The sequence below is a fragment of the Triticum urartu genome, chromosome 7A, assembly GCF_056163025.1.
Source record: "Triticum urartu cultivar PI428250 chromosome 7A, HENAU_Tu73, whole genome shotgun sequence".
In the NCBI taxonomy this organism is placed as follows: domain Eukaryota; kingdom Viridiplantae; phylum Streptophyta; class Magnoliopsida; order Poales; family Poaceae; genus Triticum; species Triticum urartu.
In genome coordinates this window covers 736,547,279-736,613,811 of record NC_141879.1, presented here as the reverse complement: position 1 = coordinate 736,613,811, position 66,533 = coordinate 736,547,279, and the positions used below count along the sequence as shown (strand labels likewise).

Genomic DNA, 66,533 nt, shown 5'->3' with positions numbered 1-66,533 from the left:
GGACTATGCCTTGAACTACAAGTTTTCTGTGAAACTAGTTTCACACAAATTCTTGACCGATACTGTGCTGCCGCAAGGCTTCCCCGTGGGTGGAGCGTATACGTCATACTCCAGGGCCTTTCATGAATTTATTAGAGAACACCCAATTCTCACAGACTGCGACGTTAACACTTAAATTCATATAGGTGTGTTCCTCAGACGATGTTCTGCAGGACAACATCTCTGCTTACCCGAATAAGCCACTTGGAACACATTAAGATAAGTATCAACCTGCCATGCAGATCAGGAGAGTATTGCATCTTCACGGAGTGGGATAATTAATATAGGGATACTCTCCTCCCAGCTGACCAACAGCTTGTCTCCCACTTCTACTTCACGGGATCTCCGATCACATAGAGTGGGTTACCACTATGGACAACTCGTGCGGTGGGTCTCAAGCCCATCTCCATCGATGCATTATCTATCACATTACGTGATAGACCCTTTGTGAAGGGATCTGCCAAGTTTTTCGACGTTTGGATATAATCCAACGTAATAACTGCGGAGTTCCTCAATTTTCTGACAGATTTTAGTCTCCTCTTCACATGCCTTGAGGACTTCATATTGTCCTTAGAACTGTTTATCTTTACGATCACAATTTGATTATCACAGTTCATCAGGATAGGGGGTATTGGTTTTTCAACCATAGGTAAGTCCATCAAGAGTTCACGAAGCCACTCTGCTTCAACAGTGGCAGTGTCTAATGCTGTGAGTTCTGCTTCCATAGTTGACCTCGTTAAGATGGTCTGCTTGCAAGACTTCTAGGAAACAGCACCACCACCATGTGTAAAAACATAACCACTTGTGGCCTTAATCTCATCAGCATCAGATATCCAGTTTGAGTCGCTATAACCTTCCAGTACCCTTGGATACCCGGTGTACTGAATCCCATAGCTCGCGGTGCCTTTCAAATACCGCATAACTCTCTCAAGCGCATGCCAATGATCATCTCCCGGTTTTGACACAAACCGACTCAGCTTGCTCACAGCAAAAGAGATGTCAGGCCTCTTGGCACTCGCCAAATACATAAGCGAGCCAATAATCTGAGAATACCTCAGTTGATCTCTAGCAATCCGTCGATTCTTTCGAAGCAACACAGTAGCATCATATGGAGTTGGAGAAGGCGTGCAGTCGCTATACCCAAAACGACTCAAGACCTTTTCCACATAATGAGACTGAAGCAGTGTGATCCCACCATTCTCATCTCTCAACAGCTTGATGTTTAAGATAACATCAGCTACTCCTAGATCCATCTCAAAACATCGAGATAAGAAATCCTTAACCTCCTTGATTAAATCAAGTTTGGTTCCAAAGATCAATATGTCGTCGACATACAGACAAAGAATAACTCCTTCGCCCCCACCATAGCGATAGTACACGCATTTGTCACCATCGTTTACTACAAAGCCGGCAGCAGTTAATGTTCTTTCGAACTTCTCATGCCACTTCTTAGGAGCTTGTTTAAGGCCATATAAAGACTTTAATAACTTGCACACCTTTCCTTCTTGACCAGGTACTACAAAACCATCTGGCTGATCCATGTAAATTTCCTCCTTCAACTCTGCATTGAGGAAAGCCGTCTTAACGTCCATTTGATGAACGAGAAGACCATGTGAGGCAGCCAGTGATAGTAGCACCCGAATTGTGGTCGTTCTAGCCACGGGTGAGTAAGTATCAAAGAAGTCTTCACCTTCTTTCTGGGTATAACCCTTCGCCACAAGCCGTGCCTTGTACTTTTCAATCGTACCATCAGGTCTAAGCTTCTTCTTGAACACCCACTTACATCCTACAGGTTTGCACCCGTAAGGACGGTCAGTGATCTCCCACGTACCGTTAGCTAAGATGGAATCCATCTCGCTACGTACAGCTTCCTTCCAGTAGTCAGCATCAGGAGATGCATAGGCTTCTGAAATAGTCCTGGGTGTGTCATCCACGAGGTACAAATGAAATCATCACCAAAAGACTTTGCAGTCCTCTGTCTCTTACTCCTCACAGGAGTTCCATTGTTACCCTCAACAGGATTCTCAACGTGTTCCATCGCAATGGTGGGTTCAGAAATTACAGTGAATTCCTCACTAGATGGAGTAGTTATCTCCTGATTTGATGAACTCGACATATCCTTCATAGGAAATATGTCCTCAAAGAAAGTTGCATCATTTGATTCCATAATCGTACCAACATGCATGTCGGATACCTCAGATTTTAGTATCAAAAATCTATAGCCGATGCTATGAAAAGCATAGCCTAGAAGAACACAATCCACGGTTTTTGGTCCAAGCTTGCGCTTCTTGGGAATTGGTATATTGACTTTCGTCAAACAACCCCAAGTACGTAGGTAAGAGAGTTTCAACCTTTTCCTTTCCCATTCCTCAAATGGAGTCATGGTCTTATGCTTTGTGGGAACTCGGTTTAGGACATGACACGCAGTCATTAGCGCCTCCCCCCACCATTCCTTGGATAGACCCGAAGTGTCTAACATGGTGTTAACCATATCAGTTAGAGTTCGGTTCTTTCTTTCGGCTACCCCATTTGACTGGGGTGAGTAGGGAGGCGTCCTCTCATGGATTATACCATGTTCCGCACAAAACAGATCAAATTCATTGGAAAAATACTCTCCACCATGATCGGACCTAAGCCGTTTAATTTTTCGATCAAGTTGGTTCTCTGCCTCAGCTTTATAGTTTTTAAAGAAAGTCAAAGCCTCATCTTTTGATTTCAGAAGATACACATAACAATATCTAGTGGAGTCATCAATCAACGTCATGAAGTATCTCTTTCCACCTTTTGTCAACACGCCATTCATCTCACAAAGATCAGAATGTATAAGCTCTAGTGGCGCCAAGTCTCTTGCCTCTGCAGTCTTATGGGACTTGCGAGGTTGCTTAGCTTGCACACATACTTGTCACTTGGAGCCTTTGACAGTAGAGATTTTCGGAATTAAATTCATATTGGCTAACCACGTCATGCAACCAAAGTTAATATGACAGAGTCGTGAATGCCAAATATCAGACTCATTATTGTGGCAAACATTATTAATAACTTTAGTGCAAATATCTCAAAAGATAGGCGGAACAAGCCTCCGCACTCATAGCCTTTTCCAACAAATTGTCCACACTTAGAAATTACAACTTTATTGGATTCGAAAACCAACTTAAAACCATCTCGACATAAACGGGAACCGCTAACGAGATTTTTATTGATGGACGGCACATGATGAACGTTCTTCAGACGCACAGTCTTCCCCGAAGTAAACTTCAGATCGACCGTACCAACACCTCGAACGATGGCATGTGACCCGTTTCCCATCAGCACGGGTGAAGTCCCTGTTGCCTGGTAAGAAGAAAACATGGAGGCATCAGCACAAACATGTACATTGGCACCGGTGTCAATTAACCAATCAGGGGATTGAAATACTGAAAGGATGGTAGGAAAAATACCGTACCCTGATTCCTTCATATCAGTATCACCGATGACAACATTAGTGGACTTGCCGCTCTTCTCATGTTCGCGCTCCTCAAAGCGGTTAGGACACTTCGGAGCCCAGTGATTAGGATCACCGCAGACATGGCAAAGTCCCTTCCCCTTCTTATGAGAATTCTTCTTGAAGTTGGTAGAATGTGATGGCTTGTTCTTTGTATCAAACTTGCCTTTGCCCTGAGTTTGGTTCTTGTTGTTTTTGAACTTGTTGGGCTGGGAGTTCTTCTTCTGTACCATGTGGGCACTAGAACCTCCCTCAGCAACTCGAGCATGTGTGTCCTTTGCTCTCGCCTTCTCTTCAACATCAAGAGTACCAATGAGATCCGCAACGGAAAACTCCTGTCTCTTGTGTTTCAGGGAAGTAGCAAAATTGTTCCACAAAGGTGGAAGCTTGGCAATGATGCCTCCGGCAACAAATTTGTCCGGCAACACACACTTGAAGTACTCAAGTTTTTTTGCGAGCGACTGCATGAGCCTGCTGTACAACAGGGCGCTCATCAGTCATCTTGTAGTCATAGAATTGCTCCATGACGTACAACTCGCTGCCGGCATCCGAGGCACCAAATTGGCCTCGAGGGCAGCCCACATGTCCTTGTCGTTGTCAAACGACATATACGAATCCACAATGGAGTCATCAAGAACACTCAGAAGAGCGCCTTTAAAGAGGGTATCGATCTTCTCAAAAGCTTCCAGCTGTGCTGGATTAAGATCGCCCTCAGGCTTGCCCTTGGTGGCATCATAGCAGCCCATGGTCTGAAACTAGTAGACTGCTCTCGTGCGCCACCTCTTATATTGCGCCCCCTTAAAGGCAGGCCGCTTCAGATGCACAGAAAAACCACTCGGAGTAAATTGCCTATAATCAGGTTTTTGGATTGTTGGAAATATGAGCAAATTACTACGAGATTTAATCCGAATAAACAGAAGATAAATCATGACCACAGCAGCAGAGATTAAACTAATCATGCGAACTAGCATAGCAGATGAACATATCACATCTAGGGCACATACTAGAAGCATGAATTCTACCACGATCTCGAACAGGAAGGATAGAATCACATACGGTACAGCGGGTGCAGCACCGCCGGCGTTGATGTTGTCGCCTATGTCGTCGAGGACGAGGTTGCCGAGGTCGGGGAAGAAGTCGTCGTTCGCAAAGTCCTCGCTGCCAGCAGTCGCGCGAGTGCGCTCCCCAAAAACTTGATCGCCCCTCTCCCGTACAGGATCACGAGAGGCGGGGTTCCGGAGGCCTGCTGTCCCTTCTCGCGGTGCACGCCGGAAGGAGGGATGGAGAAGACATGCTTGCGGCGCAATGATCTGGAACGGTGGTGAGAAACCATACGAAGCGGCGGCGGTTAGGGTAGATATCTGCCTGACTATATAGTGCGGGCCGGGTAGGTCGTGGGAGTAAACCCCACGTCTGAGTCGTCACTATCCAAAAGAATCGGAAACGGTTCAGTAATTAACGCGTACGTTAATTATTAATTAATGAATCATTAATTTTCCCATGCAGCAAAAATATAGACAACGTGCATAGCTCTGTCCTCGGCTCGGCTCAATCCCGCAACCCGCGGCGCGTCGTGACGTGGCGAGGCGAGCGAGGAGGAGGAGCACGCGTGTAGGTCTCCTCTTCTCATGCTCATACAAGTGGTAGAAGAGCTCACCTTATAAAGAGGTGCAACTCTCTCTCAACTTCCAGGGTGGGACTAAACTTTAGCCTCACTCACTCCACTCACATGTGTGCATGAATGGGCCAAGAGAATTTCAAAATTTTAGTTGGGCTTTGGGCCAAAGGCCTACTAGCAAAATTCCAACAATCCCCCACAAAGTCTCATTGGCACATCTCATCATTTAGTTCCAAAACATTGTTTTATATATCGGTGCTTAGTGGAGACTGTGAAGTTGAACTTCCACTTAGAAATTTATGCTACACTAGATCACAACTTGAATAGTGGACTATGCCTTGAACTACAAGTTTTCTGTGAAACTAGTTTCACACAAATTCTTGACCGATACTGGGCTGCTGCAAGGCTTCCCCGCGGGTGGAGCGTATACGTCATACTCCAGGGCCTTTCATGAATTTATTAGAGAACACCCAATTCTCACAGACTGCGACGTTAACAGTCAAATTCATATAGGTGTGTTCCTTAGAAGATGTTCTGCAGGACAACATCTCTGCTTACCCGAATAAGCCACTTGGAACACATTAAGATAAGTATCAACCTGCCATGCAGATCAGGAGAGTATTGCATCTTCACGGAGTGGGATAATTAATATAGGGATACTCTCCTCCCAGCTGACCAACAGCTTGTCTCCCACTTCTACTTCACGGGATCTCCGATCACATAGAGTGGGTTACCACTATGGACAACTCGTGCGGTGGGTCTCAAACCCATCTCCATCGATGCATTATCTATCACATTACGTGATAGACCCTTTGTGAAGGGATCTGCCAAGTTTTTCGACGTTTGGATATAATCCAACGTAATAACTGCGGAGTTCCTCAATTTTCTGACAGATTTTAGTCTCCTCTTCACATGCCTTGAGAACTTCATATTGTCCTTAGAACTGTTTATCTTGACGATCACAGTTTGATTATCACAGTTCATCAGGATAGGGGGTATTGGTTTTTCAACCATAGGTAAGTCCATCAAGAGTTCACGAAGCCACTCTGCTTCAACAGTGGCAATGTCTAATGCTGTGAGTTCTGCTTCCATATTTGACCTCGTTAAGATGGTCTGCTTGCAAGACTTCCAGGAAACAACGCCACCACCAAGTGTAAAAACATAACCACTTGTGGCCTTAATCTCATCAGCATCAGATATCCAGTTTGAGTCACTATAACCCTCCAGTACCCTTGGATACCCGGTGTAGTGAATCCCATAGCTCGCGGTGCCTTTCAAATAGCGCATAACTCTCTCAAGCGCATGCCAATGATCATCTCCCGGTTTTGACACAAACCGACTCAGCTTGCTCACAGCAAAAGAGATGTCAGGCCTCGTGGCACTCGCCAAATACATAAGCGAGCCAATAATCTGAGAATACCTCAGTTGATCTCTAGCAATCCGTCGATTCTTTCGAAGCAACACACTAGCATCATATGGAGTTGGAGAAGGCGTGCAGTCTCTATACCCAAAACGACTCAAGACCTTTTCCACATAATGAGACTGAAGCAGTGTGATCCCACCATTCGCATCTCTCAACAGCTTGATGTTTAAGATAACATCAGCTACTCCTAGATCCTTCATCTCAAAACAGCGAGATAAGAAATCCTTAACCTCCTTGATTAAATCAAGTTTGGTTCCAAAGATCAATATGTCGTCGACATACAGACAAAGAATAACTCCTTCGCCCCCACCATAGCGATAGTACACGCACTTGTCACCATCGTTTACTACAAAGCTGGCAGCAGTTAATGTTCTTTCGAACTTCTCATGCCACTCCTTAGGAGCTTGTTTAAGGCCATATAAAGACTTTAATAACTTGCACACCTTTCCTTCCTGACCAGGTACTACAAAACCACCTGGCTGATCCATGTAAATTTCCTCCTTCAACTCTCCATTGAGGAAAGCCGTCTTAACGTCCATTTGATGAACGAGAAGACCATGTGAGGCAGCCAGTGATAGTAGCACCCGAATTATGGTTAGTCTAGCCACGGGTGAGTAAGTATCAAAAAAGTCTTCACCTTATTTCTGGGTATAACCCTTCGCCACAAGCCGTGCCTTGTACTTTTCAATCGTACCATCAGGTCTAAGCTTCGTCTTGAACACCCACTTACATCCTACAGGTTTGCACCCGTAAGTACGGTCAGTGATCTCCCAGGTACCGTTAGCTAAGATGGAATCCATCTCGCTACGTACAGCTTCCTTCCAGTAGTCAGCATCAGGAGATGCATATGCTTCTGAAATAGTCCTGGGTGTGTCATCCACGAGGTACACAATGAAATCATCACCAAAAGACTTTGCAGTCCTCTGTCTCTTACTCCTCACCCACTTTTTAGGTTTTGGGTTTTTGTTGTTCTGAGTACTCAGCACACACACGTGTCTTCATGGGACCGGTAGAAAAAACGGCCCAAACAAAACAAAAAATCAGAAGGCTGTTAGTTAGACACTCCCTTCTTCTTGTTGGAAATATGAGCAAATTACTATGAGATTTAATCCAAATAAACAGAAGATAAATCATGACCACAGCAGCAGAGAATAAACTAATCATGCGAATTAGCATAGCAGATGAACATATCACATCTAGGGCACATACTAGAAGCATGAATTCTACCACGATCTCGAACAGGAAGGATAGAATCACATACGGTGCAGCGGGTGCAGCACCGCCGGCGTTGACGTTGTCGCCCATGTCGTCGAGGACGAGGTTGCCGAGGTCGGGGAAGAAGTCGTCGTTGCCAGCAGTCGCGCGAGTGCGCTCCCCAAAAACTTGATCGCCCCTCTCCCGTACAGGATCACGAGAGGCGGGTTCCGGAGGCCTGTTGTCCCTTCTCGCGATGCAGGCCGGAAGGAGGGATGGAGAAGACTTGCTTGGCGGCGGGGTAGATGTCTGCCTGACTATATAGTGCGGGCCGGGTAGATCGTGGGAGTAAACCCCACGTCCGAGTCGTCACGATCCAAAAGAATCGGAAACGGTTCAGTAATTAACGCGTCTGTTAATTATTAATTAATGACTCATTAATTTTCCCATGCAGCAAAAATATAGACAACGTGCATAGCTCTGTCCTCGGCTCGGCTCAATCCCGCAACCCGCGGCACGGCGCGTCGGGACATGGCGAGGCGAGCGAGGAGGTGGAGCGCGCGTGTAGGTCTCCTCTTCTCATGCTCATACAAGTGGTAGGAGAGCTCACCTTATAAAGAGGTGCAACTCTCTCTCAACTTCCAGGGTGGGACTAAACTTTAGCCTCACTCACTCCACTCACACATGTACATGAATGGGCCAAGAGAATTTCAAAATTTTAGTTGGGCTTTGGGCCAAAGGCCTACTAGCAAAATTCCAACACTTCTATCCAAAGTTGACGAATCCATTTGCAAGCAAAAGCTCAACCAAAGTTTTGGCAACCAATTTTTTTGATAGGGTAATCCTAGGCACAAACCAAATGGACCCTGCCTCTATATCTCGATTCTCAAGTGGTGGGCTCCAATAGTAGCTAAAAAGGAGAAGAAACTGATCAAGTGATCCCAACCTAAAAACAAGTGATCGACTTCCATGAACAGATGTCTCGCTCTTCCAAAACGAAAAAAAAATGAAGCACCGCCGGCAGTAGCAGTAGCAGCTCAATCGTTGTGCTCGATGATCTTGCATTGTTTAGGAGGGAAGTTGTCCTTCGACAGGAGCGACTCGACGAGCCGCTGCAGCCGCGCAGCTCCTGGGCCAGAATGCAGGAGTGTCGTGTCCCCGATGGCCGAGCAATGATCATCGCTGCCGCCTCCACCAACATTTCTTGTGCACCAGCCGCCTGGGATGACCATGCCGGGCTGCCGTGACAGGAGTTCCACGTCAATCTTAGCGAGCACAGGGTCGTTAGGGTCTCGGTTGAACTTGCGCGCGAAGGGGGCGTCACTGCGGAGCATCCTACCCCAGTGAGTGGCGTTGATGAGCTCCGGATGCTGCCCCAGGGGCTCGCCCCAGGAGATGTAGTGCATGTCGTGGTTCACGGTGGTGTTCCGGAACTCGTCGGCGTTGCAGGCCACAGTCTGGAAGTAACCCTCCGGGGAGGAGACAAAGTTGCCGTAGTAGAGGAGGAGGGTGCGCGGGAGGTTGTCCCACCCCCCGATCAGGTACTCCACGAAGGGCCGCGACAACACCGTCCAAGCAGAACCTGGTTATTATCAAACAAAACTATCAACAACTACAATAATACTACATAGATATATAATATAAAAATATATTTTATAGACTTCGTTATATTTCAGTCGATGCTAATATTCCTTTGATCTTGGAGGGAGATTCGCATAATTTTTTCTTTTTTTCTTCTCATATACTATATCACTTGACTGAGACTTGACTAAGTCTCAGTCTATAAAGACCTAACCACACTCTTTATTTAATAATACTAATTTGATATTTGTGGTTGTTGATAAATTTTTCCAAACTTTGTATGGTTTGATTTGGGACAAAATTTATATGCATTCAATTCAAATAGAAAGGGAGTAGTATACTAGCTCGAGTCTTGGCTCCGCCAGGGCACCATGCTAGTTGGTCTATACCTACTATTAAAAGAAATTGGTATTCTTGGTTTGGTTTAGTCCTATTTTTGTTTGAGTGCACGCTAATGTTTCGTAATGTTGGCTCGTACACAGACTAAGCGATCTGGGCCAGGTACTTGTACATTGATGGGCCTTTTATGGGCTTTCATAGAGACCGCGAAAAATAATTGGGTCAAAAAAAATGAACATTGTGGGAATTGATCACATGACCTCCTGTCTGGATCTTCGACGTAACAACCAACGACCAATGTGCCATTCACATTTACTAATCCCAATTCGCTCTGGCCAGGTACTTGTACGTTGATGGGCCTTCTATGGGCTTTCATAAAGACTGCGAAAAATAATTGGGTCAAAATAAATGAACATTGTGGTAATTGATCACATGACCTCCTATGTGGATCTTCGTTGAAACAACCAACGACCTATGCGCCATTCACATTTACTAATCCCAACTCGCTGGCCAGGTATTTGTACGTTGATGGGCCTTTTATGGGCTTCCATAGAGACCGTGAAAAATAATGGGGTCGAAATAAATGAACATTGTGGGAGTTGATCACATGACCTCCTGTCTGGATCTTCAATTTAACAACAAACAACCTATGCGCCATTCACATTTACTAATCCCAACTCGCTCTAAATATACGAGTGGCAGTCCTCGTGTTTAGGTCGAGCTAATTAAGTGAATGAGCTAATTAAAGGATGGACGGTGGGCTTAAATATAATATTTAAACGGATGTGGCTAATTAAGAAAAGTATTATGCGTGAACCGGTGGAATAATTAAAAGAAAGATTGTGGTCTTAAAAATAGAATATTCAAATAGATGAGCCTAATTAAAGGAAGGACTTGAGGTAAAAATGTAGAATAATTAAAAAGAAAGATCTGTAGACTTCAATGTGTTGGGGCTACTAAATTAGAAAAGGAAGGATTTGATTCCTGACTAAAACGGGTGAGGATGGCATGGTAATTAAAGAAAAAGATTATATTTAAATGGAATTAGTGAGAGATTATACCCGGTAAAGAAAATATAACACGGCCAAATTGCATGTATTGTTTTATGTTCATTTTATAGAAAAATGCTGCGTTGCAACGCATGGGCATATGTGCTAGTAGTACACTAATTAATTTTGGATTCGCAGAGGGAGAAGTGCCGTCCATCTTCCCACTACGAGGCACGAGCAGATTAGTTGGAGGCCGGCTCCTGAAAAATGATACTAACAGCCGGCTACTCTAACGACCTTTGTCCGTAGGTACTCGATCGTGCATATAATAATGAGATGGTGCTTTGCTTAGGCGTCGCACAGACGACGTGGCCTGCGACGCATCTGCACGTATGCGAACGTGTGTGCTTTCAATTGAGATCTTTATTGCATTGACCTAATGAGATGGTGCTGGCTGACCACGAACTTTTATTCCCTTTTTTAAAAAGAAGAAGGACATGCCGTCCTCTTGGATAGATTAATTGATCATGCATGAGCAAGCATTGAAGTTCATGAGCAATTAGGAGCTTGGATCAGCCAAGGACATGAAGGATGGATGATCATGCAACCGCAGCAGCGTACATGAATGATACTCTACATACCGGTGAAGAGCGTGAAGGCGGTGGGCAGCTCCCGCTTCTCGGTCTCGGTGTTCATCCACATGAGATCGCGCTTCGTCTTCAGGTACAGCCCCGGGTCGACCACCAACGGCTTCGCCCTCGCATGCCTGCCATGGCAACAACGTCCGTCAATGCTACAGCACTCAGCCGTTCACGTCAATGCTACCTTAACGATCGAGAACACGTACGCTTTCCAGCCCATGTCGCTCGTGTGCTCGATGAAGTTCAGGTCGCGCGGCAGCCGCGAGAACACGTCCATCAGATCTGAAGCGGTTGACAATGCCATGGTGAACGAGATCATCAGCAGTAGAATTCAGCAGGAATGGAAACAGTCGTGTATTGCGCCATGGGCCCATTGCCATGCAATGTAAGGCAGGCCAATGGAGATGGATATGTATGCACTGACCGTCCTGCGTAACGAGCGGGTAGTCGGAGGCGGAGAGGTTGATGAACCAGTCCCAGTCGGCGGGGCCGGGGCCATGCAGGAAGGCGGCGGCGGCGTGCAGCGTGGTGGTGACCATGGTGATGCCTCGGTAGGTAACCAGGTTGGCCTTCTCGACCACGCGCACGTTGCCGGCCGCGGCGAGGACCGGGTGCGCGGCCACGAAGGCCGCCAGCTCCGCGCGGTCCGAGTCGGGCGCCTCCGCGTCCAGGTGGAGGATGTAGCGGTTCCGCGGGTGGTAGAGCGCGAGCAGGCAGCGGCGCAGCCTTGCCGCGTCGCCCTTCGAGCCGGAGACGAGGTAGGCGAAGCGCGGTGGCGACGGCCGCTGGGTGGCCGCGGAGTACCGCTGGAGGAAGAGTGAGGCGGAGGGGAGCGCGGCCTGGGACGCCGCGAGGAGGAACACCGTGAAGATGCCCCCGAAGACGACGGAGAGCAGGACCCGCAGGTCGATGCCGGCCCAGGAGGAGGAGCGGCCGCGCGGCGAGGAGGTTGGGGTGCCGATGTCGATGTCCATGGTGGCAAAGCATGGCTGCGACTCGGCAGGCTGGTGTTTGATGGGCGACAGACCGGCGGCAACCATGGCGGCAAAGCACGCAGGATACGTTGTGACCGGTGAGCTGCCAGAAATTTAGTTTTGTAGCTGCTGGATGTGCAACGAACAAAGCAAACCACCGGCGGACTTGTGCCTCGCTCGGTCGTCGGATAAAATATCATATCCAGCTGAGGACTTGACCCCACGGAATGAATGAGAGCTTAATTAGAAATCTGAGATGAGCGTTGATCGGACATGCAATCATGGGCAGTGGCACGTCGAGATAGACACGTCGGTGTCGGTGGCTCGGTCGTTGTACGTGGTCAGGAAGATCCGGATCACTACGGAACAATGTACCTTAGCAACAATTTACCCAGGTTCAGGTCCTCACCCCCTTGCGGCGGGTGATAGGCATGCTTCTTCTTTTCTTGGATTATATTTTGTGTTATAGAGTATAATTGCAAAAATATGGAAGATAAGATTGATAAAACTCGTAGTAGTTGGCAGGGGAGAGGCTCCTGATCATTAGTGGAAGACTTATACTTATTAATCTTGTTTATCTCATATCCCAAAATTTACGATGTACTTTTATGGCCTCTGCGTTGGAGTGAAACAAAATGGATTTCTTTACAGCTGAAGATGTTATGGCAAAAAGATGTAGACGAACGAAAGATATCACGTAGTTAAGTGGCCAGTTCTATGTGTGTGTTGCGGCTTCTCTTCATTCCAACCCTCTCTCTCTCTCTCTCTCTCTCTCTCTCTCTCTCTCTGTGTGTGTGTGTGTGTGTGGTTGCAACGAAGAACCAAACTGATAATTAAAAAACTATTATCCCCAGTATTCCCATGCTATGCAGAAGTTGAAAAGCTTGTGAAAACAAATGAATTATGAGGCAAATTTGACCTACACTACCAGAATTTCAACATGAGTCATATGAACCACATTGTAAAAAAAACTAAATAACTAGTATTGAATTAGGCCAGGGCTAGCTATGCAGCTACACTGGAGAAAAAACCATCCTAAAAAAGAGTTTCGCCCATGAAGCATGATGAATGTGCTCTCTGTTTGCAGAAGTTGGACTAAACATATAGATATAGGTAGGTGATAGGACAAAAAAAAGGTGAGGCAATTGGCTCTTTTAAGATGAAGACTGGCTCTATTCCTGCGTAACAATTTTGGTGATTTTTGCTTACTGTTCCTTTCCATGATAGCCATCCATCATTATAATGGATAGTTCCCCTGTCCTTAATGCAAAGACAGTAAAAAGGATTATTTCCACATGCACACCAAGGTGCATATTTTATACCTTTTTTCCTTTGCGATCAATCTTATATGTTTGCATCATTCATATCAAAATTATATCTTCCTTGCACCACGAAGTCATTATTAGTTTAAATTGCAAAAGTGATGGATAGAACTGGACGATAGAGGGCCTTGGATGGAGCACGTACGTACCATGTTTCGGAAACTCCGCGGAACAGCGAGATTGGAAGGTTTGGGCACAGATGCAACCGATGCCTCACTGGAGGAGTTTGTCAGAGTTGATTGTGGTCATCCATTGTCCCATGCCTCGATCTTGTTGAGTCACCACAGCTACCTATTCTCCTATTCGTATCTATTCCATCCTGTAGCCATGCAAATCACAGCAGAACAATGTAACGTCAATGATTTAATTATCATGGCACGGAGAGAGTCAGATCGACCCAATCTATCGACGCATGCATGTGTCACGAAGATGAATCCAGCAAGGGTACTTACCTCTAACTCCGCCGCAGCGGAATCTATCTGCCCAAGCACAGTAGTTGTCGCTGCTGGTCGCTCCATGCTCATCCTGTCCACTCCGCCGGTCGCCCCTCCTAGCCTCCAGGATCACAACTCTCTAGAAGTAATCTGCCAAGATCAAATTTCAACGCGTGCATGAAGCCGCACGTCGGCCCTGGCGCTGCCATGGATGGGGTGGTCTGGCTCCTTGTTGATCCCGCCCAGCATGTACAGCGCGTCATGACCTAGAGCTCGCAGCGACCAGTGTGTCAATTCCAACACACGCGAAGCCAGCGAGAGCGCCCCACACTACCAGCGAGAGCAAACGCGGTCCTAGTTAGGAACGTTGGATGAGGCTTGCAAAGAAACAGAGAGGAGAAACATTTTCCGTGGCTGAGCTGATGTGATTGTCTCCATGAGAATCTCAGCTTGTCCAGCGCTCTTGTATAAGCAGCCGGTAGATAGCAGCGTAGACCCACGACATGCTCCAGGAGAGAACATGGAAGATCACAAAGCCATGGATGTCAACGGGAGGCAGCAAATCGGATGCACAACTCGAACGATGATCTGCAGAAGCGCAGCACCCTAGCCTACGCCATCAAACCCGACAGGTGATAGCGCATCGAATGCAGCATGTCCTGTGAGGAGGACTATAGACCGGCAATCTATCGTAGCAGTGCCGCAATCTGATCTTATTTGGGGTTTCCATGGGGGACCTTGAGTCCTTTCTATAGGCGCCTTTGGCTTGTGGAACCAGTAAAGAGTCCATGTTGGGAACCACAGTCGCTTGCTTGACCAGAGTCATGTCAAAGTAAGAGTTCCTTGCGATCTTAGTGAGGAAGGACAGGATCAAAGGCTGCATGGGCATTTCTTTTCCGGTGATCCGGGCTGATTATTTTCGTTTTTCCAAAAACCTACCGTGCAGAAAAACACTATCGTGCAAGCCTACGAACGGCGGCTAGACACAGACAAAAGGCCCAAGTAGAGGAACACACGCCCAACTGAGGTAGGAACACAATGGACGACCAGGCATATAGAGAAACCTTCCTCCTTTAAAATCTCAACTGTGAATCTTTCTGGCTAACATAAAATTAACAGATATAAACAGGTAATGGGTGGAGAACTAAGAATTCTTCCTTCCTTTAATATTAGGTATAGATATAGAATAAATATATATATAGATATAGATGTGATGGGTACATCCTTGGAGTAGCATGAGACATTGGATATCGGTAGTTGGATGGCTCAGGTCAGTTGGATTCGTGAAATTCGTGTTTTTTATAAATTAGTAATAATAGACTAATTAACAGAAGATTACTTTAACACGGAGCTCTCTTTTTCGGGGGGGGGGGGGGGGGGGGGGGGGATGCAAGAAAGTGTGGTGAAGCCCATGCACCTACAACGTAGGGTAGCCGCACGTTTGATCAATCAATGATGTCCTCCTCCAGCTAGCTTTTGCATCTGCTAGCTTCCATTAATAATGCACCCAAACTGAAGTGTATTAGACTATCCATAATGGGGAGTAACATATATGTGATGTCATGCAATACTTCATTTATTAGCTTGTAGACTCATCTTGTCTTGATTGTTTGGTGTTACTCATAGTGTGAGTAACTAGCTGTGTTAGGCTGGCCATTGTGGGGGTAACATAACTGGTATAATGCACTTGGGACTAGAAACCATACTTATGTGGCAGACAATCAAAGAAAAGAGAAAGGGTTAGAGTAACATAGGTAGATATTGTATCATAATAAGGAGGAGACTTGTGTGAGATCGTACATTAGGTGAGATCGATGAGATCGATTTTTTTTAAATACATGTCCAAACATTCTCAAATTTTTTGTAGACACACATGAATGTTTGATGTATAACCTTCAAAAGTTTCAGCTTCTAATTCAACTTACATTAATAGAAACAAAAAAGACAAAATCAGATGTGAATAGTGTCAAAGTACTATTCACCCAAAGCTGCTACTATTCACATTCGAATTTGTCTTTTTTGTATCTCTAAATATACATTGAGTTTTGAGCTGAATTGTTTTGGAGCTATAAACATACCCCACAAGAATGTTCTCAAATAATTTCAGATTTTTTTGAAATGTCTAAATATGAATTTTGAGGGTTGATCTCACGATCTCACCTATATGTGCGATCTCATACAAGTCTCCCCCATCATAATAAATGTTATGCTACTAGTATGTGTCATGCATGACAATAAATAAGATGATTTATGATACTAATCTATGATAATATGCACTATGAAAGTAGTATCATAGACTAGTATCACATGCATGATACTAGGTATGATACTCTCCACTATGAGTAGCCTTACTCAATTTGTCTCTTTCCTCATTAATTAGCTGCCACATCATATTTTTTGCTTAGGTGTTATCTATGTTACTCCCTATGTTACTCTCACTATGGGTAGTCTTATAATGGAGGAGTCAACTCTCTCAATGCGTACCACGCACGCGTGTATACGGGTGTGCATGTTGGAGAAGCAAGCTCTTCCTCTATTATCAATAAACAAGCAACAAATATGAATACAAGAGATATCAAATAAGAGGCAATACATAGATGCAAAGAAATAAGTACATAATTAATAAACGCAAATATTCTCTAGATATAGAGAAAGATGGCTGATGTGTACCAAAAATATAGTACATTTCCTTTTTTACTAGCAAATGTGCCCATGCGTTGCAACAGGAAACAAGATTCGGGTTCTGTTAGGGATCAGTTCAGCCTGACGGTGTCGAATAAGATGCATGGTGGTCTAGGGATGAAAACGGAGCGAAACGGACGGAACTGAGTGCTATCATATTATTTTTTTCATATTTTTCTGCAGAAGCGGAAACGAATACAGAAACCCCGGAAATGAATACGAAAACAGATACTACCGGAAATGGACACGGAGCAAATACACAGCAGATACGGAAACAGAAATAGGCATTGATGGGAACTTAAAACACCTTGAATCATAGAGAAATACACACTAAAACAAAAAAAAATTAATGAGTTGTTAACATGGGTACAAAATAATATCATTATGTTAGCAACTTAGCGTAGTATTGTAGTAGTACCGGGCAATTGCTTATAGGATCAAGCTGAATACATGTGTGATAGTAGAAGTTAGGCCTTAGATCCATTGTACTAATTGTGTCATTGTGTTCTCTTTGGTAGTTGGGCTACAAAGCAGCTATAGGTCTATAGTAAAAAACAGAAATTCCATATTCACGGAAACGGAAAGTTCCATTTCCATGCATGTTCCACCTGAAAAACACCCGTGTTTGTTTCCGCATAAAAGAATTCCATTTCTACTTTCGTTTTGCAAATTTCCATTTCCGTTTTCATATTTCCTCTCCATTTCCATTTTTCCTCCGGAAAAACGCAAAGTTTCCACTCCATTTTCATCCCTATGGTGGTCAACTTTGCCGCGGCCCACCAAACGAATTGTTTGACGTTGTCCACTCCTTCTCCCCTTTTACTTTCTAATCGCCATGATATCTTGAGCCTTAAACTCTAAAGAATAGAATATCCAGCACAACCCTTTAGTAGGACCATGTCGCCATGGAAGAGTTGCAACATGTCCATGGTGTTTGGGTGCAGAGTGATGATGGTGCTGTCGTCATTGGTAGTCTAGTCGATCACTGGCCAGTTTGGCGCCAGCTGCAACATGTCCACTGTGTCCACGTGTAGAGTGATGATGGACTTGTCATCATTCTCGTCGATCACCAGTCGGTTCGGCGATTTATTCCTCTTGAGAATCATCATTTAGCTTGTCTCTGATGCCCTGCGTCATTCGGAATAAACGCATGGCAGGTTTTTTTTCATGTGGTACATCCCATAGGTGCTCCTTGTTATTTACCATCATCAATTCTTACGAGCATAATAGTAGAATGATCATGCACATAACTGATAGAAGAGGAAGAGAGGAGAAAACTTAATTTTTCTTATTTGCCAACTCACCTCACAGATAGGTAAAACAAACCTTTAAGGTCCTAATTAATTCTTGATTCAGATACAAAGCGCACTTGACTTGAAGCGAGGTCTTTATAAACAAATGACAAATAAGTAGGATATACTACTTTGATATGAATACAGACAACCAGTAACACGTGTGTACATTACAGAAGTTAGGCGTGGCAACCGGATCCCAAGATAGCATCAATTCGTTCACTCCAACAAGACTCCAAGCGGCATGTTTATGTTAAAGTAAGAATATATTTAAGTTCAGAAATCCATTTTATTTTCATAAGAAAATGGAAATTGACTCAAAACTAGAAAGACCATGCTCAGGGTTTTCAAAATTATTTAGTGTAGGGGGGAAGCGTGTAGAGGAGGTTGTACAAGGCGACATGTTGAGTAAGTTGTAGGAGGCGACGTGTTGAGGCAGTGGCGCACATCAAGTAGGTTATAGGCACATGACTCATGTTCTTCAACAGACTCCTCGCATTTTCTGAGCCATATGGGTTATGGAGAAATGAAGGGGGTCAAGGGAGTTGAACCGGCGTAACCTCATGTATCAAACAGCCGTTCATGGATTTGGCCGGATTATAAGCGATGCGGGGATAAACCACTCCAAAATCTTTAATCCTCTTACGCCAAACGAGGCCCATAGAGGAGTAAGCAAATTTATTTTATATTGAACTTTTTTATTTCAGCACAACTCATGTTGACACGAATTGTGAATAATTAATTATTGATATACTATCTTCAATTTTTTTGTCAAAACAGTTAGCAAAATTGACAATTAGATGAATATTATATCCTTAATATACATATTCGTTACATAGTTTTAAAGATGTTTCAATACATTTTTTGTGCTAAACTAAAATTGTACTATGTTGTGGAAGTTCTTTTTACGAACTCAGTTTTAGTTGTACAAGAAAAATATTCACCAACGAATTTTATATTAAATGTAATCCACCAAAGTATCACATGGTTCCGGAAACCAATATATGACTCTTGGTGCATTATACCTTGTAGTATGATTTCCTATGCGTACTATTGTTAAATATCGACAAAACTTGGTGGGGTTTTCTAGAGTTTATAGCCACTAGCAGATGTGTTCTATGTTCTTCATGCAAAAATCACACTGTTCATAGTTTGCATGAACTTATGTTCACACTGTTCTTGTGTTTAATATTAGGTATAGATGTGACGGACACATCCTTGGAGCAGCATGAGATGTTGGATATATGTAGTTGGATAGCTCAGGTCATTTGGATTCATCAAACTCGTGTTTTTATAAAGTAGTAATAGACTAATTAAACTCAAGATTACTCTAACATGGAGCTATCTTTTTCGAGGAAAAAAAAGCATGAAAGTGGTGAGGCCCATGCATACGAGGTAGGGGGAGCGCACGTCGATCGATCAATGATGTCCTCCTCCAGCTAGCTTTTGAATCTGCTAGCTTCAATTAATAATGCACCCAAACAGAAGTGCGTTTTAGTGGAGGAGTCAACTCTCTCTATGCATGCCTCGTGGCGTGTACAGGCGAGCACGTTGGAGAAGTCAAGCTCTTCCTCTAGCAATAATCTCTACGCGTGCTACGTGGAGTTGCATGGTTGGATGGATGCAAAAGGTCTAAAATTCCCGATCGAGCCACAACTCAGGTCTTCGTCTCCATACTCCCAATCTACCGGAGATATATTTGCTCTGGGAGCCAAGGAAACGAGTCCTCTTCTCCATACGGCCGGCATCGCACACATACAGTGACGATGAGAAGGAAAGGAGGCAAGGTCCTGACGGCGCTGGCCGCGGCGGCGTTCGGGTTCGTCGTCGGCATTTCTTTTCCGGTGGTGATCACACCCAAGGTAGAGATCTAGAGAAGGAGAGAGAGAGAGAGAGAGAGAGAGAATACCATACATTGCTTATATCATCATGATATCTGACTGATCAGGCAAATGTATGCATATATATGCAGCTTCAGTGGCAGAGGCCGGGGAAGTGAAATTCTCCCCCATTTTTAAAGAAAGCTAAAGCTTGCCACCCGGGATCGATGACCGGTTCGGGCGAGGCGACTGGGGGGCGACTCCCCGGGCGATTCCCAGGGTGCTTCCCCGGGGGACCGCGGAGGCCGCCGCCGCGCCATGCCTCCCCGCGGCGGCTCGGGCGGGCATTGGCAGCCGGTTTTGGGCCCTAATGGAGTCAGACAACGAGGAGGACGCCGGAGAAGGAGACAAGGCGATGCGTTCGCCGCAGTCACCTACGCCTTCGGATCTGATAGGCGATCTATTTCATGCAGGTTATGATGAAGATGAGGTCGCCAATAACGTAGACACGGTGGTGCCGGTGGAAGATCCGGCGCGGGTGGGGCTTCATCCGGACGAGAGAAAGGAATTGGTACGACGTGTCGTTCATCGGAGAAATGCGGCATCGGCGGTCAGGCCATGGAAGGGCCCTATTCCCAAGGTACGCCTTCCGAATCCTACTATTTTCGACATGATTAGGCCGGAGTCATGGATTACGGTTAAGAAACGAAAGAACGGGAAGCGGAGGGGCGTGCATCCGGCGCCGGCGCCGGCCATGGCGTCCGCAGAGCCTTCCCAGCTCGCTGAGATGCGATCGGCTCGTTTGAATTTTTTGGTGGGCTGCGATGGGCTGACTTTGTGTCGGTCGGGGAGGCGAGGAGATGGGCCTGGGATGGCTGGGTATGTGGCCCAGGCTAGACCGGACCTGAATCTCCTACGTAGCGACCCCCCATGCACGATCGCAGCGACATCTCTCTCTTCTGCTATCGCGCCGTCGACTGCTAGCGCTAGGGTTCTTAGGCGAGGGACTCCGGGGTTCCCGCTGTGTGGTTCGGGTCGGGCGAAGAGGATCACGCCGCTCCGGCCTATGGTTGGCCGCGGAGCGGCAGCGCCGCCGGCCAAGAAAACCGTCGCGGGGGTTCCCTCGGGTCGGGGCGGGGCTGCGCCGCCGACAGCTGCGTCTACCGGACGTGGGGCACCGGCGAGTGATGGCGCGGTGCCCGGCTTCCCTGGTCGTGGAGCAGGCAATCTGGGAGCCCACCGGCCAGGGCAAGTGCTGCCGCTGCCTTTGCTCGGTCGGGGCGGGCCGCGACCTCCGGCACCCGGAGTGGTTGCCGCGCCGACGGTTGTGGGCCAGGGCGGGACTCGGCCCCCGGCACCGGGCGTGACGACCGGTGTGCAACCGGCCGCGGGTCGGGGCGGGACACGGCCCTCGGCGCCGGGCGCGGCGGCACCGAGTCGGGGTGGTGCGGTCTCAGGAGCTGCGCCATCTGTCGGCAACCAGCCTCGTGCCAAGCCTCCACCGCACTACGTCGCGCGGCCTGCTCAGGATCGTTCGGGATCTTTGCAAACGAGACAGAACTCCAACACGACAGAGTCCTTTGACCCGCCCCGAGGTCAGTGGGGGGACGACGGTTCGGACGCGTATGGAGAGGGACAGCATCGTGGGTCTTCATCCACGGGGGGCGGCCGGGGCTATGCCTGGCAGAGTGACGGGTCTGCTGAGAGACCGTTTCTCGGCCCGGCAGGTGGTTTCGTTGAGGGGGCCTCCGGCCCGGATCACCGCCAGAGAGGAGGATTTCGTGGCCATCGTGGTGGTCGGGGTGGGGGTCGTGGGAGGTTTCGCCGACCGCCCCCGCCCAGGGCAGTTGATCCCGCGGCGTCTACAGCGGAGGATGAACATACACCCACCGAGCCCCAGCCAATGGAGGTAAACGCCGGGGCCAGTGTCGAGGTTCCTGAGGCTGGGACGGTGGAGGAGGCTACTGAAAGGGCGTCCAAATATGCTCGAAAGAAGGAAAGGATGCTTTGTTACCGCTGCGGTGAGAAGGGTCACTTCATTGCTGAATGTGTGGCCCAACTGTGCGAGACGTGTGGCAAGCCGGTACACGATTCCGGGGAGTGCCCGTTGTTGCGGGACCTGCCTCCGACGCTGAACATTTATGGAGTCTATTGTGCTGAGCTCATGTTTTTCAAGTCCCCGGCGGCGAGAGAGGTCCCGGAGGATACCCTGAGCTTGACTACCGGGATTGTGAAAGCAACCCAGGGCGAGGTGACTGAGGCACAGATTGTGAGGAGGCTTCAGGAGTTGGCTCCCGGGGATTTTCGATGGGAACTGGTGCTTATCGAGGACAGGTCTTTTAAGGTTGAGTTCCCAACTGTGGATGATTTGCAGAGATTGTTGAGCTTTGGCCTGTGTCGAGTTCCCGGTACTATGTGTATCTTGGAGTTCCATGAGTGGAAGCAGGTTGAGCCTAAGGGGAAGCCGCTTACGCAGGTCTGGTTGCGGTTTACAGGAGCTCCTTCTAAGCCTCTGCAGGACGCTCGAGTGGTGGCTAGCATGGGCATTATGGTGGGGAAGACAGAAAAAGCGGATATGGCTTTCACACGTGCCCATGGGGTGGCCCGGATATTAGTGAGTGTTCTGGATATTGAGTTCGTGCCTGATAAGGTCAACTGGACTTACAGGGGAGTGGTGTTCCCGCTAGACATCGAGTTTGAGGACACGGATTTATTTGATGACGCGGTTAATGGTAATGATGTTGACATGCAAGACAGTGATGGCAATGCCAGGGCCAAGGGGGCACCGTCAGATGAGCCCACGTGCGAGGGGTCTAATGGTTCTTCTCAGTTACACGGGGATGGGACCGGGGTTGAGCCTGAGGTTTCCCCAGCGGTGCCCATGACTACTCTGCGTTTTGGGTCCTTTGAGCCAGCCTCGGCACCTCCCAAATTATGGAGTGACCGGGTAGATTCTGATGATTGTCTTGAGCACACGCTCCCCCCGTTGGAGTTCGAGGGGGAGGCTGGTTTGTCTGCGGGTCACCAGGCCAGGACTATGGTCGGAGCTACGGAGAGGAGCCTGGAGGGAGCTTCTCTTGCACTGGTGCCCCAGGCGGACGTGACTCCGGTGTCGACGTCTATGGGCAAGGTGGGTTGTGGGGGAGGGGCTTCGGGGCAGGTGGCCTCGCCTTCTCCTCACCCCACCACGCCCTCGGCGGCGTCGGTCACGCCGGCCCAGTGTGGGTCGGCCGGTACGAGGAGCGGGATCCCGAGGCAGGCGGCCTCGGCTCCTGCTTCCCCGACGGTGGCGGTAACCACCGCGGCAGTAGCGGAGCTGGGGGGGCGCTGGGGCAGGAGGCCTTGGCTCCCCCTTCACCCTCGACGATCAGGAGGATCATCTCCCCCTCGCCGATGGCTCATGCGTCTGAGCCTGCGGCTGAGATCAGAGGAGGGCGCGGGCAGGCGGCCCCCGTCATCACCTCCTCTCTGCCCCTACCCATGACCAGGGTCCCTAGTGTGGGACTCCCGTCTAAGGGGATCGGGAGCCCGCAGACGCCTTCTCTGGTAACCCCGGTAGAGCCTTCGAGGGGCTCTATGCCAGGTGTTACTAGGGAGGAGGTGGTCGCATTTGGCGGGATCCCGGACCCGATCACCGAGGGGAGACGAATGAGTGCTCGCATCCTGGACGTCCCCGAGATAGATGATATGCAGCAGCGGTGCGCTATGAGGGCGGCCAAGCTTCAGGAGGCTGCTTTGTCTTCCGGTATGTCCGTCAACATATCTAATTCCTTATTGCATTTTTCTAATGAGGACATTATAAATAATGCAAACCAATTAGGAGTTTCACTAGGGGCTACGGATAGTGAGATTTCCAATTCGGTGAATGACTTATTAGATTTGGAGGCGGAACATGCCCTAGAGACTATTCGTAACCTTGCAGCCGTTAAACCAATGAAGGATGATGAGATTGATGCGTTAGGGGTCAGAGTGCTAGATAAGCTATGTGCGGATTTAGCACCACACAATCATGACTCTGACGAAGATGATGTTCCCTTACAGACTGGGGATAGTAATATTTGTGAACCCGGTTATGAGGACCGGGCGACAGAACCTAGTAAACCTAAGCGTAAGTGGAATCGGAAGATCTATCTAGATTCCGCCGTTCGTAGGAGTGCTAGGATTCGAACCACTAAAAAATTCCATGATGAATTATGAGAGGAATATTTTGGAATAGCAGAGGTCTGAAGGACTTGGCTAAAAGAAGATTCCTTGCTGAGGCAGCTTTAGAGCAGAGGTTAGATTTTGTTGCTCTATCGGAGACGGGTAGAGATAACTTTGCACCCCAGTTCCTCTCTTCGTTGGTGGGTGGTATTGACTTTGATTGGCATTGCCTCCCTCCGCGGGGAAGGTCGGGTGGTATCTTACTGGGTGTGAGATGCGATTCGCTTGAAGTCCGAAGTGTAGTGATGGGCGACTTCGCGGTGAAGTTTCGAGTCAGGTCTAGGATAGATGGTTTTAACTGGGCTTTGGTGGCGGTATATGGTGCCGCACAGCCCGAGCTTAAAGCGGAGTTTCTGGCGGACCTGGTTCGTATCTGTGGGGCAGAACAGCTTCCAATTTTAGTTGGAGGTGATTTCAATATCATCAGGAGGAGAGACGAGAAGAACAATGACAATTTTGACGGCAGATGGTCGTTCATGTTCAATACTATTATTGAAAGCTTGGATCTGAAAGAGATAGAGCTTTCCGGTAGAAAGTTCACCTGGGCTAATGCTTTGCCACACCCAACCTATGAAAAGCTTGATCGAGTGCTTGCGAGCGTGGAGTGGGAACAAAAGTTTCCTCTGGTTACGGTGCAAGCTCTTTCAAGAGGCATATCTGATCATACCCCATTGTTCGTCGACTCAGGGGAGCCGAACCATGTGGGTAACAAGAACACCTTATCCTTCGAGATGTCATGGTTTGAACGTGAGGGGTTTTTGGATTTGATCACCCGAGAGTGGGCTAGAGGTCTTGGAGGCAAGACTGCGTTAGAGCGTTGGCAGAATAAAATTAGGCATTTAAGGAGTTTCTTACGGGGCTGGGCTATGAACCTCAGTGGTGTGTATAAGATGGAAAAGGATAGACTCCTTGCTCTTATACAGGCCGAATCCAATATCCTAGCGCCAACTGAGCTTCAGGCTAAAAATGAGGCGGAGAAGAGGCTGAAAGAACTGCTCCGCGAAGAAGAATTGAAGTGGGCTTTGCGTGCTAAAGTATGCAAAGTAGTCCACGGGGACGCGAATACTCAGTTCTTCCATTTGATAGCCAATGGCAAGCACAGAAAGAAGCGTATCTTTCAGCTTGAGCAAGACGAGGGTACCATTTTAGGTCAGGACAACCTAAAAGCATATATTACCGACTATTATAAGCAGTTGTTTGGACCTCCGAAGGATAATTGTGTGTCCCTCGATGAGTCCAGGACTGAGGATGTGCCTCAGCTTTCGGCTGCCGATAATAATATTCTGCTTGCCCCGTTCTCGGAGAAGGAGGTGTTTGATGCCATTGCGCAGATGAAAAACAATAAGGCTCCCGGTCCGGATGGATTCCCGGCAGAGTTTTATAAAAAGTGCTGGCACATTATTAAGGGGGATTTACTACCTATGTTCAATGATCTGTTTTGTGGCCAGCTTCAATTATTCCACTTCAATTTTGGGACTATCACACTGCTTCCCAAGAAGACGGACGCGGTGAGGATTGAGCAATTCCGGCCGATTTGTCTCCTTAATGTTAGTTTCAAAATTTTCACCAAGGTCGGGACAAACAGACTCACACAGATTGCGCATTCTGTGGTGCAGCAGTCTCAAACTGCTTTCATGCCGGACAGAAACATCCTTGAAGGGGTGGTCGTCCTGCATGAAACACTCCATAAAATCCATTCCAAAAAATTAGATGGAGTAATTTTTAAGGTGGATTTTGAGAAAGCGTACGATAAGGTCAAATGGCCATTCCTCCAACAGTCATTGCGTATGAAAGGTTTTGACGAAGCCTGGCGCCGACAGGTTGAATCATTTACGCAAAAAGGTAGTGTGGGAATTAAAGTTAATGATGACATAGGTCATTACTTCCAGACACATAAAGGCCTAAGACAAGGAGATCCGATGTCCCCTATCTTGTTCAACATTGTGGTGGACATGTTAGCAATTTTGATAGGAAGGGCTAAGGAAAATGGTCAAGTAGGGGGATTGGTACCTCATCTAATTGATGGAGGAGTATCCATCCTTCAGTACGCTGATGATACAATCATCTTTATGGAGCATGACTTGGACAAGGCGAGAAATATGAAGCTGGTGCTATGCCTATTTGAACAATTGACCGGGTTAAAGATTAACTTTCATAAGAGCGAGCTGTTCTGCTTTGGTAGGGCCAAAGATGAACAGGAGGCTTATCGACAATTGTTTGGGTGTGAGTTGGGCGAGTTACCCTTCTCTTATCTGGGGATTCCAATCCACCATCGTAGGCTGACTAACAGAGAGTGGAAGTGCATCGAGGATCGGTTTGAGAAAAAAATGAGCTCTTGGAAGGGTAAGCTCATGTCATACGGAGGCCGATTAAATTAACTCGGTGCTCACGAGTATGCCAATGTTTCTCTTATCGTTCTTTGAGGTCCCAGTTGGGGTTAGGAAGAGACTGGACTTCTATAGATCGCGCTTCTTTTGGCAGGGTGATGAGCTTAAAAGAAAATATCGGCTTGCTAAATGGGACATCATCTGTAGACCGAAAGACCAAGAAGGTCTAGGTATTGAGAATCTAGAAGTTAAGAATAAATGCCTTCTTAGCAAGTGGCTGTGGAAGCTCTCATTGGAGAATGACGCTATGTGGGCTCAAATCCTTCGCAACAAGTATCTCCAGACAAAAACTTTGTCCCAGGTCACTGTTAGGCCGACCGATTCGCCTTTCTGGAAAGGCTTGATGAAAGTCAAACAGTCTTTGTTTAATAGGACGAAGTTTGTTATTGGAAACGGCACGAGTACACGTTTCTGGGAGGATACTTGGCTCGGCGAGACACCATTGGCCATCCAATATCCGTCGTTATACCGTATTGTGCAACGACGTGAGGTGTTCGTTGCATCGGTCTTTCAATCGATCTCCCTTAATATTCAGTTCAGACGTACGCTAGCGGGCAATCGTTGGGAACAATGGCTCCATCTAGTTAGGAGACTGATGGAAGTCCAGCTTACACAACAACCCGATGAATTACGCTGGAAACCGACTAAATCTGGAGTATTCACGGTTAAATCAATGTATATTGATGTTATTAACTCACACTCCATTCCTACGTCCAAGCATGTTTGGGATGTCAAAGTTCCTTTGAAAATAAAAGTGTTTATGTGGTTTGTCCATAAACAAGTTATTTTAACGAAGGACAATCTCTTGAAGCGTAATTGGACAGGACCTACTAGGTGTAGTTTCTGTGATCGGGATGAGACTATCAAACATCTCTTTTTTGATTGCCCGTTAGCCAAGGTACTTTGGCAGACGATCCACATTGCTTTTAGTATCACTCCACCGAATTTTGTTTATGCGTTATTTGGGACATGGCTTAATGGGATTGAGCCTAACTTAGCGAGACATATTCGGGTTGGAGTTTGGGCTTTACTGTGGACTATCTGGACTTGCAGAAATGATTTGGTTTTTAACAGAATATCATGTATACATTTTTTGCAGGTCATATTCCGAACTACGGCACTGATCCGTTCGTGGTCGCTACTCACCCAGACAGAGGCCAGGGAGCATTTGGTTACTGGGTCTTTCCGATGGGAGATGGTAGCTCGGGATATTTTCAACCGGTTTGGATGGCGGTCATGTAATAGGATAGCTTGATCTCCTATCTATTTTTAGCCAACCGGTTGTGGCGTCTTTTCTAGGCTAGTTGGTGTTTCTAGCCCCTTTTTGGCTCTGTGTGAGCTGTTTGTGCTTTGATTTTTGAGACCTTTGGAACCATGTGGACACTACTTTTTGGCTAATAAGAGGGCCGTATGCATCTTTCTGATGCAGAGGCCGGGGAGTCACCCCTTTTCCCAAAAAAAAAATGCAGCTTCAGTATGGTGGCATGATGCCATGGTCGAGTAGCGGTGCTGCAAACTCCAGCATCCTTGACATGAGCATACTGGGCAGACTACTATGGGTGCCATCCAGTCCAAATCTCACGATTTCAGCGGTACCTTACAGTTGTGGAGTTCTGTTCGTTGCCATGCAGAAATGCAAGATATGCCAAACTCTGTCTCTTTCTAGTTTGCAGAGGTTGCAACAGCAAGAAACCCTGAAGAAGGAACGGAGAGGCGGCTGCCGCCGAGGATCGTGGTTTCGGAGACTGATCTTCACCTGCGCCGGCTATGGGGATCCCCAACACAGGTACGCCGGCCTTGCGTCTTCAGTGACCTTGTCCGGATCTGCTGGCTTAGTTCACGCATTGCAGTTCATTCTTGGCTCTGGACCAACATACATCAAAGGATCTTGTTTCAATTCATTTCACATCTCCTGGTTCAATTTCTGACGATGGCCTGTGCCGGTATGTATGTGTCTCTGATGCTGTGTGTAGGACAGTGCGACTCGCAAATACCTTCTTGCTCTCGCCGTGGGGTATGACGAGAAAGCCAATGTCAATGCAACTATTCAGAAGGTGAGGCTTTTCATACTGTAAGCAATAGAGGAATCATGAAATAGACTCCTCGGTTTCCAATGTATAAACCCCATGACTATCAAATGGCACTTGTAGTTCTCTGACAACTTCGACATCGTGTTGTTCCACTACGATGGCCGCACCACAGAGTGGGATGAAGAGTTTGAGTGGTCCAAGGAGGTCGCGCATGTCAGCGCAAGGAAGCAGACAAAATGGTAACATAACTTTCCACTCCCAAGTCTTTCTATCAGTCCTAACTAGCTCCTAACTGGTTCTCCTTATCATTTACTATGTACCCAAATGTTTCGATGCAACATTTAATTTGAGCCAAACTATTTCAAATAGAACCCAAACTTCTGCCAGATGTGCTCAAACTTAGGGTTGATTCCAGCCAAGTTCAACTACAAAAAACTTTAGTTCATTGACCAGATTTAAAGCCGAAATATCAACAGAAATTAGTGGGGTCCCAAAATATTTCTGAGATCAAAATCCGGAGCTGGCCAACAAATGTATTGGCAATGTTCAATCCCTCACCTGAAAATAATGACAATGAAGGTGGTTTGCCAAGAGGTTCCTGCACCCGAGCATCGTGGCGCCATACGACTACATCTTCCTATGGGATGAGGACCTCGGTGTCGAGAATTTTACCGCGGAAGCGTATGTACCGTGACCTTTCCATGCCCATGCTTCCTCTGAGCTCTCAGTATTTCTCTTTGTGGTGGTGAACATCTTGTGGTTGCATTGCGTGCAGGTACCTCGACATCGTGAGAAAGCACGGGCTTGAGATCTCGCAGCCAGGGCTAGACGCGGCCAATGGGACGACCAATTATGATGTCACTATCAAGAGAAACGACAGCGAGATTCACAAGTAAACATGCAGGATCCGTGATGACACATTTCTATCTTGTTAGCACTGTCCGAAACTAATTTGGGTTGTCTGCCATCAACAGGACAGATGCAGCAGGGGAACGTTTCTGGGACGTGCACAAGCCGCCATGCAACGGGTAACTACCTGAATTCTTCACCCCGTCACCTGCAGGTCATTTTTGTTGACGATTTCTCTTTGGAAAAGGCAGCTTTATTGTTGTCCTAGCCTACCAACGCTTTTGTTTGCCATGGACCTGTAGAATTTGATGAGATTAACTAAGATGCAAGCATGTGCACATGATACCTACGGCCAGGGAGGTTTTCTCCCATCCTGGATGGCTCTGTAGGTTTCAGATAGGTCTTTCTATATCCTAGGCTACTCTTTAACTTTTCTGTTTTATAATTTTCGAACTTGTTGGCTGTATGCATCTTGTTGTGTTGTGGCCGTTTATTCTTTCATTGCAGTTGTATCAGCTCGATATAACGTTTGAATGAAATGGCCCTTATCAGGAAAAAAAATGTGTGCATGGATACAGGTTCGTCGAGGTGATGGCACCGGTCTTCTCAAAGGATGCTTGGAGATGAGTGTGGCATATGGTCCAGGTGCGTCTGTACAGTGTCAAGAAATCCTAAGATTGACATTTTTTTACTTGTTTGATCTGAAATGAAGAGTGGGTTTGAGTGCAGAATGACTTTGTGCATGCATGGGGTCTTGACTCCAATTTCTGGAGATGCGTCCATGTAAGCCTAGTCAGATTAACTATTTGAGCAGCGTTTCAAAACATATATATCTTGCATATATGTCCAACAGCTTGCTGTATTTCTCTCACCTGAATGAATTTGGCAGGACCCTGAAGAGCAGATTGGTGTCGTAGATGCGCAATACTTAGTCCATCATGCGGTTCCCACACTCCAAGGCCAGGTGATTCTACAATTATTCCCGACAAATTAGGCTCCTTAAAGAAAGTAATGTCTCATTTTTCATGCTCGATCACTTAACAGCTCTCCCCCAATCTTCTTTTTCTCTCTTCAGGGTGAGAAAGAAAAGGAAGGAGGCCGTTCCAAGGTATATACTACTCTTTGTATCTTAATAAAGCATGTTAGCTATGAATACTAGTCATACTAACATATGTATGTGGTGTGTTAATGAAGATGGAATTATTATGTTTAATAACGCTGTGTGAGCAGCTTGAATTCGAAGGCTTTTCCATGCTTTATATTGATGACCGGATAGATTATAGTCCTTCCAGTTTTACCTTCAAAATAACTGTGTATGTTGCTGCTGATAGGTAAGAGCGCGTCAATTTGAGGAGATGCACGCCTTCCGCTCCAGAGTCTCCGACGCAGACGACGAACTCGCCAATAGAACATCATCAATACAGAACTAGTACAGACGGTTACTTGGCAGAGTATACACAATTAGGTCAATAATTAAACGGTTTGACTTTTTTGAATAGAGAAGGATAAGATGCATTAGGTGACAATATTCATTCTTTATGTTTCGAATCATCAAGTTTTGTGTTGCTTATTAACACTAGTTCATGTGATAAATATATTGTTTCTCAAGCAACCGGCAGCTACCTTCATTCGTCGTTTATTCACATATTGATTGATTTCTCATTGTGAAAATTATATTATGATTTTCATTTCTTTTATATGTGAAGTGTTTTTTACATCATTCTACTGGGCTGAGTGGTTGTTTTATCTGCTCAATTTACATAGTTCTGTAAATTGACAAAGAAGGGGTCAGGGTGAGAAGGAGGCCGGAGGTAAGGAAGACGAGGGATAGGTTATGAGGTTGAGCAGAGCAACCAACCGGGTCACGCGGTCACCGCGAGACGGCTCAGCCTGTGAGGCTCCTCTGTCGCCCGACAGCTCCCGCGAGTGGGGGAGGCAAACCCTAGCCATGCCGTCTCCCGTCCCTTCTGCACTCCCCTCCCCCCCCCCCCCCCCCGCCGCCTCTGGCATGCGTCGTCGGGCAAAGCCCGGTCGGTGGTCGGTGAAGGCGGCGGCGGGCCGTTTCCTTCCCCTCCCTTGGGTGTGCGCGGCGGGGGCTACCACATCTGGCCGGAGGCGCAACGCTCGTGTGGGGCGCGTCGGAGGGGTGCTAGGAGGATAGGGTCGCGGCGGCCACGCAGGGATCTGGTGCACGGCGGGGCGTGCTCGGCGGGCCTGCGGTGGGCTAGCAGCGGCCGTCAGATCTAGCGACGGCGGCTCGGCTGGCGAGGTCCAAGGAGCGGTGCGGGCTCAAAAGGTGAGAACTAAGGGCAACTCTAACCAATCCCCTATATATAATGAAGGATTCGGCGGAGCAAAACACTAGTAGTCTTTTTACTCCACTAAGGTTTGGCCGGACCTAGCCAATCCCTATATAGAACGGAGCAAAACATAAATTTGCATAATAGTTCAACCTAGTTTCGATTTAAACAACCGAAATGACCACATTGTCTTGACAACCGAATGTAAACAACCGAAATTTTACTCATTGTCTTGAAAACTGAAATTTAAAATAAACTTAAACTTAAAACTAGATCTAAAAATAAACTAAAACTAAACTAATGTTCTTTCTCATCCTTGCCATAGTATAGATCGAGCCAATCTTGCCGCACCATGCCTCCATCCATGGGGTCCGGGCCGGTGCCGTCTTCGCTAGAGTCGGGGAAGATGCGCCGCCACTTCTCAGCGTCGAACTCGCCGTCCGTGCCGCCATTGCCGCCGCCGCCTTGCTCCTCATCATGGGAGATGGCTCCGACCTTGCCTTTGACCACCCGATCTTCCTTCACAAGCTCGGGGTGCTGCCGGTGGATCTCCGCCATGTATTCCTCGTCGGCGGCCTCCGCTGCAATGCGCCCCCTTGCCTCCCGATGGAGCTCCTGGCCGTCATTGCATCCACCACACCCGGCGCCACCAGGACGAGGTGGACCGAGGCCGTCCCAAGCGGAAAGCGGAGCTGAGGTACTTCTTTTGTGGCCGTCACGGCGGGGGAAGATCCGGGGAGACGGAGATTCGGGCGGGGGGGGGGGGGTCATGTTGGGGAACGTAGCATAAATTCAAAATTTTCCTACGTGTCACCAAGATCTATTTATGGAGAAACTAGCAACGAGGGGAAGGAGAGTGCATCTACATACCCTTGTAGATCGCTAAGTGGAAGCGTTCAAGTGAACGGGGTTGATGGAGTCGTACTCGTCGTGATTCAAATCACCGATGACCAACTGTCGAACGGATGGCACCTCCGCGTTCAACACACGTACAGCCCGGTGACGTCTCCCATGCCTTGATCCAGCAAGGAGAGAGGGAGAGGTTGAGGAAGACTCCATCCAGAAGCAGCACAACGGCGTGGTGGTGGTGGAGGAGCGTGGCAATCCTGCAGGGCTTCGTCAAGCACCACGGGAGAGGAGAAGAACTTGGGAGAGAGGGAGGGGCTGCACCAAAGGCATAAGGGGTGTCTCAAGAGGCCCTCCTACCCTCACTATATATAGGGAGCCCAAGGGGGGGGGGTGCGCCAGCCCTAGGAGATCCAATCTCCTAGGGGGCGGCGGCCAGGGGAGGTTTCCCTCCCCCCCCCCCCCCCCCCCAAGGCACCTAGGAGGTGCCTTCCCTCCTTGGGACTCTTCCTTAGGGTTCCCCCTTCACCCTAGGCGCATGGGCCATAAGGGAAGTGGCGCCCCAGCCCACTTTGGGCTGGATCCCTTCCCACTTCAGCCCATGGGACCCTTCGGGATAGGTGGCCCCACCCGGTGGGCCCCCGGGACCCTTCCGGTGGTCCCGGTACAATACCGATGACCCCGAAACTTGTCCCGATGGCCGAAACAGGACTTCCTATATATAAATCTTTACCTCCGGACCATTCCGGAACTCCTCGTGACGTCCGGGATCTCATCCGGGACTCCGAACAACATTCGGCAACCACATACAAACTTCCTTTATAACCCTAGCGTCATCGAACCTTAAGTGTGTAGACCCTACGGGTTCGGGAGACATGCAGACATGACCGAGACGTTCTCCGGTCAATAACCAACAGCGGGATCTGGATACCCATGTTGGCTCCCACATGTTCCACGATGATCTCATCGGATGAACCACGATGTCAAGGACTTAATCAATCCCGTATACAATTCCCTTTGTCTAGCGGTATTGTACTTGCCCGAGATTCGATCGTCGGTATCCTTATACCTTGTTCAATCTCGTTACCGGCAAGTCTCTTTACTCGTTCCGTAACACATCATCCCGTGATCAACTCCTTGATCACATTGTGCACATTATGATGATGTCCTACCGAGTGGGCCCAGAGATACCTCTCCGTTTACACGGAGTGACAAATCCCAGTCTCGATTCGTGCCAACCCAACAGACACTTTCGGAGATACCTGTAATGCACCTTTATAGTCACCCAGTTACGTTGTGACGTTTGGTACACCCAAAGCATTCCTACGGTATCCGGAAGTTGCACAATCTCATGGTCTAAGGAAATGATACTTGACATTAGAAAAGCTTTAGCATACGAACTACACGATCTTTGTGCTAGGCTTAGGATTGGGTCTTGTCCATCACATCATTCTCCTAATGATGTGATCCCGTTATCAACGACATCCAATGTCCATGGTCAGGAAACCGTAACCATCTATTGATCAACGAGCTAGTCAACTAGAGGCTTACTAGGGACATGGTGTTGTCTATGTATCCACACATGTATCTGAGTTTCCTATCAATACAATTATAGCATGGATAATAAACGATTATCATGAACAAGGAAATATAATAATAACTAATTTATTATTGCCTCTAGGGCATATTTCCAACAGGTCAGCTCGAGGATGCGGCGCGGATCCGAGCTGCGGATTGGCGGCAGCGCCGGCCATTGGGAGGAAAGGAGCAGTCGGGGAACGGCGGGGGGAGGGGGAGGAGGAGAGGTAGAGAGGTGTGGGATTTTACTTGGCAGCGGAACGGTGGAGTAAAACTAGGGGTATTTGGGGCGGCCTAGGATATTTTTTTACTCCTCGAACCGGTTATTGCAGATCGGTTAGAGTTGCTCTAAGGAGTGGTTTCTCATATTTTGTGACCAAAAGCAACAGTTTCGGATATAAACTCCATGCTCATCGGTTGTCTTGTTTGATCAGGCACTAGATGAATAGGATCCTTTGATTCCAATTTATAAACTCCATGGCCATCAAATAGCACTTTCAGTTCTCCCACAACGTCAACGTCACGCTGTTCCACTACGACCCCGGCACCACGGAGTGGGATGGAGAGTTCGGCTGGTCCGAGCAGGTTGCTCATGTCAGTGCCAGAAAGCAGACCAAATGGGGCCGTAACTTTCCACACCTGGGACTTTCTTTCAATCCTAAGTGGTTCTCATTTTCATTAACTATGTACCTAAATGCTTTGGTGCAACATGATTTTGAGTCAACTTCAAAAGAATCGTAACAATTAAAAAATGATTTTTGGCACAAAATTAAATCTCCCGCAAAATAGCTGCGCTATAGCTGCCTGTGAACCTCGCCGCTTCACTATGTCTGTCGCCACGTAATCCTTCAAAAATTCCTATGAACAGCTTCAAGATCAATAACAATCTCTAGAAATCATCTCTCATGCCGTAAAAATTACCATGACTGCCAGCTATGGCGGCCGCTATAGTTGCTGGGAGAGGCCACCACCAAATTGTTTCTCCCGTGATTTTAATCTTTGATTGTTTTGTGGAGCAGCGAAAAAGGTCTTCTAACCAAAGGAAGAATTGACTCCGTTCAACCCTCCCAACAACAATCCAATAGCTCCCCTATCTATAAAAAAAATTGTTTATGGAAAGTTGAGGCAAAAATATCCCTCCAACAGTTGCCGTAAACCCATACGTAATCTTGTATAATTGTATTCAGCTCCCCTCATGTTTATAGGAAGATGATCTTCCTGTATAATTTTGGAGGGCTGAATCACACTTGGATACCCTCGTGCCGCCTCCATTGTCCCACACCGCCATGATGCCACACCACCACGCTATCACCAGCACCACCGACCACCGCCACCGTGCCAGCACCAACATCGCCAACCATCGCTACAACAATTTCCACTGGCATGCCGACATGCGCCACCGTGCTGCACGTGTCACTGATCAACTTACGGGCCATAGGCTATTAGCTAGGCTTTTTAATTGAAAATAAAGGAAAAGATTTTAGGGAAAGATATTTATGGGAATCGACAAAACTAGGGGTCAGACAACTTCCCGTAAATTATACGATCATCCAATGAAACGATTTTTACGGGAAGTTTAATTGTTAGGGGAGCTATTGTAATAATTGCTCTAACTAAGCCAAACCATTGCAATCTAATAACTCTGTCGTAGTATATAACCCTATAAACTCTTGGTAGCCCTCAAACCAAATGCCGCGTTGATAGATCTCCTCCAGCAAACTTATCGGTTCCTTCATTCCATCCAGTATATAAAATTTGTCGTTTTAATTGGGTGGAAGAGGTTTTCAGAGGGGCACGAGCCCACGTTTCCGTTGCTCGAACGAAACAAAGCTAGTATGCACTTGGGTCAGTGTAGAACTAGAAGTCAAACTTAGCCCTCTCAAGTATCAAATCCCAATGCATGCTTAGGCTCGATGTTAATTAAAAGTCTTCTCCTCGATTCCCCTAAACAAGTCAAGTCTTCTCTCCACACCCCCTACAAATCAAATCAGGTTCTTTCGTGTTATCTCTTGGATCTTGGTTCGCTACCCAGGATGAAAATGAAAGCAAGCCCGATTCTAACGACGTTGTTCGCGGCGGCGGTCGGGTTCTTCATCGGCGTTTCCTTTCCTGTGGACGTCACACCAAAGGTAACAAAAGCATTACTAGTTCTTTAACGGCTAGCTTTGCGGCTTGGCCATCACTAACTAGCTCTGAACGGATTATGCGTGCAGCTTCAGTGTGGCATACTCCCTTGGAGCAGCTGCTTCAGTCACAGCACCATGTTGGGCAGATTATGGGGAGCGCCGTTCAGGAACAGCAGCTCCCGCACCCCAAATGTGACGAGTTCGGCGCCGGTACATTGCATTTCTGAACTTTCTAAATGATCCAGTTGTATTTCGTCCCAGCTAAATGCATGGTCTCTTGATCAATCAATGGTTTGTAGAGTGTAGAGGTTGCAACAGCAACAAACACTGAAGAAGGGTCGGAGAGGCGGCTGCCGCCGGGGATTGTGGTCTCGGAGTCCGATCTTCACCTGCGCCGGCTCTGGGGATCCCCAACACAGGTCTTTCTTCCGTGTTTAGTTCCTTCTCTGAATCTGAATGAATTCATGCATGACATTGACTGCACTTTACCTTCACTCTGTCTGAAGTGATCATGTTTCATTTCTTCTTAAAACTTCATGGTTTGATCATGCAATGCGCAGGACAGCCCGGCCCGCAAGTACCTCCTCGCCCTCGCGGTCGGGTATGGCGAGAGAGCCAATGTCAACGCAACTGTCCACAAGGTAACAAGAACTAGCAAGAGGTTCCTCAAGCTAGCACTAGATTTTGAGATGTACAACTCTATGGTCATTAGTTGTCTGACCATGATCATCAAATGAGAAGTGTAGTTCTTGGACAACTTCGACATCGTGCTGTTCCACTATGACGGCCGCACAACTGAGTGGGACATAGAGTTCAAGTGGTCGAAGAAGGTCACTCATGTCAGTGCCAGGAAACAGACCAAATGGTAAAATAACTAACTATCTGTCAGAACATTACTAATTTCAGTCCTAAGTGAAAACAGGTGCACTGACAATCTTCAGGCTTTTTCCTGAAAATAACAACAATCAAGGTGGTTCGCTAAGAGGTTCCTGCACCCGAGCATCGTGGCGCCCTACGACTACGTGTTCGTGTGGGACGAGGACCTTGGCATTGACAACTTCGCCGCGGAACCGTATGTCCCTCTAGCTATATGCTTTTCTCTGAACTCTGAATATGCATTGTGGATGATGATCAACAGGTAAGTTGTGGATGCATTGGTTGCAGGTACCTGGACATCGTGAGGAGGCATGGGCTGGAGATCTCGCAGCCGGGGCTGGACACGACCAATGGGCCGGCACCGACTTACTACATCACCGCCAGGAAAAACGGCAGCGAGATGCACAAGTAAGCATGTGCCTTCCATGATGATGCCTGGTACATTTCTAGGAAACATGTTTAGCACAGTCTGAACTTGGGTTGTGGTCTCTGTCATGCCATGAACAGGACAGATGCAGGAGGGGAGCATTGCTCGGACGTGCACAAGCGCCCGTGCAGCGGGTAATTCTAGTTAGTGAACTGAATTCTTCACTCCAGACTCATTTTGGTTTGCGACTTCTGATTTTGTTTGCGACGATCGACCTGTAGGATTGGTTGGGATTAATCAAGATGCGTGTGTATATTATGGATGCAGGTTCGTGGAGGTGATGGCGCCGGTCTTCTCTAGGGATGCTTGGAGATGCGTGTGGCATATGATCCAGGTGCACTTGCCGAGAAAATATGTTATTCCTACGATCGATATTTTTCACTTGTCTGATCTGAAATGAAGATCGAGTTGACTGCAGATTGACTTTGTCCATGCATGGGGTCTTGACTCCAATTTCTGGAGATGCGTCGATGTAAGCATAGTCAGATTATCTGAGCAGCGTTTGGAAACATAGATGTCTTTAAGAATAACTTTTTGCACCTTTACTCATCAGAATGAACTTGGCAGGACCCCGAAGAGCAGATCGGTGTCGTAGACGCGCAGTACTTGGTTCATCATGCCGTTCCCACGCTTGAAGGCCAGGTAATTCTTGACGGATTAAACTTCATGCTCGATCACTTAAGAGCTCTCCTCCATCTTCTTTTCTCTCATCTTTCAGGGTGAGAAAGAAAAAGGAGGCCGTTTGCAGGTATATGTATTTTTATAGTATTTATTTTGTATGTTCATAAAGCATGCTAACAATGAGTGCTAGTCATAGCTAACATATATATGGTCGTTAATGAAGAAGGCGTTATTGTATATGAGCGTTTGCGTCTGTACTGATGTTCAAAGAAAATGAAGAAGGCGTTATTGTGTTTAATAATGTCGTCTGAGCAGCTTGAATTTGAAGGGCTTTCCAGTTATACCTTTAAAATAACTGTGTGTGTTACTTGTTGATAGGTAAAAGCACGTCAATATGAGGAGATGTTTGCCTTTCGCTCTAGGGTTTCCCGTGCGGACAACGAAGTTGCCAACAGAACATCAATACAGAACTAGTTTGAGCGATTACTTACCAGAGGATACAATATGGAAGTCAATAATTAAAAGTTTTGACTTTTTGAATAGAGAAGTATAAGATGCGGTAGGTGATAATACATTCGTTTTATATGTTTGGAATCATCAAATTTTTTGTTGCTTATCAACACTAGTTCACTTGATAAATATATTCCTTTTCATTTTTCAACATTCGGTAGGAGTTTTGCCTTTATTCGCCATTTATTCATATCTTGATTGATTTCTAATGATGATAATTTTATTATTATTTTTCAGATATTTTTTATGTGAAGTGTTTTTTAACAGCACTCTATATAGGATATGTGTGGTGGAGTGATAGTTTTATCTGCTCACGGTAAATAGTTCTGTTACGAGCCTGAAGTGAGGCATACACGAGGGGAAAGGGATTTGGGGTGATGAGGCTTGAGGTGAGGAAGACGAGGGTGTAGAAATTGTAGGATGGCTACATGGCCGGTCCAGAGATTTCAGAGGCCCGGGGCGAAACTAGAACCCAATCCTAAGGGTGTTAACATAAACATAGAAGAAATACGAAAAAATGTGATGAATTGTCGCCGAAGGAAATGTAATTGTTTCTCTTGTAAGTCTATTTCTTTACTAATATATCCAATTAAGATTAACCTAATTTTGGATCACAATACAGAAGCAGGTTCATCGTCAAGACTAGTAGATGATTTAAATGCCCATGATCACTTGCTTTGATATGTAAGGCCTCTAGTCCTATTCCTCCTTTGCAACTATGAGCATGTCGCCGACCTGAAAAAATTGACAACCCCAATAATACCTATGCATACACAGTACTGTATCTAATAAATCAACCATCAGTGGCTAGTTGTGACAGTGAAGATGCAATGTTGGTAATCATTTGTAAATTTTGATAGTCGCATGGGAGGCTGCGGCATAGTTATCTCTGGCAGTCATGTACTCCTCCGACTCAGGACTGCTCTAACACTAGGCGGTGGTGCCATGCACGCAAAGGGGATGAATATCAATTGGCACGAACGGGGCGATCAGTTTCCCTCCCTTTTCGCGTCTGTTTGCATGGCTCTAGTGGATTAAGGAAGGAAAACATGAGATTTTTATTCATAACTACCCGTAATTAATCGTATTAAATAACTGCTACCTGTTTTTTTAGGAAACTGCTACGTGTTTGTCAGTCGTGCCTTTGCTGGCAAGGAAGGAAATTAGGATAACGTTTTATGGATAGTAGATCAAAGAAGAAAAATCGCGCATTAAGGAAGAAATCGTAGCAAAAAGGAAATAATGGATAAGAGGCAATACTTCAGCATTTTGGGGCCCCTCTGGCACCGGGGGCCCAGGGCAACCGCCCTGTTCGCTCCTCCCTGGGCCTAGATGGCTAATGTTTTGTGTTATATTGATCTGTCCCTCGTAGGGGTATATATAGAGTATATGATGGGGTGAGATTTGGAGTACAAGACAAGTCGTAGTATATTTAAACTATTCTATATCTCTACTCTTTATCTCTACACAGCTATACTTCTAACATTCCACCTCAGTCGCAGCGGGAGCGAAGCTGATATGAATGAATTTGAAGTCTAGCGCTTTTGCCGTCTTCTCAGTTGTGCCATCATCAACTGCATCTCTCGTGGGCCGGCACCTAGTGCGATGACTACGTCCCCTTCTGGTGCCTTCCTCCTCTTTCCTCTGTTCCCTCTCGTGGTCACAGCGGGAGAGACGTGGACGCTAGTGACGACATAGATGTTGCGCCTGGAGTTGTCGCCGATGAGTAACTGTAGACGTAACCATGTATGTCGATGTTGAGGTAGCCAATCATGATATAGCCGTGATCGATGATGTAGTCGTCGTGGATGATGAAGCCGCACAAAGCCGGACGCATAAAAAAAATGTGCAATGTGTATGACAGAGCTTCAATCATGTGGTCGACATTTTACACATGAAGAGGTACCATCAAGGACGACATTTTGCACCTTGCGAGGTATCGTGGCTGGCGTCTTGTGGAAGTCATAGGACGTGGTTGTAGGTGAGACCACAATTTTGTGCCAAGACTGAAGGAAGCCCACCGAGCAAACAAAAGTTTTGCTAGGACCATGTACGCGGTTGTAGTGGCTTTCGCAAAAGTGATGCCGGTGTGTTGATGCAGGCTTAGTCGTTGGACGCGGTCAATGCCGTTGTCGGTGTCATGTGCGTCTTGCAGTACTACTGTCAGAGGACGCGTGTCTCCTTGTAGGTTGTAGAGGCGACGGCGGTATGTTCACGAGGGTGTTGGTGAAAACCACATTCATGTAGACCTTGGCAATGAAGTGTCGGTAATGGTGTGGCAGCGGCATGTCGACGATGATGCGTCGCTTGAAGGTGTCCATGTCGTTGTCGTGTCGTGCCGGAGAAGTCAATGAAGAATTGCATCTCCTTCCACACGGATCTGGCGTGTGGGCGATGCATATTGATGTCGCTTCTGGATGATGTGCTCGACGAACAAATTTTTTCTGAGCGTAATATAGTCGTACAACTTGATGTCGTGGCGCGTGATGGACGCTTTGGCTAGATGTAGAGGTGTTGTTGCAAATGCAGGTGCAGGCGCAGATCGGCATAACTCGATGCAGAATATGGTGTAGCTCGGCTCGACGAAGATTTGCTGCATCACATCGCATGAGGCGCTGGAATCGGCGAGTTCGAAAATTGGCCCTCCCGTGATCGGAGTGGTGCACCTGTGCGGGTCCAGGACAGGCCACTCGTGACTTCTAGAGTAGTCTGGAGAGTGCAGCTTTTTTTTTGAATTGTTTGGATTGCTTATCACATGTGTCACGTGATAGCAGAGGGTGCAACTGGTAGCCTGATGTCGTTTTCTGCATACTTGTAGGGAGCCATGCGAGAGTTGGAATTCCTCCCATGATCTGCACGCGTTGCCGATCGGTGTCGCCCTGCCGCGCGGGTGCTGCTCGTATTCCCGCGCGCAGCTCGTCAATCTGCTCGGAGAAGCTTGTGGTGTTGCGGCTGGATCAAGTCTGCGACGTCGGCGCCTCTGCGATCACTGGATTTTTGAGGATCAAAGGGTGTATTTGGTGGCTAAAGAAATTCAACTAAATTTGGATCTAAACTAATCTAAAGGACCAATCTAGTCTTTGATCAGATTGGGTGCCGCGTCCCTGGGAGAGAAGATTAATCACCCCGGAGGCGGTGCGTTACGAAAGTGGTAGAAGGCCGATCGGCATCGTTGGACAAACAAATCTAATACCGATATATATCAACACCACCCTCACGTCTATACTTATTTAGTTTTTAGACATGAGATTTATGTAGGCTGTAGAAACTTTTTTTTAATATACTATGTTGTCAGGGTCTTGAACTAGACCGCTTGGCTCAGATACCACATCCAATTCATCCTCCAACTTGTTGCTTCATCAGTTCAGACTTTTAGATGAGTTGGATGAAGCATGAATTCAATATACTATCCGAGCCAAAAGGTTTTGAGTTAAATACCCTGCTGATGTAGTATTGAAAAACAAATGGCCCGCCGCCACTTCCCGAGCTGCCGCCAAGTCCTCCTGCGCCGCGCAATCCGCCCACCTTGGAGCACCACCACACACGAGAGGGGAGGGGCGGGCAAGGAGGCACTCGACGGGGACCCCTCGTCTGAAGGCGCGAATAGAGTAGAGGCCGAAGGTGGGGGGAAGGGCACACTCGTCACAGGCGGGATCGGGTCGTGAGGAACAAGCGAGTCGCCATAAGCCTACATCCCAGTAAACAAAAAGAAAAGCCGACTTGTAACACAAGCATTGAATTCTCCTTTCAGATCTGCATTGAGCTTGACGATGTGGTGACCTGCTCAAATGTGTGCCATTTTATTTTATTTTTTGAAATAAGAGGCAAAAAGTTTGCTATTTTCATTGAATAAAGAAAATTTTAGACAAATAGCCGCACAGCGGGGAACAAAGAACTACTCTCATGGCATTATAATACTCGAGTGGATGGCACCTGTCATAGCCCAAAGACGGGCCTCCTCTTTCATCTTCACGACGACCATCATTGTTGTAACGGCAGTGTTGCGAAAGACCCTTGCGTTGTGAAGGAACCAGGCCTGGCACGTGTAAAGTCGGTCGTGACACAGATTTACCAAGTTTAAGGCCTATTTCCGATCGTCGATTGGGTCGTAGTCTAGTCGGTTGGAGTGTATCCTACCTAGCGAGCAGCTATACTTTCCATATGATCGTTTGAGCGGTATCGATCCGACGGCTGGGATTTCCTTGCGCGCTTCTTTAATCAAGTCCGAAACGCGCCTTTTCTCTCGACGCGTTGGAGGCGGTGGCGAGGTAAACTTACCAAGTTGAAGGAATTAGGGGCGTATTTCCGATCAGCTAGCAGCTCTCTCTATATATATATATCTTGCCCAATGCGCTAGACAAAAATCCTCGCAGCCAAATCGATCCCAAGTTTCCCCCCGCAAAACCAAAGCAAAGCGCTCGTGCCGATCGAGGAATAGCAATGGCGGCGGCGGCGGCACCAGCGGCGAACTGGCGTACCACCGGGGAGGGTCTCGTTCTGCAGACGGCCAGGGCGGTGGCGGCAGAGCACAAGGTCCCGCTGGACGTGGTTCTCAGAGGGAGCTTCGCGGACGCCGTGGACGGACCACAAGGCTTCCTCGGCCTCCATGCCGCGGAAGACGACGTGATCGTTCACGATCAAGCCACGGGAAAGGATTTCATCAAGTTCAGCAACTTCCAAAAGTTCCAAGAGGCTTGTGGGGTGGGCCAAGGCCAACGGCAGGCAGGCGCCCAGCTCGTGGTGGTGGTCATGCCGTATGCGGATCTTACCTCGTGCAACCTTCTGCAAGGTTTGGACATGGCAGCTCCGCACTATGGCTATGCAAAGATGTACGTAGCTAACCTGGATATGCTGCTCTGGAAGCAGAGAGCTTTCATGGCTCTAAAGGATGAACTGGCCAAGTGCCGCAGCCTGATCACTCAATTGGAGGTGGCCGCGAACCTGGGAAAATCTCAACTTCACCCATTTCCAGAACGGGCCGAAGTCCTTAAGCTAGAGGAGCAGAGCGAATTCAGGAGGAAGTTGATGGATGCAAGGCGAAGGATCCAGGACGCACTTGACAAGGCAAGACTAGAGGTTCAGCTTATCACGCAGGAGCTACAGGCCGCGGTGGACGCGCCAACCCTTGTTGGATGTGGGGTCTGATCCCATCCACACTAGCTAGATATATGCATGGTCACAAATTATTAGTCTCCTCGTGTCCCCATTATAGAGCATCAGGGATTGTCTTCTCTCGTCTATTTTTACATATCATTTGTGTTATTTCGATTATCCATTCACATTTTTCTAGTCATTTTTCTACTCTATATATAAGGTGAAACATATATTACTCTTCATCTGCTCATGTGCAGCTGTTAAAGTATCTCATGCATTGCTTCCGAACTATCGCCACACCCTGTCTGGCGCACGAATATGACTCCACCGCACTCATGCTGACGCTGTCCATGATGTTAATAGCATTCGTGCACCGTGGGGTTTTTTTTTTTTTTTGAGAACGGTCAGACAGCTTCGAGCAGACAAAGCAAGGTGGTTGCAATTACTGAGAACAGTACTTCCGTTTGACAGCGTCTACCAATATTGTCTAGCGGGTAATCTGCTTGGAAATGAAAGCAATGGAACTCATTGTGATACCTTGGAATCGCTTCGGATTGCTCCAGACGCTGATTTACCACACGCCACCACTTGCCCCAGCATACGGGATGAGATAACATAACAGATTGGACCGCGCGGTGGCTTTGAAACATCACGATGAGGAGTTGGTAATGGCATTCAGGAGAAAATGTCCATCATAGCTGACAACACATATCGATTACATTGATAATCATTCAGAACTGACCTTTTCTTTCGCTTCTTTCTCATTTATATGCATTTACTTTTTTGAAATTATCCCAAGGGCATGCAGCAATCGACCACATAAAGTTGATTTCCCAGAATCAAGATGACCAACCCAGCATAAGATTCCAATTCGACTTATTCATAAAGGTATGTAGGGTCCAAAACCAAGGAAATACCTTGAAAGAAAAACACTGGATCAGCAACTATATAACGCACAGGTGGTTACTTATAATAGCGAGATTTAGTTGTCTGTGAAACAGAATTTGGCTTCTTAATCTTGGCTTTACTCTTTTTTGTCTTCCTCTCTTATTTCCAAAACAAGAGTTTTATCCTGACCATCAGCAGCAACGCTGCTACTGCTTATACCAACTTCATCTAACTTCACCGATGAACTCGGGTCTGAATTTCTGTCCCTCTCAGTTACAGGATCATCATCACCCATTACCTTCTTTACGGTGATATCAACGAAATCTACAGATGGAGCCTCTGTGTCAATTGTTACGATCCGAGTAAATATGCGACACCAGAAAGCAACAAATAACTCGAGAAAAATGTAGTTTGGAAAGTAACATCAGTTTAGAGTATTGAAGCAGACTAGCAAATGTAATATTCGATGACAGCTCTCCCTTTATCAGACCAACATACTCACTGGTTTTTCCTACAGATATAAGAATAATCAAGTCCTTGTTAACTAAAAAAGTTGCACATGAGCTTGCAAAAAAAAAAATTACTAGAACTAAATTCTTAGATGCGTCCTTTTAGGCAATCCAACAAATAAGTAGAAATGCAGTGCAAAGGCTACCCCTTCTCAAATGTCTGGATGATTTTAAGCCTGTACAGACCATGTCATCACGAGATGATATATCAAACTTGAAAGGCACTGTCAAGCGTCAATATCATACTAATGTAGTCATATTTCAGTTACCTCCGCTCTTAAATTTAGTTTACAAGTACCCAGGGAACCGAACAATAATTAACCAAAGCAATACAAACTTTCGTACTAGAGTCAAGTACTAACTCTAGGAACAAAAATGCAGCAACAATAGATTGCCTATTATAAGCTTATTAACCTAACTGTAAATGGACGTCCAAGATGCAAAGCGTTATTGTCTTAACCTTCCACAATCGAAAAGATTGTTGGCAGTTGCATAGTGGTAGCTGTATATTGTGAATCCTTCATACCTCTCGTGCTCTCAATTTCAATCTTTTTTGAACGCTTTACTAACAAATATGGTCCTGTAGGGCAGAGTATCAACTCCCAAACCTTATTGTGGGAGCTATTACAAAAGAAAGACTGTGTGGCGCATTTGATAACGGGATCACTGCTGAAAAGGTAATCCTCTTAAGCACACATTTCTACTTGATTTCCAGATGAAAAACGAACCCAAGGTGTATGCGATGTTGAGAGTTTGACGATGAGGGTTAGGTCGGGTGCTTTTATGGCTTGTTGTGCACACCAAGGGCTCGGGGAAGGCTCTTTGTTGGGGAGCTCCTGTTCAGCGCTTCAGGAGCCAGGAAAGCTCTGTGGCGCCCACGAACCGGCGTTGGTGAGCTAGCCCATGTACTAGTTCACATTTGAGGGAAAAAAGAGAAAAAAAATCACAAATAAAAGAAAAAGAAACTCGTGAATTCATAAAAATTCAAGGATTTCAAAAAATATTGCATGAACTTGAAAAAAAGTTCTTCAATTTTTTAAAAGATCATTGAATTTGAAAAAAAAAGGTCATAAATTTTGATTTTTTATCGATTTTTTAAAAAAATTATTGAATCTGAAAAAAGTTCAATGATTTTGAAATTTTTCACCGATTTTGGAAAAAAAAGTTCATTGATTTTGCAGAATTTCTGTAAAAATCATCGATTTTAAATAAAGATCATTGATTCTGAATGAAGTTGGTCAATTCTATAAACAGTTTACGAAATTGAAAAGGGTCTGTCTAGAACTCAGTCTCAGACAAGTGAGGTCAGCGTAGTTGTTTTGCTATAAACGGCATGGCTAGATGCTACAACCGACGATGAAAAATGTTGCGACGGTTTTGCAAGCAATGACAATTGATGTAGCAACCGGCGTGATTAAAATGCTACAACCGTCAATGTCGTATGTTACAACCAGTGAGACGATGTGCTACAATCGATGAGGGGCAATATGCTACAACCAACAAGATGGATGCTGCAATTGGTAGGAAAAAAAGTTGCAAACGTTGAGACTGATTTTTAGCAAGCCCGAATTGAAAAAGTTCTTCGCTTTTCTTTAAGAAAAATACCGATTTTGGAAAACGTTCACGAAGAAATTTAAGTTAAGAAAAAAGAAAAGGAAAAAAATAGCTAAACGGGCAGGCCCAGCTTGGAGGGCTTCAAGTGCCCGTTTGCAAAATGCACAGTAACATGTGCCTCAAGCACCAAATAGGATCCGCCTCATTGTTGGTCGCACCAGGTGTTTGGGGTAAGGCTCTTTTGTTGGGCTGTTTTGGCTAAATGCATTATGGGCACCAACGAAAAATTACTAGCGTAGGCAGGCCGAACTACTCTCAGTCTCAGGCTAAAAACTTGAAACCTGAGCACATACATACATACTCCGGGTTGGAAATGAAAGCCCGAGTATGAAGCCCGGTCTGACCCATGATTTTGGGCTGGATGCCTGGCCGGTCTGCCCATGCCGCATGCCGCATGGATTGCAGGAGGCTTTGTTCATTTCATCCTTTGCTGGGGAGGGACAATCAATGCAACGCAAATCATTGGTGGCGAACGTCCACAAACTAAAGAAGTTTTCGCCCTCTCCCTCCGCCCGCGTTTTCGGAATTCGAAATTGAAATCACGCACGGTACAACATACCCCCTCCGTTCCAAAATAGATGACTCAACTTTCTACTAGCTTTGTACTAAAGTTAGTATAAAGTTGAGTCATCTATTTTGAAACGGAGCGTACGCGCGCAGGCGCAACAGAGAGGAGGGCAAAAGCCAGGCAAGGCAAGCACTTAAAGTTGGGGATGAGGACAAGCTTGTGGCGTTTTTCGTGGAAACGGCAATACCGCCTGGCAGCATCAGCATGTGAGGAGAGGAGGATCAGCGTCAGCGGGGGAGGATTAATCAACGCAACGCAATCATCGGTGGGGAAGGCAACGCAGCGTTTTCGAAATTCAAAATTCAAAAACTGAAACCACGCACGGGCACGGCACCTACGTACCTCTTATCTTTCCCCGTAGCGCGCGCAAGCGCAGCAGCAGGAAGGAGGAAGGAGGAGGAGAGGCAAGGCAAAGTGAGTTAAAGGCAGAAGAGGAGGAGAAAGTGTTGGCGTTTTTCCTCGAAACGGTCAGGCAGCGTCAGCATGTGAGGAGCGAGGGTGAGGCCACCACCAGCTCGCGCCGCCGCCCTCTTCCAGACCGAGGCTGCGCTACAGACAGCCGGACGCCGACGCGGACGAACGCCAGACGTCTTCGGGCGCCAAGCGCCGGCACGGGGCCGCGGGGAAGCCTCCCGGTGGAACAGGCGGCAAGGCGGCGGCCAGACCCAGGGGGCACAAGACCAGGCCCAGCGCACCGATGCCGGCCGTTGTGGGGGACGCGCCCGGCGCCATGATCGCCAACGAGACGTGCGCGCTCGCGCCCTCCGCGGCGTCCCAGCCGACGATGCCGCAGCGGTCCAGAGCGGCCGACGACGACGCGCTCCGACGGCGCCTGCGCGGACCGGCGCGGCGAGGCCCCCTCCTGCCCCTAAGCGAGAGGCCACGGAGGACAAGCCCAAGGCGCCGGCCGCGATCGAACGCGACGACATGTACTGCGCCGAGGAGCCGGACGCGGAGGCCATGAGAATGCTGGAAGAGGAGGTGCCCGAACCGGAGCCCGTCCCCGCGCTCGGAGCGGGCGCGTGGTGGAAGAGGGTGGCCTGGCCCAGCAAGGAGAGGCCAGGCGGCGGTGGCCGCACAGGTACAGCAAAACCAAGGTACGTGTGTCGTCGGTCAGTCTCTGTCTCTGTCTCAGTCTCAGACTCTCAGCACTTAGATCGGTGGTACGCATATTAATTATGTTCCTTCCTGCATCGGAAGTGAGTCTGACTGAAGAAAATCCTTCAACTTTCTGCTGCAGGGTTCTCACCATTCGCGCACTACGGGGTATGCATCTCTGAATCGATTCTCATCATTCCCTCTGCTCACCCGGTTGTAATCATGTCAAAGACTCAAAGGGAGGGAGCTCATTCATTTGCGCTGCCTGCTTTCAAAATGTACTCTATATGTAAACCTGAACTGGACTTCATTCCATATGTACAGCAGCTTTGCATATTGGGAAGGGGAGCAGATCAGTGCCCGGTGCCACTACACTTCTGCTTCTGTCGACAATGTCATATTCAATCTCAATGACGATGTCTTCATCAAGGTCAACCATTAGTTGCTACTGCATCCGAAGAATGAGTGATTGCTTAGTTCGTAGTATGCTTTATTTCGGTGCATTATTGCTTTTTAATTGATCGACTGCCATTATTTCTGGATGCTAAGTTGATAACTGATGAAATGCTCTGCTCCTTCTTGTTTCTGGCATGCTGTTAACTTCCAGAACTTCAATTTGGAGATATTATTGTACTATATGTATACTGAAAGTTTGCATGTAAACTAGTTAAATCATGTTCGATGATGAAGATTAAAGACGTACCTAAATCAATTTCTGGATTTAATGATTGATGATTGTCGAGGTCCTAGGTTCCTTCTATTTTAATTGATTGCCATTAATTTCTTAGCTAGAGGGTTAATTCCTACAGTATTGGACATATACAGCACATGCGCCATTTCCGTTATGCTAACTCTTGAAATGCTCTGCTCCCTGTTATTTCTGGAATGCTGATGCTGCTAACTGCCAAACATTCAGTTTGGAGGTATTGTTGCATATATAATAATTAAATTATGTCCAATGCTGGAAATAAAAACGTATGGAGATGATTAATTCAGCAGCACATGTTGCCTTTTTTTTGTCACGCAAACTGTTGAATGTGGTGCTGCTTTCTGTTTCTGGCATGCTGTTAACCTTCAGACATCCACCAAGTTTGCTAATTATGTTGTTATTTTGAGTGGCTGCAGGCTGGTCCCGATGAAGAGAGTTACATTGGCCGTATTACAGAGTTTTTTCAAGGTAGAGATGACAGATCATACTTCACATGCCGTTGGTTTTTCCTTGCGGCGGATACGGTATGTATTATGAAGGTGTTTTCCTTTTTAAAAGGCAATTGAGCACGTGCCTAAGACAAATGCATTGCACAATAGAATGCAACTTGCATAATATTTTTAACTTTTCTTTTAGCTGTTGCATTTTCAACCTTGCACAACATTTTTATCCTGAATTTCTGGCTTTTCTTTCCTTGGAGTGAATTAACAGGATAAAAATAATGCATTGTTTCAGAAATAAAGCCCACAACGTACTAACTAACAGTCATATTACTCCACGCACGCACTGAGTTCATCAGTTTAACTTGCAGGTCATCTCACCGAAGCTGCTTAAGGTCCATGATCATCAACATAATGATAGGCGTGTTTTCCTTTCAGAGGAAAAGAATGACAACATGATTGAGTCAATAATTTGTAAACTGAACATAATTTATGTTGCCCCAAATGTAAGTGATTTTTTCTTTCAAGTTAAAGTAGGCTTATTACATACTACTTGTCAGGTTTGTGTTGATCTTTTATATTTCTGTTTTGTCAAACAACTACAGGAGATACCACAGGCAAAAGATCGGTTAATATCAAATTCTGATTACTATTATGATATGTCTTACTCGGTGGCATGTTCCACATTTGCAAATTTGCCAGCAGGTAATAATTTATAGGTGTATTTTGTTTCTGTTGGAATCTTCACATGTCTTGCTCGGTGATGCCTGTAGGCAACTTATTTAATTAAACAACACAGTGGACTTGGATAGTATATTGTTGTGATACTGAACTGTCTTACACTATAATGGTACATATCTGTACTGATTTTAATACATCTCAGAGGTACATTTCACAAACTAAAATGCATTCATCAACAATTGCACTACCATGATATTTCTTGTCATGTTTATTGATGAGTTATTTTGTTGTAGAAAATGATGATGCAGAAGACAGTGATGCAACTTCAAATATATCTTGTGAAGAGGGGAAACCAGTGGCTGATCTTGTGACATACAGTATGCTCGATCTATATTCAGGGTGTGGGGCTATGTCAACAGGGCTCTGCCTTGGTGCAGAATTGGCTGGCATAAAACTAGAAACTGTATGTGTTGTGATTTGTACGTCGTAGCGCTGTAGCTTTTTTCGAAAAGGCGTAGCACTGTAGCTGACCCTATAATTGACAGTGTTAAGGTTCTCTTGTGCAGAAATGGGCTGTGGACATGAACTCACATGCTTGTGAGAGCCTAAAGCATAACCACCCTTCAACACAGGTAGTTAAAATTGGCAAAGTGCCACTGATTGCATTCCCTTTTTCATCAACCAGAGATATTGACTTGTACGCCTTTCCCCTCTAACTGTAGGTACGAAATGAGAAGGCTGAAGATTTCCTATCCCTCCTTCAACAGTGGAATGCACTCTGTAAGAAATATGTCATCCACGGCAGCAATTCTTTGGGCTCTGATCTAGCTCAGGCATCAAACGATGATGGAAATGATGAAAACGAATCTCTACCAAAGGATGTATTTGAGGTAGAGAGGCTTGTTGATATATGCTATGGCGATCCAAATAAGACTGGAAAAAATGGCTTATGGTTTAAGGTACTGCAGACTTGATTACATATCTGTTCAATTCCTTTAGATTTCAGAGTTACTTATGTTCCTGTCTGTATTATTCTACGCTTGCTACCATGGACATGAGTATATGATTTTTGTCTAAAGAGAAGGATTATTTAAATAGGTTCGGTGGAAAAAAATATGATGCTAGTCAAGATACATGGGAGCCAATTGATGGTCTGAGGTTGGCATCTTTTTTATTACATTTGTCTCTTTAATTTTCATCAGTGGTTTCTCATCCTTGTTTGCATTTCAGCTATTCCTATGAGTGCATTAAAGAATTTGTTCAGAGTGGATATAGGGATTCCATTCTGCCTTTGCCTGTAAGATTATATCCCTCCTTGTTCCATTTGTGCTAGTTTTATTGTGGCATCTAATTGTGTATATTCCGAAGGGCTCTGTGGATCTTATTTGTGGGGGTCCTCCCTGCCAAGGCGTTAGTGGATTCAACAGATTCAGAAAGCCTGATGATCCGCTGACGGATGAAAAGAACAAGCAATTGGTTGTCTTTATGGATATTGTGAAATATCTGCGACCTAAATATGTTCTTATGGAGAACGTTGTAGACATCTTGAAATTTGCAGATGGGTTCCTCGGCCACTATGCATTGAGTCGCCTTGTCTCTATGAACTACCAGGCCAGGCTTGGGATGATGGTTGCGGGTTGTTATGGGCTGCCGCAGTTTAGGATGAGGGCATTTATCTGGGGAGCTCTTCCTTCCATGGTTTGTGTCCTTTCTGTGCTCATTTTTACCTTGTGACACTACTGCCATATGAAGGTACATCTGGCTATGTAGGTTCTTCCGAAATTCCCACTTCCCACCCATGATGTTATTAAGCGAGGACTAGTGCCAAATGCATTTTTGGTACGAAAATACATCACAGGCCACTATGTTATTTACCATCATTTCTCTCGAACACTATAATGATTGTTACTTTATCTTACTAAAATGATGTTCTGTCCTCAGCGGTGTCTCGTTGCTTATGAGGAAACAGCAAATAAATACTTGAAAAAAGCTCTTGTCCTCGAAGATGCAATATCTGATTTACAGGAGGTTGGCAATGATTGTTTTCCTCCCATATTCATTTACTTCTGGAACGCTGCTTGAACTTTTGTGATGTTTGTATGAATTGTATTGTTTTCTACAGGTTCAAAACAATCAGCCTAATGATGTCATGGAGTATGGCAGTGACCCCAAAACAGAGTTCCAACGCTATATCCGGCTTAGCAGTAAAGGTGTGACCAGGGAGTTAATGTCAGCAAGCAGTCCCGTTGGGTCATATACCTGCGCAAGGAGCTGCCCATACATTGTCATCTGTTATGAAACACTCACCTGTCCAATTCTTCAAACATTTGTCAACGTTTGTAAATTCATAATTAAGTTCAGTTATTCCCCCGTTGTGTACCTGTCTATTCCTTCAAGTTCAGATACTGAGATGGATGATTCTGAATAAACACCTATCATAATGAGTTATGTCTGTATGTTAACAAATGTCTTCTGTGTTTGTTTTCCTTCAAGAACTCGCTATCTGATGATTCTGTAGTATATCAGAGTAAGTATATATTTTTCACTTTTTGTGTTTTTTTCGTGTAGTGCGATATGATTTCAGAAGTTTCTAGGTACACAGCAGGTTGCAATATATATATTTTTCCACTTTAGGTGATATTTTTTCAGTGTAGTGTTGGATACGTTTCTGATGTTTAATTTGGTACACAGCAGGTTGCATATCTTGATGCTACTTGTGAAGGGACAACCTGAATCTTGCAAGTTCAGGTTTCAGCCTACTTGTCTGAAGATGACACCCCCCCTGCACACGAAGACCCAACACTGGCTGCTACAGTAAGTTACAACCACCCTTTTCTTATAATGTGTCTTTTTCTGTACAGTTTTGGTTTGTCAATCAATACTAGCATACTCTTCTTTGCTATAAACGGTTGCGTTGGCAATTTTCATGAGCCTATAATAAAATTTGTAATCCTGATTGGTAACAGAATCAGTGTGATGGAAACATAGTAAGTAAAAAATGGCCCTCTATATATGATTTTCTACATATATTGTGACTCAATATCCGATGATTCTGTAGCGTATCAGAATAAATACATAGTTTCCACTGAGATGTTGATTTGTTCACGTGCTTGAACAAAATTTCAGAAATTTCAGGCACACAATAGGCTGCAGCTCTTAATGCTACTTCTCATTCTCAAGGACCACCTCAATCTATTTCACTGAAGTGTGAAATATTTCTTGCCTCGCTGAAGGCACCTGTACTGTGGAGAAGGTATAAAAAATTATTTGTGTAAGAATATATACCGCTCTACCCAAGATAATCATTTCTTCAGTCATGGATATATATACCGGAGCTTCCTTCGAAAGAGAATCATCATCCTTGGTGTCTTCACCTTTAGGTAGCAAGTAGCAACTCGTTACAGTGGCACATAGCGGAGGAGGCATCAGGCTGTCGCCCGGTGAGGCCGTGCCACTGAATATGTTCACGAGCCTGTAATAGAACTGTAATATTACTTTGAAATGAAATCAGTGAGATTCATCAAGATGGAGCCTTACTGTGTCTGTCTGTATGCTAACAGCTGTGCTCTTCAAGCTACTCCTACCAGTCTTGCCAGTTCAGGTTTCAGCCCGCTCTTCTGAAGATGACACTTCCCTGGACATCAAATCCATCGTCCGGTCACATAGTACATGAAGTAAAATATATATAAGATTCCATATAATTGAAAATGTAAAACCAATTTCGTTGTATGTTTGAACTGCTTCCTTTTACATTTGTTCGTTTAACACGGATGTGCAGCCGCCCTTATAGCTCCTATCACTGCATCTTTTTCTGTCAGTTTTGGCAGCTCTGAACTTGTGTGTTACTGGAATTTGAGTTGGAGCCCTGATTGCAGTCTGCATGTTTAGCAGCTACCTCCTACCTGATTGCCAAACTTGATGGACATGGAGGTGAATATATCTATCTTTTCATAACAATTCAAACTTTTGATATAATCGTGCCAAGTAAAAAAGGTTATTACAGGCTGAAACATGGAAATCGAGTGGTTGCTTCTGTATGTAAACGTTAAGGCCACACATTCTGCAACCATTATTTTCAGAATCATTCAGAACATGTAGGCGGCCGTGTGCGTGCACGGTGATCAATTTACAACTGGATGTGAAATCTTGCTTGTTTCCTCGAAGGCACATGTACCGAAAGCATATACTTTTTTTTTGCTCTTTGTCTGATCAATATTTTCCTCCGACATGGTCACATGGGCTTCCCTGCACCACCACCTCCAAGTGCCTCGTGCGCGAGGTTTCAATCCTCTCCTACATCCGCCTGAAGGTGGCCATGCACCGCACCTTCTGTTTTCATCCGCGACGCCATCAACACCCACCGTGGCTCTCTGACATTCGCCGTCTCGTCATCAAGCCGTGGCCCACGCTGCCCACCTTTCCCAACGCCAAGGAGCACTACCGCATCACCTGCCGCAACCTAATCCACACGAGGGCAACACCCTCTTCTTCGAGCTCATGGAGTGATGGAGAACGCAGACAACCGCTCCACCACTCTCTTCGAGGACATGGCTGAAATGAAGCCATCGACTTTTCTGATGAACTCTGGCATTCAGAGGTCGAACCGTGCGGAGTACTTCTTCTCCCACCTCGGCGATTTCTGCACGGCCGACCGGTACTGTTTCGATGGTGACCACACGTCCACACCATCGCCTACATGCTGGTCATGGTGGCTTGTGGCTCCACACCCTCCAGGAATTTGCATCCGGGTATTCTTGTGTATTCATTTTGCCAAAATCATTGCTGTTTTTCAAAAATTGTCACTGTTTTGTAAAGATCACCGGTATTCACGTGAAGACCCAAGAATACCCCTAGCGCCGCCCCGGCACACCCCCTCCTGGCTTGGCTACGCAGCTGCCTGGCAACGCCATTGTTGTTATCAAGCTCAAGCAGCGTGACTATCGCGCCCAATTCTCCTTCTCCACGGATGAAGACGATGAGTCGAGTGACAGGTGGTGGTTCGCCTATAACTCTATAACCTAGGTTGCTGAGATTAGCGTGCTAGTTGCTTCCATGGCAAATCCGTTTCAGCGTGTTTTTTGGCAGGAAAATTGCCGTGCTTGCAGACTAAAATTACTGATCATGCATTACCATCCTCGCAAAAGGAGTTAGTATATGGAGTTGAGTGAGCGAACCCATGTGCATCACGAAAGCACTCTAGCAGCACACGATAGGCTATGGCCGGGGAAATTCCCACAGCGGACAACACACGCCTGAATGCCTAGGGCGTAGGACATCCTGTACGCCTAGGCCAATGAACCCTTCCTTTTTGCCACGGGCTTCTAGCCCACAACCCCACAGCATCAACTCTTTAGCCCTCCACGTAGCTGGAGTCACAAGCGCGCGCTGCCACGCTCGGCGGTATATAAGCTGCTGCTACTGCTGGTCGTCCAGCAAGGTGGTACTAATAAGCATCAGAGTGAACAGCGGTCCGATCCCAGCCTCTGAAGCAGCTGCGCCCTGCACGGACGAGCCGCAGCCGCCCCCCTCCGGCTCTCCCCAGTCCCCACACCGGCGGGAGCACTCCCGGCCGCCGCTCGCCATGTCCCTCTCCGGAACCCGGCTCTGCTTCCCGCTCCCCAGTGCCCACTCCGGTGTGAATTGGAGCCGCTCCCCTGCCTGGCTGCCTCCGTGCCTCACCCCGGCGCTGGCGTGCTTGTCTCCCGTGCGCCGAGCTGCCGAGCCGGTCCAGAAGCCGCCACGCCACGCCGTCTGCTCCCGTCGCTTCCTGCTTCTACAAGGTTTTCTCTGTTATGCACTTATATACTTCATTATGTTCTAATTGGAGTAGCCACTGGGCACTAGCTCTGCATGCATGTATGATGTATCCATGTACGGATCCCATCCGAGCTCAGTCAAATTGATCCAATTGGATGTGTCATGTGTTGTGTGTGTCAAACAAGCAACTCAATATATGTATCAATTGGATGTGTCCTGTTTGCTGCGTCTTAGTCAAATAGGAGGTAGCACTGCTTAATTTATGTCCATTGTTTGTCTATATGATGCTAATATATGTATTGTAATTTTGCGCATTTGGAATATGTTTTCTGAACTACAGTCTTGTGAGACTTGATTGAGCTATTTATTTTATTCTTTTGCCAGATATTGCTTGACACTTGGATTAGGTAGAATTTTTTTTTTTGCATGCGCACCCATCATTAGTAATAAGAATACTTATCTGGCCAACTGTTGATTCACGTCACACTCTTGCCTGAAAGAGGAGCTGTCCAAACATTGTCATTCATTATGGAACACCTTATTTGTCCATCTCTTCGAACATTTGTCAACATTTGCAACATGTAAATAAGTTCAGTTATTTTGCCATTGTCTATTTCCTTAAGTTCATATACTGAGAGAAAACGAATGGTTCTGATCAATACTACTTCCTCCGATTCAAAATAAGTGTCGCAACTTTGAACTATGGTTAGGAGGGAGTAGCATACTGTTCTTTTCCTGCAATCTATATTTTTCCTTCATTCTATTAATCCTGTTGGTTTTTCTGTCTTTATGTTAAAAATTGTGCTTTCTTTGTTTTTCTTACAGAACTCACTATCTGATGATTCTGTAGTACTATATCAAAAAGGTGTGAATATATTTATTTTCACTGAGAGTCTGACATGGTGACTTTCAGAGGTCTTAGGCACACAACAGGCTGCAGCTCTTGACTCTACTTCTCAAGTACCACCTCAACCTATTTCACTGAAGTGTGAGATATTGCTTGTCTCGCTGAAGGCAGCTGTACTGTGCAGAAGGTATAAATCTTCCTCTTTGTGTGAGAAATATTTTGTAATGGAAGTGTTCATGTCCAAAACTTGACATTTTATATGGTCCGTACCTACACTCCTACAGGTGTAAATTCTACAAACCCCTACCCATTGGATTTCGAGCTCTGGGTATGTACACAGTTGTTTATCAATCTGTTTCACTCAAGCGTGAAATCTTGCTTGTTTCCTCCAAGGCATATGTACATAAAGCATAATTTTTTTTCTCTTTCCGTGATCAATATTTTCCTCCGACATGGGCTTGGCCTCCAATGCCCTTGTTGGTGCCTCCCAAGTGTCGACACCGTCATCTTTCATCCGCGACGCCATCCACAGTTCCACACCCACCGTGGCTCTCCGACATTCGTTGTCTCGTCATCAAGCTGTGGTGCCACGTTGCTCATCTTCCTCATGCTACCTTGTCACCGTCCACAACTCAATCCACAACAAGGGCAACACCCTCTTCTTTGAGCATCTGAAGCATGCAGACAACCGCTCCATCGCTCTCTTCAAGGACATGGCAGAAATCGAGGCCATTGACTTCCCTGATGAACTCTGGCATACTCCATGCCGTGCCAGCCCGTGTGCCTAGCCTCCAAGCCGAGGCACGACCCTTGGCGTTCCGGGCCTGGCCAGTCTATCACTGCCCGCCCAGCAAGCAGAGAAAGAAAACATATTTATGTCCCCCCCTATAGCCAGTAATCCTCGTGACAGCTTTCCAGAACTCAATCGAAACAAGGCAACTAAAAAAATATGGTGACAGGATTCAGATTCTGAACAAAAAACACAGGTAGTATCAGGAGCATTCTGTCTCTTGCACAGGTTATCCCTAGTCAATATTTTGTTGTTGACCAACAGCCACAGAAAAATATGATTCCTGGCAGGAATTTTAGACAGCAGGGGCATTGCTAGGGAGAACTCCTCTGAAATTAACAATTTTATTAAAAGATTTGACAGTTAAACACCAATAGAATTAAGATTGCAAAGTAGAGAGTCATCCACATCAGAAAATTGAATGGAATTAGCTATTTCAAAAAGCTTAAACCATAGTATAAGAAGCTCCTCAGAAACATCTCCTAAATGTAATTTTAAGATCAGTACCATCCCAAACTCTATCTCGATAAAGAAGAGGCATGATTCTGGACCATGGTACGCCGTTGGATTGCCCAGCCTTCTGCATGTGGATCCGTGTACCATTTGAATTAAAAAAACGATTAAGGCCCAAACAGCCCGAGGCCTCATTAGTCTCTTTGATTGCACCGATTAGCTGGCACACCCCTAGGCCTGCGGAGGCTAGTTTTTTTTTTCTTCGTAATGATGGATGGCACACCTATCTAAACGCTTTAGCACTTGAGCCAATGCCCAATGAATAAAAAAGCAATCCTCTGCTCATTCATCTGTGATACTGTTCATCTTCCAGACCCGCTACATATTGCGGATAAGGAGCCCATTTTGCGCCACAACTCCTTTGCTTGCAGCATGAGAGCTCCATCCATGGCTAGCGAAGAAGCCACCTCTTTAGACCATCAGCACATGGCCGTGCTCTCACTCGCGTTGGCATGGATGCGCTCTCTAACAGGTATTTACCCTGTTCAGCAGCTATCAAAAAGATGCCGTCTCATGTTTGATTTGCATACTTATCTTTTTCCCTTGAAAAAATGACTCAAGCACCTGCGCCCCCCTCCTTGCAGATCAAACAAAGGCGGCACCGAGCTATCAGATTGTTCTAATCCTGGCTGTGGTGTTGTTGACTCAATCACAACGAATCCAGAGTTCTCAGAACTGCAATCTGGAAGATCGGCACCGAAGTGGAAAAAGTAGTACATTTTGATTTATTTTCTACTGGGATTGTTTAACTATTGTTAGAAGTAATTTTTCTGTGCTGTACGATGGTGATAATGGCATACTATCTGAACTGTCAAGTGTCATTTTGTTGTTAATTAGTCTTGTTCGATAGTTACAGCGAAGTTTTCATTAACGTGAACCATCAGCTAAACTCCAGGTTTTGTGTGTAGATTTTTTTTAAGAAATGGAGGAGGACTCCGATCTCTGCATCTGGACGATGCATGCATCTACTTTATTAATTATTCATACAAGACCTTACAAAATCATACAACAGTAAGACTAAAGCCACCGTCTAGGCAACATCTGTCGCTACTCCTATCCAATTGATGTAGGGATGCTGATATTCTGGGCGTAATACCAAACAGACCTCGCAGCCAAACCTAACATCTAAGACTTGAGGTCCCAACCAGGACGCCTGCCGGGTATGGGACACCCACCAGTCCGGCGCACTACTCAATCAGGACGCCTATCGGGTATGAGGCCGCCGCAGCCACCTGCCACCAATCCATCTTGAGTGATGTAATGTTGCATCTACCTTGCCCGGTTTAGCTGTCGTCGATGCCACCACGACGCCAAACAACGCCATCATCCTGCGCTCGTCCATCATCACACGCTCAGGATAACCAGGTTTTGTGTGTAGATACCAGGTAGTTTTTTTTATGAGTACTATCTTTAGACTGTATTTGCCGCCGTAAAACTTCATCAATTTTTGCAGGTACAACAATATGTTCTTGGCAAAAACATATCACTATAAAAGCCAAAATGTAATTTACTTATTTGTTCACTAAAAGTAAAGGTTTAGCACAGTCTTTTAAGCACAATATGCCAAAAAATCATGTTTATAAAAATATTTAGCAGAGTCTTTTAAGTACACTGTGCAAAAAGGTCATGTTTTAATACTCCACGGTTGTTTTGTTTCTCTACATTTTTGCTGGACGAATACGTTAGTCTAAACTTCGGTTTAATACTCTATAACGGTTTTGCCAAAATATGTAGTAAACGGGAAGCGTTCGAAGGACTGGACTACAGAATTGCCCCTTCGGTAAAAAGTCGGTTCCAGAAGTGTGTGGAATGCGCTGCTTTTAGGGGCGATGCAGGTTCCAAGTGTTGGGACAATTTTTGATTCAAAGGATGAAGCTTACGATTTCTACAACATGTTCTCTTGGGAGGGTGGCTTTGGTATTCGCTATGGAAAGAGTAGCACTAATAGCAAAAATTACAGAACAATGCAGGACATCGTTTGCCAGTGTGCGATATGCATCATTTTAAACTTAATTGTTTGTATGGTCTCGGTCGGTTTAGTGGTTCATACTTTTTTTCTGCCTATGACTCCGTCTCTTTACCATTATCACAGGGCAAAGAAGAAAGGCCCAACACAACAACATGTCGCACTCGTTGTGAAGCTCGTATAAGACTACATCGAACTGACGACCATGGATGGTATGTGACCGTTTTCATTAACAAGCACAATCACCCACTATCTGTGAAGTGTGGCGAGAAAAAACAGTAGAAATCACATAGCGTCATAAGTCCTTTAGCAAAGGATTTTATTCGTAACCTCAGGGAGAACAACATCAGGTTTGACCAGATATACAACATATTATGGTCAGGTCTTGGTTCTTCTCTAGGCGTGCCTTTTAGGAAGTAGACATTGAGAACACTGTGCGCAAGCATAGCTCATGATTCTATCGCCGATGATATGGACAAAACCACTAGTATACTTCAGGATATGAGTGCCAAAGATCCGGACTTCAAAGTTTGCGTGCAAGTAGACGGTGAAAGCAGGGTGAAAATAGTAATATGGTGTAATGGTAAAAACCGGCTAGATTATGCACATTTTGGTGAGGTGGTTACTTTCGACCACTTACAGGACCAACCTATATAACATGCCATTTGGGCTTTTTGTTGGTGTGAATAACGATTTCCAGTCTATTATTTTTGGTGGCGTCCTCATGGTTGATGAAAAGACTCCTACATTTGAGTGGGCATTCAGAAAATTTATTGACTTGATGGATGGGAAACATCCTACTACTATATTGACAGGTCAGATTATAAAAGTTTTCTTCATACATTGTTGTAGGTTATCAGGTTCTACATATGCTATTATATGTTCACCTTAGTTTGATCAATTTTCTTTTGTACTCCTACAGATCAATGCAAAGCTATGCAAAATGCTTTACGGACTACAATGCCCCACACCCGTCATAGGTGGTGCAGATGGCATGTGTTAAATGTGTTGAAAGAGAAAATTGGACGTCTGTACAGCAAACACTCTGTCTTCAAGAAGAAATTCCACGCGATAGTAAATGAAGAGACGGATGTAGAATCATTTGAGCGGAGGTGGCATCAATTGATTAAAAAAAATACAAACTTCAAGGAAACAAGTACCTTCGCAGGATTTTCAAATGGAGGGACATGTGGGCAATGCCATACTTCATGGGCATATTCTGTGCCGGAATGACCAGCACGCAACGGAGCGAGAGTGCGAATCATCTCCTGAAAAAGTTCATCAGCAGATCATCCCCAATGGACTTGTTTGTTAAGCAGTACAACAAATTGCTTGAATCTAGGAGCCAGGCAGAAGACGAGGCAAACTATGTCAGCAAGCAGGTATAAAAGAAATGCATGCATTAATAACCCAGCTACTCTATGATATTATTTTATTTTATCTCACGCATTTATATATTTGTTCCACTGAATAATAGACATGAAGACGGCTTGTAATTGGCGCTACTATCGAGATAGATGCAGCGGCTGTGTACACGAAGGCCTTGTACGAAAAAATTTCACATGAACCTTTTAGATCAGGCTCTTTTGATGCACGCCGTTCCAACCCTGGACATGTCTACAAGGTCAAGTTGTCGCCGCAACTAGCCGTCTGATTATGACAAAAAAAATATTCACTGTCAAAGTGGAAGACGGTGGGGATTTTGTCACATGTAATTGTGGATTTTTTGATCATGTCGGATTGTTGTGCTGCCATTCATTAAGGGCATGCACATATTTTCATTATGGTCCTATGACATGCGTCTTAATCTACTACATTAATGATTGCACATCTGTCTCACAAATTTATTTTGTCAGGTCTTGGTTCAGAACAATATTGGCAAGATTCCACCAAGGAATATAGTCAAATGATGGACTTTATGGGCAAGGGAATCAAGGCCACTGCACCTGGCAAACGAGGGTGAAATGGGGGAGCTGTCTTCTCAAATTACGTATAGAAGAAATTCTATATGTTGCTGCTATGGACCTTATCAAGGAGGCAGAGTCCGGGTTTGAGTCATTCCAAACGGCGTTCGCAGCTATATGCAAGGCAAAAGAAAAAATTGCAAGTAAGAAGGCTTCAGATATGCTTATTGATAATATCGCCGAACAAGCAAATTCTGTCCGACATACCATAACTGATTTTGGGTCAGAAACCCAACTGCTTCCTCCACAACGTGTGCTGTCTAAAGGACGACCTAGCTCCCTTTGTCCAAAGAGTCGTATGGATTACATTGTGGCTAAGAAAGCTAAAAAACACTACGAGGGCGGCCCATGCCATGCTCATGAAGATACTACTGGCGCAATGCCACCCCCTCCATCCAGAAGAAGGATTGTGAAGTGTAGCCTATGCAAAATTCCAGGGCACAGAAAGGGTAAATTGCACTGCTAGGGGAGTCTGACTGCAAATGTTCAGATCAGCCAGGAATTGAGACATCTTCTGTGGTCATGCAAGTTTATGTTCAGTGTCACTACATTTTACGTGTAGCGTCTGGTTTTGTTCATGATTTGCTAGTGTGCTTGGTGTACTATGTTTTGTACTGTGTTTTATTTTTATATGAATATGTATGTTCATGGATTTTGCTCTCTTTTTTTGTGCCTCCATGCATGATGAAATTTCTTTTCTAACTTATATTGAGCATCCCTAAATTTTTGGTTTTATCTTGACCATTCAGGAAGACAGGATAGGTTTTCACCCCAGCCAACATTCAACGCCACTGAATGCCACACCCACGCCGCCCACATTCCATGGTCATCTGGCAGCACCGAATTCACGGATTTTGCCCATGAGCATCGCGCTACCACCACTAGGGTCGTCCCGGCAACAAAGACCTTGACACCATCTCATCCGAGACCCGCCGCTATTCCAACCAAAAAGGAGAGTGGAAAGGCCCCGTCTTTCGCACCCCTGGGCAGTACCCAACACAAATACCCGATAGGGCGGCCCAAAAGCTGGCCTCCATCGACCAGTCCTGTTGCACCCAGTGCGAGACTAGTTTGGCCCTACTACCCGGGCTAGGGATGGCAATGGGTATCCATTACCCGCGTACCCTGTGGGTAAAAACCCTATTACACTAGTAGAAAAACCCCCATTCATCCCGGTTGATAAGGGCCTTTTGTCCCGGTTTGTGAACTGGGATTAAAGGGTCGTTACTAATGCCCTAACCCTTTAGTCCCGGTTCTTACACGAACCGGGACAGATGGGCCTCCACGTGGCCGATGCGCCGAGCCCAGGCAGGAGGCACGTGGTCCCGGTTGGTGGCACCAACTGGGACCAATAGGCATCCACGCGTCAGCATTTCAGGGGCTGGGGGTTTTGTTTTTTTAAGGGGGGGGGGGGGGTTGGGGGTTTTGGGGGTTTAATTTAGGTGTTTCATATATTGTGTTAGCTAGCTAATTAATAGAGAAAAGTGTCCTCTCTTATGTCCGTGCTTTTTACGACGCTATATATACATATATATAGAGAGGACTAGACACGCTAGCTAGTAAGCAAATAACGGAAACAGAACATCGTCATGAACATATGTATACAAAGAGAAGTGATATCGACCACCTCTCCTTCTCCGAGACATTGGTCGAACAACAAGTTCTCGTATATCTATCCGACACTACCGGCTACATATATACAATAATTATCTCTTACAATATAATCTCCTAATTATATATGAACACAGGGTCCACATAGTATTCTCCGTCTTCAGCGATCACGTGGTCAAGGAAGAATGCCGCCAATTCCTCTTGAATTGCTCGCATACGATCTGGAGCTAGGAGTTCATCCCGCATCCGAAACATCTAATTTGAACAAGAGAGTCAATATATATATATATATATATATGAATAAATGAAACTCAACACAAATGATGGTAATAAAATAAAATTGTGAATATTATTGCCTACGCACTTCATATTGTTCGTCAGAGTACCCTCGTTCACAGATCGTGTGACGGATGGACTCGCAAACGTAGTATCCACAGAAATCATTCCCTTGTTCCTGCCACAACCACTTTACAAAAAATAGAGGTCAATCAAACTGATAAGCAAGCATGCAAAATGGTATTGATGAAACTAGCGCTTGAATCACTAGGAGATGCGCAGAACATGTTACTATAGTACTTACTTTGGGGTGTCTAAATTGCAGCTTCTTCGGCAGTCTCGGAGCTTTTTTGGTGAATTTTCTCCAAACCCTGCCAGACAAAAAAAACAATTACTTGATATATCAGGAAATGAACAAAGTTGCTGATATGGTGGATAATAATCGATTTAACTTACTTCTCGAGCATTTGAGTCATGTCCGCATAGTCCTGGAGATCTTTTCGTCTCGAGTCTGAGACGGTTACTAGTCCCTGCTCAAGCTTAATCTCTAGGAGAATATAGTGGAAACTGCACACGCATGCATAACTCATCAATTACATTACTATAACCTGGACTAATAAGGGAAACCGAATATGCACAAGACAGTAACACTCACTTGAAGTTGTAAGGAAAGAGTATTATATCTTTGTTTTCATTTATTACCAACCATCGTAGCAAGTTGGCCTCGGTATCTTCGGCACGATATTTAACCCCAGTTGCATCTATAAGATTTGTGTTAATGAACCCAATATCACCGATTTGTCTTTTCTTCAATTCGGCGATTTTCAATCTGCATAATATAGTGAGGATAATTATAAATACATGCAATGAAAAACCTGACCTATATAGAGAGACTTAATGACATAAGTAGTACTACGGGAAACAGATAATTTGCCGTCAGGAGGTGTCTTTGCCGTCTGCTTTTCATCAGGCCAGACGGCAAAGACAAGGTTTGCCGTCTGCCGCAGACGGCAAAAAAATACTAACCACAAAATAGACTTTGCCGTCTGCCAAATAAAATACAAACGGCAAACTGCTCACTTTGCCGTCTACCAAACCAATAACAGATGGCACAGACTTTGCCGTCTGTTAATTTGTTATGCAGACGGCAAAGTGAGATGTTTGCCGTCTGTATTTTATTTGGTAGACGACAAAGAGAAAACACACCACGCGGATTGATCACGCGGATCAATGACGTGGCAAGATCCAAAACGCACATCTCCATCCACCGTATGAGTCGGACACATGCACCCACCCACCGACAAATCAGGGCCCCACCCACGAGGCCTGCCCCGACCCACGACCTCCACGCCCATCTCCTCTCTCTTTCTCCTTATCCCCTCAACGCCCTCCTCTCTCCTCCCTGAGCAGTCCCACGCCGCTGAGCAGAGCCCCGCCGCCGGCCAGCTTCCTCCTCTCTCCTGCTTCTCTCTACGTCTCCCCCGAGCAGAGCCCCGTCGCTGACCAGCTGCCTCCTATCTCCTGCTTCCTCCTCTCTCCCAGCGCTCTCCTCTCTCCTCCCTGAGCAGAGCCCCGCCGCCGGCCAGCTTCCTCCTCTCTTCTACTCCTCTCTACGTCTCCCCCGAGCAGAGCCTCCCCGCCGGCCAGCTCCCTCCTATCTCCTACTTCCTCCTCTCTCCCAGCGCCCGCCCGCCCGTCCTGTGCCCCCGAACAGCCGCACGCCGCCGGCCAGCACCTGCCCGTCAACCCGTCCCCAGCCGGCTCCGCGCCCGTTGCTCGTCCGGCCGGCGCCGCGCCCGTCCGTCCCCGAGAAGCCGCACTCCACGCCGCTCGTTCGTTCGTCCAGCACCGTGCCCCTCGCCTGCCTGTCCATCATTGTCAGCGTGCAGCACCACCGTCGCCGCCGCATGCAACTCCACTGCCGCCGTGTGAAGCTCCTCCGTCTCAGCCGCGTGAAGCTCCGCCACCTCGCCAGCGCTGCGTGAAGCTCCACCCTCCTCTCTTCCGTGGCTCCTCCTCCCTCCCGCAACAGGGCATGACCGGACGTTGACCATGACGACGCCCGACGCGGCCCTCTTGGTGCTGTTGGGCGAGCAGCTCAGTCCCGGCGAGCTCCGTTGATTTGGTTCGACGACGGCTGTTGGGCGAGATGCTCTGCTGTGGTGTCTTGTTTCTTAAAAAGAAAAAACAATCTTTGCTGTCTGTAGTTTAATCTGACTGACGGCAAAGCACATTTTTGACTGACGGCAAATCACGTTCTTTGCTGTCTGCTATTTTTTGGCAGACGGCAAATTCACATATTGGCTGACGGCAAAATCTTTACCGTCTGTCTGACGAAAAGCTGACGGCAAAGTTTCTTTGCCGACTTATCTTTGCCGTCTGACTTTGCCGTCTGCTTCGTGACGGTAAATTCTTTACCATCTGGATTTTGGTCTTTGCCGTCTGTAATCCACAGACGGCAAATTACCTGTTTCCTGTAGTAGCAAGTGACCATTGCTTTATCGAGGGCCTTTTGATTGAAAAACTGAAAGAACTCCTCAAATGGAACATTCAACAGTTCAATTCCAACAAGGTCATGCTCCTCTCTAACTCCTCCCCCTCCAGACTCTCTACAGGTTTTCATGTA

The 66,533-nt window shown here is 46.2% G+C and overlaps 4 protein-coding genes and 3 pseudogenes across 5 annotated transcripts; 6 read left to right on the top strand and 1 right to left on the bottom strand.

The window, feature by feature from the left end:
• Positions 1-8,478: 8,478 nt before the first annotated feature.
• Positions 8,479-12,413, bottom strand: LOC125521961 (beta-glucuronosyltransferase GlcAT14A). The gene is made up of 4 exons (XM_048687026.2): positions 11,730-12,413; positions 11,512-11,587; positions 11,306-11,430; positions 8,479-9,337 (listed from the first exon to the last, which is right to left on the bottom strand). The coding sequence occupies exons 1-4, from the start codon at positions 12,343-12,345 to the stop codon at positions 8,793-8,795; spliced, it is 1,362 nt and encodes a 453-aa protein (XP_048542983.1). The 5' UTR covers positions 12,346-12,413; the 3' UTR covers positions 8,479-8,792.
• A 7,362-nt stretch (positions 12,414-19,775) lies between these two features.
• On the top strand, positions 19,776-30,728 carry LOC147962481 (uncharacterized; annotated as a pseudogene).
• Positions 19,976-27,705, top strand: LOC147962482 (uncharacterized). The gene is made up of 3 exons (XM_087537654.1): positions 19,976-19,986; positions 20,040-20,469; positions 27,519-27,705. Exons 1-3 carry the CDS (start codon positions 19,976-19,978, stop codon positions 27,672-27,674), a joined length of 597 nt encoding a protein of 198 aa, XP_087393780.1. The 3' UTR covers positions 27,675-27,705.
• A 5,110-nt stretch (positions 30,729-35,838) lies between the features above and the next one.
• On the top strand, positions 35,839-38,818 carry LOC147962480 (uncharacterized). The gene is made up of 13 exons (XM_087532752.1): positions 35,839-36,151; positions 36,236-36,358; positions 36,448-36,567; positions 36,709-36,789; positions 36,895-37,013; positions 37,119-37,220; positions 37,313-37,432; positions 37,532-37,585; positions 37,719-37,785; positions 37,870-37,923; positions 38,019-38,093; positions 38,170-38,199; positions 38,451-38,818. Exons 1-13 carry the CDS (start codon positions 35,936-35,938, stop codon positions 38,544-38,546), a joined length of 1,257 nt encoding a protein of 418 aa, XP_087388878.1. The 5' UTR covers positions 35,839-35,935; the 3' UTR covers positions 38,547-38,818.
• A 9,397-nt stretch (positions 38,819-48,215) lies between these two features.
• Positions 48,216-52,611, top strand: LOC125519521 (DNA (cytosine-5)-methyltransferase CMT1-like; annotated as a pseudogene). The gene is made up of 15 exons (XR_015610177.1): positions 48,216-48,336; positions 48,496-48,631; positions 48,678-48,783; positions 49,479-49,586; positions 49,874-50,008; positions 50,108-50,207; positions 50,477-50,646; positions 50,750-50,815; positions 50,906-51,142; positions 51,282-51,341; positions 51,414-51,480; positions 51,552-51,881; positions 51,954-52,022; positions 52,125-52,211; positions 52,306-52,611. The product of XR_015610177.1 is annotated as a DNA (cytosine-5)-methyltransferase CMT1-like (transcript).
• Positions 52,612-54,688: 2,077 nt separating this feature from the next.
• LOC125519663 (uncharacterized) lies at positions 54,689-58,923 on the top strand. The gene is made up of 6 exons (XM_087534203.1): positions 54,689-54,837; positions 55,617-55,963; positions 56,854-56,974; positions 57,072-57,115; positions 58,404-58,562; positions 58,675-58,923. Exons 1-6 carry the CDS (start codon positions 54,689-54,691, stop codon positions 58,812-58,814), a joined length of 960 nt encoding a protein of 319 aa, XP_087390329.1. The 3' UTR covers positions 58,815-58,923.
• A 996-nt stretch (positions 58,924-59,919) lies between these two features.
• Positions 59,920-61,710, top strand: LOC147962479 (protein FAR1-RELATED SEQUENCE 5-like; annotated as a pseudogene).
• Positions 61,711-66,533: the final 4,823 nt, after the last annotated feature.

What these genes read in the sequence shown, in the direction of transcription:
- LOC147962480 (XM_087532752.1), top strand. Translation starts at nt 35,936, where the DNA reads ATGTTAATTAAAAGTCTTCTCCTCGATTCCCCTAAACAAGTCAAGTCT. An exon ending in CTGTGGACGTCACACCAAAG is followed by an intron (nt 36,152 to 36,235) that starts GTAACAAAAGCA and finishes TTATGCGTGCAG; the next exon opens with CTTCAGTGTGGCATACTCCC. An exon ending in GCCAGGAAACAGACCAAATG is followed by an intron (nt 37,014 to 37,118) that starts GTAAAATAACTA and finishes ACAACAATCAAG; the next exon opens with GTGGTTCGCTAAGAGGTTCC.
- LOC147962482 (XM_087537654.1), top strand. An exon ending in GGAAGGGCCCTATTCCCAAG is followed by an intron (nt 20,470 to 27,518) that starts GTACGCCTTCCG and finishes CATTTTTTGCAG; the next exon opens with GTCATATTCCGAACTACGGC.
- LOC125521961 (XM_048687026.2), bottom strand. Translation starts at nt 12,345, where the DNA reads ATGGTTGCCGCCGGTCTGTCGCCCATCAAACACCAGCCTGCCGAGTCG. An exon ending in CCCGCTCGTTACGCAGGACG is followed by an intron (nt 11,588 to 11,729) that starts GTCAGTGCATAC and finishes CAACCGCTTCAG; the next exon opens with ATCTGATGGACGTGTTCTCG. An exon ending in AGCGACATGGGCTGGAAAGC is followed by an intron (nt 11,431 to 11,511) that starts GTACGTGTTCTC and finishes TTGCCATGGCAG; the next exon opens with GCATGCGAGGGCGAAGCCGT.
- LOC125519663 (XM_087534203.1), top strand. Translation starts at nt 54,689, where the DNA reads ATGGAGAACGCAGACAACCGCTCCACCACTCTCTTCGAGGACATGGCT. An exon ending in TCGCTTCCTGCTTCTACAAG is followed by an intron (nt 55,964 to 56,853) that starts GTTTTCTCTGTT and finishes GGTGACTTTCAG; the next exon opens with AGGTCTTAGGCACACAACAG. An exon ending in ATGGATGCGCTCTCTAACAG is followed by an intron (nt 58,563 to 58,674) that starts GTATTTACCCTG and finishes CCCTCCTTGCAG; the next exon opens with ATCAAACAAAGGCGGCACCG.